At 44.5% G+C, this 72089-nt stretch overlaps 3 protein-coding genes across 8 annotated transcripts in view; all 3 read right to left on the bottom strand.

Annotated features, from left to right (window-relative positions):
- Nucleotides 1–15147: 15147 nt before the first annotated feature.
- Nucleotides 15148–26496, bottom strand: LOC139574717 (solute carrier family 25 member 53-like). Of its 2 annotated transcripts, none has more exons than XM_071399541.1 (4): nucleotides 21948–26496; nucleotides 20049–21605; nucleotides 16362–19263; nucleotides 15148–15232 (listed from the first exon to the last, which is right to left on the bottom strand). In XM_071399541.1, the coding sequence occupies exon 2, from the start codon at nucleotides 21601–21603 to the stop codon at nucleotides 20719–20721; it is 885 nt and encodes a 294-aa protein (XP_071255642.1). In that variant the 5' UTR covers nucleotides 21604–21605; nucleotides 21948–26496; the 3' UTR covers nucleotides 15148–15232; nucleotides 16362–19263; nucleotides 20049–20718. The 2 variants fall into 2 exon arrangements, with proteins under 2 accessions (XP_071255642.1, XP_071255643.1); XM_071399542.1 differs by lacking the exon at nucleotides 15148–15232 and adding an exon at nucleotides 15337–15369.
- A 3907-nt stretch (nucleotides 26497–30403) lies between these two features.
- On the bottom strand, nucleotides 30404–39074 carry LOC139574716 (ribose-phosphate pyrophosphokinase 1-like). Of its 3 annotated transcripts, none has more exons than XM_071399537.1 (7): nucleotides 38749–39074; nucleotides 37148–37337; nucleotides 36344–36442; nucleotides 35489–35613; nucleotides 34957–35130; nucleotides 34564–34723; nucleotides 30404–33447 (listed from the first exon to the last, which is right to left on the bottom strand). In XM_071399537.1, the coding sequence occupies exons 1-7, from the start codon at nucleotides 38868–38870 to the stop codon at nucleotides 33355–33357; spliced, it is 963 nt and encodes a 320-aa protein (XP_071255638.1). In that variant the 5' UTR covers nucleotides 38871–39074; the 3' UTR covers nucleotides 30404–33354. The 3 variants fall into 3 exon arrangements, with proteins under 3 accessions (XP_071255638.1, XP_071255639.1, XP_071255640.1); XM_071399538.1 differs by having other exon boundaries at nucleotides 37154–37337; XM_071399539.1 differs by lacking the exon at nucleotides 37148–37337 and having other exon boundaries at nucleotides 38749–39072.
- A 3782-nt stretch (nucleotides 39075–42856) lies between these two features.
- Nucleotides 42857–72089, bottom strand: part of frmpd3 (FERM and PDZ domain containing 3) — a 274057-nt gene continuing 244824 nt past the window's right edge. For all 3 annotated transcript variants that reach the window (XM_071399534.1, XM_071399535.1, XM_071399536.1), the window contains 10 exons: nucleotides 68126–68233; nucleotides 62830–62961; nucleotides 62329–62448; nucleotides 58740–58876; nucleotides 55975–56101; nucleotides 55324–55413; nucleotides 52988–53167; nucleotides 52401–52536; nucleotides 49769–50722; nucleotides 42857–48400 (listed from right to left, as the gene is read on the bottom strand). In XM_071399534.1, the coding sequence (XP_071255635.1) occupies nucleotides 45531–48400; nucleotides 49769–50722; nucleotides 52401–52536; nucleotides 52988–53167; nucleotides 55324–55413; nucleotides 55975–56101; nucleotides 58740–58876; nucleotides 62329–62448; nucleotides 62830–62961; nucleotides 68126–68233 (4854 nt within the window). In that variant the 3' untranslated portion in view covers nucleotides 42857–45530. The remainder of the gene's footprint in view (nucleotides 48401–49768; nucleotides 50723–52400; nucleotides 52537–52987; nucleotides 53168–55323; nucleotides 55414–55974; nucleotides 56102–58739; nucleotides 58877–62328; nucleotides 62449–62829; nucleotides 62962–68125; nucleotides 68234–72089) is intronic.

Genomic DNA, 72089 nt, shown 5'->3' with positions numbered 1-72089 from the left:
TGATTACAATTTTGGACAGGTAACTAGTAACTGTAACAGCTACCTGGGGCGGCAGGTAGCCTAGTGGTTAGAGCGTTGGGCCAGTAACTGAAAGGTTGCTAGATCAAATGCCTGAGTTGACAAGTTAAAAATCTGTTGTTCTACCCCTAAACAAGGCAGTGAATCCACTATTTCTAGGCCATTATTCTAAGTAATAATTTGTTCTTAACTGACTTGCCTAGTTACATAAAGGTAAAGAAACATTTAGAAAGTACCCAACCCTGATCATAACTCGTACAGGACTGATTGTACATTGTATTGTTTTATGAACCTAAACCACACCTCTCTGTTGGCATGCTGGGTCCTGTTGCAGAGGCAGGAGTACGAATATGTCCCAAATGGCACGCTATTCCTTTTGTAGTGCACTACTTTTGACCTTGGCTCATAGTGCTCTGTTCAAATAGAGTGCACTATATAGGGAATAGGGTGCAATTTGGGACGGAGACTGGCACTTCACCTGGCTGGCTATAGTAAAACCATTAAAGTGAAACACAACACAAGCAATACAGAACTTTTGGGGGAAAAACCTTGGTAGTGCCTGCATTTCAATATCCAAGGAAAACACGCAACTAAATGTTGTACAGCTCTGAATATACAACAGCCCTGTGTTGTGCTGCAATGCTGTTCCTATGGAAACATCTCCTGGTAACATTTGTTTTGAAGGTGTAATAGTTGGATCATAATAAAGGGTGTTTCGTTTTTGACTCCTCAGATTTGCTTGAGTTTGTAGTTAGAGTTGGAGGCATCGGTTGGCGTCCACAGCTGATTAGCTACGTGTTGTAAAACACCAGCACCTTGCAGTAGCATCCACAGCGACGGTACACTTGGTTGAGACTCTGACAAGAAAAATGTGTTGCAATACCTGTGTAGCACACAATGAAATGGAAATATTTTCATTTTATGGCTGACAAGAGTACTGTATCAGGGGAGAACGACATGCCTTTCTCATTGAAGCCGCGGGAGTTCAAGGCTGACTGTGGTACTGCAGGCATTGTTTGCAGAAAACAGGATTATAGTGAATGAAAAAAATTCAATTTTCGTGGTCAATCTTTGTGTAAATAAAATCATGTTTAGAAGACAATCATGGTCAAAACAATTGCTTCTAATACACCAGATGTATGTCCTTGAAATTATTATTTAAAAATCGGACACAGAACAAGTTATAAGGATAATTTAGTTACTAATGACAATCTGCAGTACCCTGATCAGCCTTCACCTTGAGTTCCTCAATGAGGGGGCTAGCCTGCAAAGTCACTTCCTGGAGTAGCTCAAACTGCGCATGTTATGTCTCTATGAGACGCCATTTTAACAGACTTCATTTGGCTTCAATGCGCTATTGATTCTTCACATAGGAACGAATGGTATCACGTGATCAATGGCTTTGTCCATTCATATGTCATTCACAGTCATTGGTTGGTATGTGCCTCAGATTACACTTCAACCTGTCCTGAATGAGCTCTGCCAGTCAAACTAGCTAATAATCACTCATACATACATCTTTTAAAGAATCTTCTTAATAGGATTGTATTCTCAATATAATGACAAAAACATCACAAGATTACACAAGATCTTATTGCTTAAGTCAAAAAAAATAAGACAAGACTAAAACACAAATTTTATTAAAACAAAAATATCTTCTCTCATGTTATTGTTATAGAGCTTATCCAGAATGGCACTGTGTACAGGCAGAACATTGGGCATAGTTGACAGTGGAACTAACTGTTGATGGTGACAGTATTATATGTCATTGACACAAACACAACATGCTTAGTTCTTCCTTTTTTTCAACAAACGCCATGTCTTTTCCATCTTGATCTTAGTTTATCCCTTTCCAACCAAGACTGCATGAAAAAGCATAATTCAAAACATTGACGGTTAAAATGGTAGTGGCCTTCCCTTTACTAATCATGCACCCCTAACCCCACAGCATCACAGTCAACGCCATTGTGATGAATTAACATGGTGAAACGCAAAGAAGCAGAAGCAGAGATGATAGACATATTTCTTAAAAGGAGGAGAAGAGAGAACGACGACTGGAGGAGAGGAACCATGGCGTTTCATTTGGAGCCTCCTTCAGCTTTCTTCTCCTGCTCGATATCTGTGAGAGAAAGAGAGAGAAGTTGGTGATTAGTCTATATCTTGAACACTGTTGTGATGGATATCTGGCATATTGAGTAATCAAACTATCAGATATTTGTTCATCACCTCATCTATTCCAAAACACTCAAAACAGGACACCACAACCAATCCAAAATGGAAGATACTGTATCCTAAAATGGCAGTACATCCTCATACTGAACGTTAAAATCATGAGCTATGACTGGACAATAGAAGACAGGATAAAAACACTCTCAGAAGGAGCAATAGAAAGAGAGGATGAATCCACTCTCAGGAGCGGCGCAGGCTGAAAGGCAGCTTGTGAGACAGATGGTTCCTCAGCCTGGCTAGCTCAACTTCCTGTCATTGGCTTGTTATCAGCCTGGCTGGCTCAACTTCCTGTCATTGGCTTGTTATCAGCCTGGCTAGCTCAACTTCCTGTCATTGGCTTGTTATCAGCCTGGCTAGCTCAACTTCCTGTCATTGGCTTGTTATCGGCCTGGCTGGCTCAACTTCCTGTCATTGGCTTGTTATCGGCCTGGCTGGCTCAACTTCCTGTCATTGGCTTGTTATCAGCCTGGCTAGCTCAACTTCCTGTCATTGGCTTGTTATCAGCCTGGCTAGCTCAACTTCCTGTCATTGGCTTGTTATCAGCCTGGCTAGCTCAACCTCCTGTCATTGGCTTGTTATCAGCCTGGCTAGCTCAACTTCCTGTCATTGGCTTGTTATCAGCCTGGCTAGCTCAACTTCCTGTCATTGGCTTGTTATCAGCCTGGCTAGCTCAACTTCCTGTCATTGGCTTGTTATCAGCCTGGCTAGCTCAACCTCCTGTCATTGGCTTGTTATCAGCCTGGCTGGCTCAACCTCCTGTCATTGGCTTGTTATCAGCCTGGCTAGCTCAACCTCCTGTCATTGGCTTGTTATCAGCCTGGCTAGCTAAACCTCCTGTCATTGGCTTGTTATCAGCCTGGCTGGCTCAACCTCCTGTCATTGGCTTGTTATCAGCCTGGCTAGCTAAACCTCCTGTCATTGGCTTGTTATCAGCCTGGCTAGCTCAACCTCCTGTCATTGGCTTGTTATCAGCCTGGCTGGCTCAACCTCATGTCATTGGCTTGTTATCAGCCTGGCTAGCTAAACCTCCTGTCATTGGCTTGTTATCAGCCTGGCTAGCTAAACCTCCTGTCATTGGCTTGTTATCAGCCTGGCTGGCTCAACCTCCTGTCATTGGCTTGTTATCAGCCTGGTTGGCTCAACCTCCTGTCATTGGCTTGTTATCAGCCTGGCTGGCTCAACCTCCTGTCATTGGCTTGTTATCAGCCTGGCTGGCTCGACCTCCTGTCATTGGCTTGTTATCAGCCTAGCTGGCTCAACCTCCTGTCATTGGCTTGTTATCAGCCTAGCTGGCTCTACCTCCTGTCATTGGCTTGTTATCAGCCTGGCTGGCTCAACCTCCTGTCATTGGCTTGTTATCAGCCTGGCTGGCTCAACCTCCTGTCATTGGTCAAGTGTCTTTTATCCTGTTATCAATAACCCTCTCTTTTATACAGTAAATCTTTAAAATGTATGTGACGCTTTATGTTATACCTGCAGGTAATACCGCACTGTACAGCCCTGTCTGACATTTCCCAGGTTTTTATGGGGAAATTGTGCTTTATGAAATAACATGGAAGGCTACACAATAGAAAACGGTAACAGAGTAATTGTCATGTCATTTTAATATTACCATGTAATACTGATGTAAATACCTGGTAAATAGAGAATTGAAAATAGAAAGCCTAACCAACCGAATTCAATAGGTGTCTAGATGTCTTTACTAGAGGTTCCTCCCTGCATGGCAGTATTCTGTCCTGGGGGTTATTGCAGCAGGTGTTTCTAGAGCGGTGAACATGCATGATGCTTACTACTGCACTCCCAATCACACCTCCTACCACACTGCTACTGACAAACAATGTGTATACATTTCCACACTATGAGGTTGGGATAATACTGTGAAAGTTATGATAATGCCCTTTTAGTGTAAAAGCTGTTTGAAAAGACCACCTGAAATTTCAGCCTGTTTTGGTGGGATGGAGTTTTGGCCTTCCGTGGTGACATCACCATGAGGTAAATTAGTTAATAGACCAATAAGAAAGAGAGTTCCAAACCTCTCTGCCAATAACAGCTAATTTTCTGTTTTCTGCTCACCACTCAAACCACTCTCCGACAGTCCTGGCAAAATTTATTTAGAAATGGCTCTTTGCTAAGAAGCAATTTTTGTTTCTTTTTGACCATTTTAATTGAAGTCAATCACAGTAAGGTACTTCATTGTTGCCCAGAAATGATTTGATATTGAGATAAAAACGGCTTCATTGGACCTTTAATATCCACCCAAATAATCTCCCTCCCACTGACTTCAATGCCTGATTGATGAAGTTTGAGAAGTGGGCATGCAGCATCTCAGGTCAGGATTGGATCAGATAGATAAGAGTCTACATTCCAAATGGCATCATATTCCCTATGAAGTGCTGTACTTTTGACCAGAGCCGGGCACCATGTAGGGATAAGGGTTCCATTTGGGACGCAGACAAGAGAAAGGAGGAAGCAGGGAGGGGAGGGATCAGTTCATGTTGACAAGGCTGCTGCCATGGTGACAGCTCAACTCCTCTCTTCCTGCTCCTCTCTCACGTCACTCCCTGTTTGAACTATAGCTTCAGTCTAGTCCATCCTGTCTGAACTACGGCTTCAGTCTAGTCCACCCTGTCTGAACTACGGCTTCAGTCTAGTCCATCCTGTCTGAACTACGGCTTCAGTCTAGTCCATCCTGTCTGAACTACGGCTTCAGTCTAGTCCATCCTGTCTGAACTACGGCTTCAGTCTAGTCCATCCTGTCTGAACCTTGGCTTCAGTCTAATCCATCCTGTCTGAACTACGGCTTCAGTCTAGTCCATCCTGTCTGAACTACGGCTTCAGTCTAGTCCATCCTGTCTGAACCTTGGCTTCAGTCTAGTCCATCCTGTCTGAACCTTGGCTTCAGTCTAGTCCATCCTGTCTGAACTACAGCTTCAGTCTAGTCCATCCTGTCTGAACTACGGCTTCAGTCTAGTCCATCCTGTCTGAACTACGGCTTCAGTCTAGTTCATCCTGTCTGAACTACGGCTTCAGTCTAGTCCATCCTGTCTGAACTACGGCTTCAGTCTAGTCCATCCTGTCTGAACTACGGCTTCAGTCTAGTCCACCCTGTCTGAACTACGGCTTCAGTCTAGTCCATCCTGTCTGAACTACGGCTTCAGTCTAGTCCATCCTGTCTGAACTACAGCTTCAGTCTAGTCCATCCTGTCTGAACTACAGCTTCAGTCTAGTCCATCCTGTCTGAACTACGGCTTCAGTCTAGTCCATCCTGTCTGAACTACGGCTTCAGTCTAGTCCATCCTGTCTGAACTACGGCTTCAGTCTAGTTCATCCTGTCTGAACTACGGCTTCAGTCTAGTCCATCCTGTCTGAACTACGGCTTCAGTCTAGTCCATCCTGTCTGAACTACGGCTTCAGTCTAGTCCACCCTGTCTGAACTACGGCTTCAGTCTAGTCCATCCTGTCTGAACTACGGCTTCAGTCTAGTCCATCCTGTCTGAACTACAGCTTCAGTCTAGTCCATCCTGTCTGAACTACGGCTTCAGTCTAGTCCACCCTGTCTGAACTACAGCTTCAGTCTAGTCCATCCTGTCTGAACTACAGCTTCAGTCTAGTCCATCCTGTCTGAACCTTGGCTTCAGTCTAGTCCATCCTGTCTGAACTACGGCTTCAGTCTAGTCCATCCTGTCTGAACCTTGGCTTCAGTCTAGTCCATCCTGTCTGAACTACAGCTTCAGTCTAGTCCATCCTGTCTGAACTATGGCTTCAGTCTAGTCCATCCTGTCTGAACTACAGCTTCAGTCTAGTTCATCCTGTCTGAATTAAGGCTTCAGTCTTGTCCATCCTGTCCAAACTAAGGCCTCTCTAGATCTGCACTAAACTCCTCTTTAGTACACTCCCTGTCTGCACTAAATATTTCCCTCTACACACCCTCTCTGACTGCACTTAACCCTCTTTAGTCCACACCCTTTCTGCACCAAAAGGCAGCCTCTCCCCCCCCTAACTGCACTGCCTCTCCACTGCAGCTGGACTGCAAAGCTCAGTGCCCAGGCCCAGAAAGCCCAGTTCTATATGACCCCTCAGCATAATGTTATCAATACCAGTTCTATATGACTACTATAATGTTATCAATACCAGTTCTATATGACTACTATAATGTTATCAATACCAGTTCTATATGACTACTATAATGTTATCAATACCAGTTCTATATGACTACTATAATGTAATCAATACCAGTTCTATATGACTACTATAATGTAATCAATACCAGTTCTATATGACTACTATAATGTTATCAATACCAGTTCAATATGACTACTATAATGTAATCAATACCAGTTCTATATGACTACTGTAATGTTATCAATACCAGTTCTATATGACTACTATGTTATCAATACCAGTTCTATATGACTACTATAATGTTATCAATACCACAGTAATAGCTGAGGGTCGCAAGGCCACGGCACCACTAAAACAACCATCACGGTTCTGCAACGCAGCTGGATAGCAGTAAGACAAGTGTGTACTTGATAACTGGAATGCATTGGGCGTACCTGTACAAATGGGACAATGCTGTGCTGTTCCTGGATGTGAAGATTTAACCTCTACTTTAAATATAGGTAAATGAAGAGAAACTACACATTACTCACACTACAGTAGAAGGGCACTAACACACTACTAACACTACAGTAGAAGGGCACTAACACTACAGTAGAAGGGCACTAACACTACAGTAGAAGGGCACTAACACACTACTAACACTACAGTAGAAGGGCACTAACACTACAGTAGAAGGGCACTAACACTACAGTAGAAGGGCACTAACACACTACTAACACTACAGTAGAAGGGCACTAACACTACAGTAGAAGGGCACTAACACTACAGTAGAAGGGCACTAACACTACAGTAGAAGGGCACTAACACACTACTAACACTACAGTAGAAGGGCACTCACACTACAGTAGAAGGGCACTAACACTACAGTAGAAGGGCACTAACACACTACTAACACTACAGTAGAAGGGCACTAACACTACAGTAGAAGGGCACTAACACTACAGTAGAAGGGCACTAACACTACAGTAGAAGGGTACTAACACTACAGTAGAAGGGCACTAACACTACAGTAGAAGGGCACTAACACTACAGTAGAAGGGCACTAACACTACAGTAGAAGGGCACTAACACACTACTAACACTACAGTAGAAGGGAACTAACACTACAGTAGAAGGGCACTAACACTACAGTAGAAGGGCACTAACACTACAGTAGAAGGGCACTAACACTACGGTAGAAGGGCACTAACACTACAGTAGAAGGGCACTAACACTACAGTAGAAGGGCACTAACACTACAGTAGAAGGGCACTAACACTACAGTAGAAGGGCACTAACACTACGGTAGAAGGGCACTAACACTACAGTAGAAGGGCACTAACACTACAGTAGAAGGGCACTAACACTACAGTAGAAGGGCACTAACACTACAGTAGAAGGGCACTAACACTACAGTAGAAGGGCACTAACACTACAGTAAAAGGGCACTAACACACTACTAACACTACAGTAGAAGGGCACTAACACTACAGTAGAAGGGCACTAACACTACAGTAAAAGGGCACTAACACACTACTAACACTACAGTAGAAGGGCACTAACACTACAGTAGAAGGGCACTAACACTACAGTAGAAGGGCACTAACACTACAGTAAAAGGGCACTAACACACCACTAACACTACAGTAGAAGGGCACTCACACTACAGTAGAAGGGCACTAACACACTACTAACACTACAGTAGAAGGGCACTAACACTACAGTAGAAGGGCACTAACACTACAGTAGAAGGGCACTAACACTACAGTAGAAGGGCACTAACACTACAGTAAAAGGGCACTAACACACTACTAACACTACAGTAGAAGGGCACTAACACTACGGTCGAAAGGCACTAACACTACAGTAGAAGGGCACTCACACTACAGTAGAAGGGCACTAACACTACAGTAGAAGGGCACTAACACTACAGTAGAAGAGCACTAACACACTACTAACACTACAGTAGAAGGGCACTAACACTACGGTCGAAAGGCACTAACACTACAGTAGAAGGGCACTAACACTACAGTAGAAGGGCACTAACACTACAGTAGAAGGGCACTAACGCTACAGTAAAAGGGCACTCACACTACAGTAGAAGGGCACTCACACTACAGTAGAAGGGCACTAACACTACAGTAGAAGGGCACTAACACACTACTAACACTACAGTAGAAGGGCACTAACACTACAGTAGAAGGGCACTAACACACTACTAACACTACAGTAGAAGGGCACTAACACTACAGTAGAAGGGCACTAACACACTACTAACACTACAGTAGAAGGGCACTAACACTACAGTAGAAGGGCACTAACACACTACTAACACTACAGTAGAAGGGCACTAACACTACAGTAGAAGGGCACTCACACTACAGTAGAAGGGCACTAACACACTACTAACACTACAGTAGAAGGGCACTAACACTACAGTAGAAGGGCACTCACACTACAGTAGAAGGGCACTAACACACTACTAACACTACAGTAGAAGGGCACTAACACTACAGTAGAAGGGCACTAACACACTACTAACACTACAGTAGAAGGGCACTAACACACTACTAACACTACAGTAGAAGGGCACTAACACTACAGTACAAGGGCACTAACACACTACTAACACTACGGTAGAAGGGCACTAACACACTACTAACACTACAGTAGAAGGGCACTCACACTACAGTAGAAGGGCACTAACACTACGGTAGAAGGGCACTAACACTACAGTAGAAGGGCACTAACACACTACTAACACTACGGTAGAAGGGCACTAACACACTACTAACACTACAGTAGAAGGGCACTAACACTACAGTAGAAGGGCACTAACACTACAGTAGAAGGGCACTAACACTACAGTAGAAGGGCACTAACACTACGGTAGAAGGGCACTAACACTACAGTAGAAGGGCACTAACACTACAGTAGAAGGGCACTAACACTACAGTAAAAGGGCACTAACACACTACTAACACTACAGTAGAAGGGCACTAACACTACGGTCGAAAGGCACTAACACTACAGTAGAAGGGCACTAACACTACAGTAAAAGGGCACTAACACTACAGTAGAAGGGCACTAACACTACGGTCGAAAGGCACTAACACTACAGTAGAAGGGCACTCACACTACAGTAGAAGGGCACTAACACTACGGTAGAAGGGCACTAACACACTACTAACACTACGGTAGAAGGGCACTAACACATTACTAACACTACAGTAGAAGGGCACTAACACTACGGTAGAAGGGCACTAACACACTACTAACACTACGGTAGAAGGGCACTAACACATTACTAACACTACAGTAGAAGGGCACTAACACTACAGTAGAAGGGCACTAACACTACAGTAAAAGGGCACTAACACACTACTAACACTACAGTAGAAGGGCACTAACACTACGGTCGAAAGGCACTAACACTACAGTAGAAGGGCACTAACACTACAGTAAAAGGGCACTAACACACTACTAACACTACAGTAGAAGGGCACTAACACTACGGTCGAAAGGCACTAACACTACGGTAGAAGGGCACTAACACACTACTAACACTACGGTAGAAGGGCACTCACACTACGGTAGAAGGGCACTAACACACTACTAACACTACGGTAGAAGGGCACTCACACTACGGTAGAAGGGCACTAACACACTACTAACACTACAGTAGAAGGGCACTAACACTACAGTAGAAGGGCACTCACACTACGGTAGAAGGGCACTAACACTACAGTAGAAGGGCACTCACACTACAGTAGAAGGGCACTAACACACTACTAACACTACAGTAGAAGGGCACTAACACTACGGTAGAAGGGCACTAACACTACAGTAGAAGGGCACTAACACTACGGTAGAAGGGCACTAACACTACGGTAGAAGGGCACTAACACTACGGTAGAAGGGCACTAACACTACAGTAGAAGGGCACTAACACTACGGTAGAAGGGCACTAACACTACAGTAGAAGGGCACTAACACTACGGTAGAAGGGCACTAACACTACAGTAGAAGGGCACTAACACTACAGTAGAAGGGCACTAACACTACAGTAGAAGGGCACTAACACTACAGTAGAAGGGCACTAACACTACGGTAGAAGGGCACTAACACTACAGTAAAAGGGCACTAACACTACAGTAGAAGGGCACTAACACTACGGTAGAAGGGCACTAACACTACGGTAGAAGGGCACTAACACTACAGTAGAAGGGCACTAACACTACAGTAGAAGGGCACTAACACTACAGTAGAAGGGCACTAACACACTACTAACACTACAGTAGAAGGGCACTCACACTACAGTAGAAGGGCACTAACACTACGGTAGAAGGGCACTAACACTACAGTAGAAGGGCACTAACACACTACTAACACTACGGTAGAAGGGCACTAACACACTACTAACACTACAGTAGAAGGGCACTAACACTACAGTAGAAGGGCACTAACACTACAGTAGAAGGGCACTAACACTACAGTAGAAGGGCACTAACACTACGGTAGAAGGGCACTAACACACTACTAACACTACAGTAGAAGGGCACTAACACTACGGTCGAAAGGCACTAACACTACAGTAGAAGGGCACTAACACTACAGTAAAAGGGCACTAACACTACAGTAGAAGGGCACTAACACTACGGTCGAAAGGCACTAACACTACAGTAGAAGGGCACTCACACTACAGTAGAAGGGCACTAACACTACGGTAGAAGGGCACTAACACACTACTAACACTACGGTAGAAGGGCACTAACACATTACTAACACTACAGTAGAAGGGCACTAACACTACAGTAGAAGGGCACTAACACTACGGTAGAAGGGCACTAACACACTACTAACACTACGGTAGAAGGGCACTAACACATTACTAACACTACAGTAGAAGGGCACTAACACTACAGTAGAAGGGCACTAACACTACAGTAAAAGGGCACTAACACACTACTAACACTACAGTAGAAGGGCACTAACACTACGGTCGAAAGGCACTAACACTACAGTAGAAGGGCACTAACACTACAGTAAAGGGGCACTAACACACTACTAACACTACAGTAGAAGGGCACTAACACTACGGTCGAAAGGCACTAACACTACAGTAGAAGGGCACTCACACTACAGTAGAAGGGCACTCACACTACGGTAGAAGGGCACTAACACACTACTAACACTACGGTAGAAGGGCACTCACACTACGGTAGAAGGGCACTAACACACTACTAACACTACGGTAGAAGGGCACTCACACTACGGTAGAAGGGCACTAACACACTACTAACACTACAGTAGAAGGGCACTAACACTACAGTAGAAGGGCACTCACACTACGGTAGAAGGGCACTAACACTACAGTAGAAGGGCACTCACACTACAGTAGAAGGGCACTAACACACTACTAACACTACAGTAGAAGGGCACTAACACTACGGTAGAAGGGCACTAACACTACAGTAGAAGGGCACTAACACTACGGTAGAAGGGCACTAACACTACGGTAGAAGGGCACTAACACTACAGTAGAAGGGCACTAACACTACGGTAGAAGGGCACTAACACTACAGTAGAAGGGCACTAACACTACGGTAGAAGGGCACTAACACTACAGTAGAAGGGCACTAACACTACAGTAGAAGGGCACTAACACTACAGTAGAAGGGCACTAACACTACAGTAGAAGGGCACTAACACTACGGTAGAAGGGCACTAACACTACAGTAAAAGGGCACTAACACTACAGTAGAAGGGCACTAACACTACGGTAGAAGGGCACTAACACTACGGTAGAAGGGCACTAACACTACAGTAGAAGGGCACTAACACTACAGTAGAAGGGCACTAACACTACAGTAGAAGGGCACTAACACTACAGTAGAAGGGCACTAACACACTACTAACACTACAGTAGAAGGGCACTACCACTACAGTAGAAGGGCACTAACACTACAGTAAAAGGGCACTAACACTACAGTAGAAGGGCACTAACACTACGGTAGAAGGGCACTAACACTACGGTAGAAGGGCACTAACACTACAGTAAAAGGGCACTAACACTACAGTAGAAGGGCACTAACACACTACTAACACTACAGTAGAAGGGCACTAACACTACGGTAGAAGGGCACTAACACACTACTAACACTACAGTAGAAGGGCACTAACACTACGGTAGAAGGGCACTAACACTACAGTAGAAGGGCACTCACACTACGGTAGAAGGGCACTAACACTACAGTAGAAGGGCACTCACACTACAGTAGAAGGGCACTAACACACTACTAACACTACAGTAGAAGGGCACTAACACTACGGTAGAAGGGCACTAACACTACAGTAGAAGGGCACTAACACTACGGTAGAAGGGCACTAACACTACGGTAGAAGGGCACTAACACTACGGTAGAAGGGCACTAACACTACAGTAGAAGGGCACTAACACTACGGTAGAAGGGCACTAACACTACAGTAGAAGGGCACTAACACTACGGTAGAAGGGCACTAACACTACAGTAGAAGGGCACTAACACTACAGTAGAAGGGCACTAACACTACAGTAGAAGGGCACTAACACTACAGTAGAAGGGCACTAACACACTACTAACACTACAGTAGAAGGGCACTACCACTACAGTAGAAGGGCACTAACACTACAGTAAAAGGGCACTAACACTACAGTAGAAGGGCACTAACACTACGGTAGAAGGGCACTAACACTACAGTAGAAGGGCACTAACACTACAGTAGAAGGGCACTAACACTACGGTAGAAGGGCACTAACACTACGGTAGAAGGGCACTAACACTACGGTAGAAGGGCACTAACACCACAGTAGAAGGGCACTAACACTGCGGTAGAAGGGCACTAACACTACGGTAGAAGGGCACTAACACTACAGTAGAAGGGCACTAACACACTACTAACACTACAGTAGAAGGGCACTAACACTACAGTAGAAGGGCACTAACACCACAGTAGAAGGGCACTAACACTACAGTAGAAGGGCACTAACACTACAAGGGCACTAACACTACAGTAGAAGGGCACACCTTTGAGTATTTTATGACTTCCTGGCCAGCCAAAGGCATTAGGTTGAACAAGGACAAAGACCTCTTACTGTGGCCCTCAGGTGTGTACCAGGCTCTCGGTTAATCAGTAATAGGCCTATATCATACTAGTGCAGTGTTGCAGTCTTTTCTCTGTACAAAACAGTGGGAGGCACTTAGCTACTGCAAACAGAGAGGGAGACAGGTACAGGGTAGCTACTGTAAACAGAAAGGGAGACAGGTACAGGGTAGCTACTGTAAACAGAGACGGAGACAGGTACAGGGTAGCTACTGTAAACAGAGAGGGAGACAGGTACAGGGTAGCTACTGTAAACAGAGAGGGAGACAGGTACAGGGTAGCTACTGTAAACAGAGAGGGAGACAGGTACAGGGTAGCTACTGTAAACAGAGAGGGAGACAGGTACAGGGTAGCTACTGTAAACAGAGAGGGAGACAGGTACAGGGTAGCTACTGTAAACAGAGAGGGAGACAGGTACAGGGTAGCTACTGTAAACAGAGAGGGAGACAGGTACAGGGTAACTGCTGTAAACAGAGATGGAGACAGGTACAGGGTAGCTATTGTAAACAGAGATGGAGACAGGTACAGGGTAGCTACTGTAAACAGAGAGGGAGACAGGTACAGGGTAGATACTGTAAACAGAGAGGGAGACAGGTACAGGGTAGATACTGTAAACAGAGAGGAAGACAGGTACAGGGTAGCTACTGTAAACAGAGAGGGAGACAGGTACAGGGTAGCTACTGTAAACAGAGATGGAGACAGGTACATTGCATGCAAATAATGCATGCAGAGCAGAATTAGTCCGATACCGGCTAATTAGCAAAATCCAGAAAAGATACGTTAAATCCTACAACCACCTAAAAGGACGTTGATTCCCAAACCTTCCATTACAAAGCCATCACCTACAGAGAGATGAACCTGGAGAAGAGTCCCCTAAGCAAGCTGGTCCTGGGGCTCTGTTCACAAACACTAACAGACGCCACAGAGCCTCAGGACAGCAACACAATTAGACCCAACCAAATCATGAGAAAACAAAAAGATAATTACTTGACACATTGGAAAGAATTAACCAAAAAACTGAGCAAACTAGAATGCTATTTGACCCTAAACAGAGAGTACACAGTGGCAGAATACCTGACCACTGTGACTAATCCAAACTTAAGGAAAGCTTTGACTATGTACAGACTCAGTGAAAAGCTTTGACTATGTACAGACTCAGTGAGCATAGCCTTGCTATTGAGAAAGGCCACCATAGGCAGAAAAGGAGATAGGATAGGAGGGTAGGAGAAACATACCCTCCTTGGTTGGCAGGGTGTTCTTCTCAGCTGTATTGGTCTTCTTTAGACACTTCTTGTCAAAGGTCTCCACTCCCTGCTTCACTGGGTTGTTGTCGCCCATCTTAGATGATGTCTGAGGGAGAAGGAGTCAGAATGTAAATGTCGAGAGAGAGAGAGAGTCCTTAGACAAATATGTAATCTAGAATACAGGTGAGTGCATGCAGGTGAAGTCCAGCCGCACCCACTTTACCACACACACACGCACGCACGCACGCACACACCTGTATAATCAATATAGACTACTCTAGCTAGTTACGTAATTCAGTTACTTGAATCAACACACACCACTCCCACGACTTCACCATTTACCATCTAACAAAGGAGAACAAATAGTCAGGTGAGAGAGAGAGCTTGTCTTATGGTGTTATGTTTCACTGAGAGTTACCCAAGCACTCAGGTTTGCTGCAATGCACTGGTTCTGGTATACAGGAACGTGTACTGGTACGTTCTGGTTCCGAGAGAGGCTGCACAAAGAGCATATTGGGATGGAAACATTGAATTCTCTAAATCTATGAAAGGATGTCAATGAATGAACCTACATGCATTAGGATGTTAAGGTGCTACTTACTGGTCTATTAGATCTGTGTTGACCTCTAGCCTACTAATTTAAACACAAATGCAATTCTTAGCATACTATTAGAAAGTCTACATTGCAGTGTGATTTCACATGCAAGGGCCAATGGCATATCATGTGCCGCCTCCACACACTGGTGCTTAATTGAACAAATATTGATTTTATACTTTCACAAACACAGAACTCACAAACACAGTCTCATGATCTGCTTGCTGGCAAACCTTATCTAGGTGCCCGCGTGCGCAATAACTGGGTGTGATGGGTTAGATTTTGTTTCACCAGACCAATTTATGCAAAACGCGCAGATTAATTGATAGGTGTCAACGCCATCTTCAGTAAAAAATAAGATAATTTGACGGATCTGTCATGTTAAGGCATGCTGAGCTCACCGGTAGAACATGTTTTTATCATAAAACCGCACCCCGACGAACCGCCAAATCTATAAGCAGACTGTAGGCTAGAACCACGGCACTGCGCCGTCAGCATCACATGCATTGATTGGGCTTTAGGTAACAGTGCGACAACTTCAAATATTTAAATATATTCGGCAGGTCATCACACCAAGGCCTGTAACTATTTTATATCGCCATGATGATGACAATTAGCCTAACCTAACCATACAATATTTAAACAGACACGTTTAATAGCCTAGTTGGAATGATGTGTAGGGGTGCAGGCGCATTAAATGCATGCATTGCAGAGCTGTCAACACAGGAACAAAGTAAATCCTTAAATAGCCTAACACTAAATCATATAGCCTAATAATAACCAATAGTCTATAGACTACTCTTTAATTCCAATCAAATACAACCTGCCGACAGTCCCTTCCTTCTGTCTAAAAAAATACATTTTAAAAACGTCTGAAAAATGCTTACAATTGCATAATAACACCATCATCAGAATAACGTTATTAGACTATCATGGCAACATGGGGTGGCATGCATAAACTAACGAACAGACAGAGAGAGATAACAAGATCGCATTTGAATAATTTGTATACTAAAGCTACCAATATTTACCTGGTACGGGGATGTGCGGTGAGAATGTCCGTTACAGGTACAACGTCTGGATGTAGGTTTAAATAGGGAAAGCACGCCCTTCCTCACACCAACATGGACACCAATCTGAGCTACGGCATTGGTCCAATCCATCCAGAAGAGGGATACCATTGGCCAGGCTATATTTTTGATTTGAGATGTTCAGGGGGGACAATCTTGTGCAGCGTTCGTTTAATAAATCAGAAAGTGATACCACATCGCCACCTTGTGGATATATACAGCATAGCTTACAGGGCAATGCAAGAAGCATCTTCGTCACAGGAAGAGAATTCCCTCAGCATGAAGTTTAGGATGAAATGCATACTCATATTCAGAATAACTTGCAAGATGAAACTCAAGTGTGGTTTGATAAAACATGTATTAATGCTCAGGCATATATACTGAACAAAAATATAAATGCAACATGTGTTGGTCCCATGTTTCAAGAGCTGAAATAAAAGATCCCATAAATGTTCCATACGCACAAAAAGCTTATTCCTCTCAAATTTTGTGCACAAATTTGTTAATGAGCATTTCTCCTTTGCCAAGATAATCCATCCACCTGACAGGTGTGGCATATCAAGAAGCTGATTGAACAGCATGATCATTACACAGGTGCACCTTGTGCTGAAGAAAATAAAAAATTGCTCTAAATTGTGCAGTTTCGTCTCGAGTTGAGGGAGCGTGTAATTGGCATGCTTACTGCAGGAATGTCCACCAGAACTGTTTCCAGAGAATGTAATGTTAATTGCTCTACCATAAGCCACCTCCAACATCGTTTTAGAGAATTTGGCAGTACGTCCACCGGCCTCACAACCGCAGATTGAGGATTATTTATGTCTGTAATAAAGCCCTTTTGTGGAGGAAAATTCCTTCTGACTGGCTGGGCCTGGCTCCCCAGTGGGTGGACCTATGCCCTCCCATTGCTGCATCCCTGCCCATTCATGTGAAATTCATAGACTAGGGCCTAATTTATTTATTTCAATTGACTGATTTCTTTATATGAACTGTAACTCTGTAAAATCGTTGAAATTGTTGCATGTTGCGTTTCCATTTTTGTTCAGTACAAATCATAATGCAGCTTTATGGATCAACATTGTATAGTAGTACAGAGTCTGGGATATTTTCTCTGAGGTCAAAACACTATCATTCAAGTATTCCTCTCAGAGTAGAAAATAATAAACTAGAATAGAATATATTGTCGTGGTAATTTCCTGTATTACTAAATGATGAGAGAGCCAACCACACACAAGTCAGAGTTGTATTATAAAGTCCATCTTTAATTATATGAGCTTCACCATAGCCCTTTGACTCTCAGATCAATTCAGTGTCTATAAATGAATTCTCTGAGAGTCCCTACAAAAGAATACACCCCTCTCAACTCACATGACAAACCACAGATCTTAGATACATTACAAAGGGCCTTTTACTTGAAAGAGGACTATCCCATAGCCAGATAGCATTAGCTATAAATTATTGTTCAGTTTGGTCTCTAAGACGAGGTTCTAATCTCGTTCTTGGTACTTCTTAGTACCAAAACATTACCTCATCCAATGGCATATATCAATTGTCAATTCTAGATACTCCCATCTAAAATACTCCCCCTCTTCTCCCCACTCCTGGAGAAGCTCACTAAGGGGAGTGAACCTCTAGGTCATATACTAGGTCAAGATTCATACAACATCAGAGGGGTAATACAATGATTCCAGACACTGCCATACTCCTCCCCCCAATGGGAAAAGAAGGGAGTGACTGGAGAACAGACATAGTGGAGCCCTTCTCCCTTTCTGATATTCTGCATATTATGAAAGTAAATAAAACATCTTATTTATCTATGTTACCTAACTAATTCTGATTCAGCTACGATAATATACACTTATAGTCCATTTTGTGAGAAACGGAAGTTGGTAATGGTATCCAGGTATAAGACAATAGAAGGGTAGGCCTATACTGAGGGATACATATCTTATTTGATTCACATGCAGTTGTTCATTGAAATATTAAAGCCCATGTTGACGAACCGTGTTAGAGCACCTTGAACATAAATGGATCTCCTAGGCTTTGATACATTCAGTACTTAAAAAAAATAGGAAACAGTGAGGCACCTGAGAGAAATAGAACCACTAAACATCATTGCACAGTAATCTTTGGCTCATAAAAACCTGATATCAGAGAGAGCTTTGATGACTAAGGCCATACAAATGTAATTAAATGTTTAAAGGCTGTCCCTCAAAAACAAAATAGAAATCTGTCAACTTAAAAGTGTTCCTGTTCACTTTTTAAACATTGAATAAAATGTGCGTGGCCTGACTAATAAAGTGGTGCCCAACTGCAGCTGCTGGACCATCCTTGAGAACATGCTGCATTCCTGAACAGAACAGCTCCATAAGACATCAGCGGTCATCACCAAGGGTACCATTTCAATAGTCAAAAGTGGTCTCCTCTTTTGCTCTTCTCTCCTTTGCTCCTTTGATCTTGACTTATCTGCTCCTAATTTCTAGCGGAAGTGCGCAATATGGTGCATGCCTACCAGGTGACCACCCACCACTCAGGTTTCACACCAGGCAGATGAAGGAAAAGAGAGAGAGAGAGAGACCGAGAGAGAAAGAGCGAGAGAGAGAGAGGCCGAGAGAGAAAGAGCGAGAGAGAGAAAGAAAGAGCGAGAGAGAGAGAGAAAGAGCGAGAGAGAGAGAAAGAGCGAGAGAGAGAGAAAGAGCGAGAGAGAGAGAAAGAGCGAGAGAGAGAAAGAGCGAGAGAGAGAAAGAGAGAAAGAAAGAGCAAAGAAAATAGTCCCCACATCCAGCTGGTCCTGGGACTGAGTTCACAAACTTGTTCTACTAACCTCATTTGGCCGCCTTTCCTTCCAGTTCTCTGCTGCCTGCGACTGGAACGAAATGCAAAAATCTCTGAAGTTGGAGACTTTTATCTCCCTCAACAACTTTAAACATCTGCTATCTGAGCAGCTAACCGATCGCTGCAGCTGTACATAGTCCATCGGTATATAGCCCACCCAATTTACCTACCTCATCCCCATACTGTTTTTATTTATTTACTTTTCTGCTCTTTTGCACACCAGTATCTCTACTTGCACATGATCATCTGATGATTTATCACCCCAGTGTTAATCTGCTAAATTGTAATTATCCGCTCCTATGGCCTATTTATTGCCTACCTCCTCATGCCTTTTGCACACATTGTATATAGATTCTCTTTTTTTTATTTTATTTTTTCCCCCCCCTACTGTGTTATTGACTTGTTTATTGTTTACTCCATGTGTAACTCTGTGTTGTTGTCTGTTCACACTGCTATGCTTTATCTTGGCCAGGTCGCAGTTGCAAATGAGAACTTGTTCTCAACTAGCCTACCTGGTTAAATAAAGTTGAAATAAAAATTTTTAAATTAAAAACACACTGAAGCCTCAGGACCAGAACATCCAATCAATCAGAATAAACCAAATTACAACACAGTCAAAACAAAACTACATTGCTTATTGGGAAACACAAGCACAAGCACAAAGCAGTGCTATCTGGCCCTAAATCAACAGTACACCGTGGCTAACTGTTTGACCATGGTTACTGATCAAAACCTTAGAAAAACCTTGACAAAGTACAGGCTCAGTGAGCACAGCCTTGCCACTGAGAAAGGTAGACACAGGAAAACATGACTTACTGTAAGAGGAAACGCTGTGCAATCACTGCACCACAGCAGAACCTGAGACGGAGCTGCATTTCCTGACAAAATGTGAAAAATATAAAACAATTAGAGAGTGTCATTTCCCCAAAGGTTTCAAAGATCTCTCTGATGAGAGTAAGCTACCCGTCCAGTTGGGGGAGGACGTAGAGAGCTGTGGGTTGGCAGCTCACTACATTGCTGCCTGCCATAAGTTGAGGGACAGTGTCTGACAGACCAATCAACCTGCACATGTACTCTACTGTATGCTTATTGTTATTGTTCAATGTATGGTTATTTTGACACTTGGTTATTGTTGTTACTGTTGTTCCGTTGACAATTTTGATTCTCATTTTTTTTTCATATTGTAAATATCAAAAATAAGCTTTGGCAATATGTACATTGTTACGTCATGCCAATAAAGCAAATTGAATTGAATTGAGAGAGAAAAAGAGAGAGAGAGAGAGAAAGAGAGACAGAGAAAGAGACGAGAAAGGAAGCCACTTCAGGCTATTGACATACGCCCTATGAAGTTCTTTCCAAATTGCACCCTATTCCCTATGTAGTACACTACTTTTCACCAAGGCCCTAAAAGTAGTGCACTGCAAAGGGAATAGGGTGCAATTTGTGACACAGACTTGTCTGGAATGGAGCAATGAGGTGTTGTGTTTCAGTGTGCGGAGCATCGGTCGTAGATGGCTGTAGTGATTCCCCAGCTGATACAGCTCCTGACGATAACCAGGGAACCTCCACGGTACAGCAGGGGGATGCTCCTCTTCAGCTGACCTTCCCACAGTGCCTTCCAGCTCCCCCTCACCCCCGCTGCCTCACCCACCACCCCAGCCTGCATGTTGACCACCAGCACAGACAGAGGATACAGGGGCAGGTTGATCGCCATGGAGCTGACTACCATTGCTGACAGGAAGGATGAGGCCATAGGAGGAAGCCCCTTCTCCCTCAGAGCAGCACTGACGGGGTCCTTCAGACCGAAGTAGATGCAGCTTCCCAGGGTGTTACGGGCCAGTATGGGGATGAAGGCTCTGTAGTACCCCGTCCCCAGCCTCTCCGTCCCCAGCCGGGCCAGCACACTCCTCAGGGTGGGCAGGCTGCGGTCGTTGCCCCCGTTCTGCAACACATTCTGCACACGCTCAAATGGCGTGAACACCAAGGCCTCCACGATGCCTGTGCCGAGCCCGGCCACAGCTGGTAACGCGGCGGAGAGAGGGATGACACCGCAGGGGTTGGTGATGGAGGAGAGACAGTGGAGGAAAGTGTCATGTATTCCAAAAAGTAGCGTCCCGTTCAGGGTTTTCATCAGTAGAGGGGGCACCACACCCCTGTAGAGCTTCAGGAAACCCTCCTTCCTGAGTTGGCCTATCGCCTGGCTGACTACGGTGCTGTGAAGCTGCTGGCGGAACACGATCTTGTAGATGGGGAAGGTGGTGAGAGTGGACACCAGGCTGGAAGACCCACCATGCAGGAAGCTGGGGAGCCAAACCATAGTGTTCGTCCTGAGGACGTGGTCTTCATGGTTATGTCCAGGACCACGCCCCATCACTGAGAGAACAAGATGCACCATATTGAAGAGAGGGTCGATACAGACAGACAGATGCAGACTAGTTAAATGGACAATACAATCATACAAATACAGCCTATAATAATACTCCATTTAATCTATGAATAACAAACACATTAATAACTCTTGATAACACTGCAATATTCAACAATCCCTTTAGAATAATAGCTTTTGGAAAAAACAACTGGCCACCATCCAAAATGTATCAACTACCTTTAAACTTGCTCATCAGCTATATGCCCTAATGAATCACTTCTACGATTAAATTACACATAAGAACAAATGTAATGAGCAACAGTTTCAAGACATTTTAGTCTACTTACCAGAACACCTAAAACGACTGTTTAGCCCACTGATGATTGTCTTGTTTTATATCTAGTCGGAATCAACCAATCTGCAGAAAGCAAAACCATCGCAAGCATTTACAAGAAATCCTGTTTTAAGACGCACGAGCGAAATGAAACCAACACATTGAGACAAAATTTAACTAATCGTATTTCCCTAAACGACCAGGCTTCTTTTAAACTGGCGGGCAAAACGACTAAGGACAAAATAACGATTGGGAAAATATAAACAAAATAAATGTGTGTTGTATCGGGTTAAAAAATAATTCATTACAACACCGACAATGTTGTCATTGCTGGGATGAGGATCCCCCCCCTCCTAGGATTACCATTGGATGGATTTATACGACTGGTCTCCGTCGATTGGACAGCATCACTGTCAGGAGCGTCTATCACAGAAGACAGGATTGTTGGCGGTTCGCTTAAATAGGTATAAGGGCCAAGTGAAGCGATGTACTTTAAAAAAGTGGCAATATTTCGACAATAAAGTCCAAATTTAATTTTGTGAATAAAGTGGCAATATTTCGAGAATATACTCTTAATGTAATTTTGAGAATCAAGTCAACATTTTGAGAATAAAGTCGCAGTTATAGTTCAAGATTAAAGTAGGGTCCTCTGTTGAGGACAAGGGGGTGCTGTTTTCACTTTTGGAGAAAATCGTATGATATTTAAACGGCCTCGTACTCAATTCTTGCTTGTACAATATGCATATTATTATTACTATTGGATAGAAAACAGTCTCTAGTTTCTAAAAGCGTTTGAATTATTTCTCTAAGTGAAACTCTTTTTACAGACATTTTCCTATCCGGAAGTGAGATTTCCAAATGCGAAGTCTCTCTTTAAGACCTTGTCTATAAAAGGGCATGTCACTTATGACTGTAGAAACACGTCATACACCTTCCCCTGGGTGTCATGCGGAAGTGAGAGCAGAAATCAGTTGATTATCTCGTTCAGGGGTTGTATACAACCTCTTGGAGTGAGAAGTGCGGACTTAAATTTTTTTTGGAAGGCGCGAAGTTGGATCTGTACTCGGCTCATGGAAGAACCTTTTTAAAGGTGAATATGATCTCTGGCTTCGATTTTCTTTGATACATGTCACAATATCATCCTAAAGTATGTTTTTTCAATATAGTTTAATTATATTATTGAAATTTATTCTGGACTTTAGACGTGATGCGACGCAAGAATTGGTTCAAGAATGAGAGGTTAGCATCGCACGGCAAGTGTGCTTGCTAATTCAAGAGGGAAATTGTTCGTTCTGGATCGAAATAAAGACGTTTCTGAACAAAGGACCCCTTGGAGAACATTCTGATGGAAGATCAACAAAGATAAGGACCCAATTTGGGATGCTTTTTCATATATCTGTCGAACTGTGCTAACGCTACCGTTTGACTAGAATCAATGCTGCTGTGTGCTAGCTATTGTAGTAAGCTAATATAACGATATATTGTGTTTTCGCTGTAAAAAACTTCAACAATCGGAAATATTGTCTGTATTCACAAGATATTTGTCTTTCATTAGCTATCCACCATATATTTGTCTGAAATGTTTTATGATGAGTAATTAGGTAGTTGACGTTGGTGTCTGTATTTTCTCTGGCTACTCCCGTGCGATTTCTGACTGTAGCTATGATGGTAGCAGTAATGTAAAACTGATTTATAGCTAAAATATGCAATTTTTTTGAACAAAACATAGATTTATTGTGTAACATGTTATAGGACTGTCATCTGAGGTAGTTTTTTCTAGGTTATTTAGGTTGGTTCTAGGTTAGTTAGGTTGGCTTGTGCATGCTACCTGCAGCCTACTTGTGCTGTGAAAAATGTCTGTCTGTCTTTTTTTATTTGGTGGTGACCTAACATAAATATATGTGGTGTTTTCTCTGTAAAACATTTAAAAAATCGGACATGTTGGCTGGATTGACAAGATGTTTATCTTTCAAATGCTGTATTGGACTTGTTAATGTGTGAAAGTTAAATATTTCAAAGATTTTTTTTTTGAATTTGCCGCTCTGCCTTTTCAATGGAATGTGGGAGGAGTGCCGCTAGCGGCACCCCTGGCCTAAACAGGTTTTAACTGCATGTCTCCCTGGCTCCCTGTTGCTGTGGGTGTCACCGTTGAAAGTTTTAGAAGTTACTTTAGTAATAAGGAAATCCTTTCTCTTTTAGCGCATAATATCCAAATTAGGACATAATAACCAAGTAGGCCTATTACAACATGGAAGAGGTTGTGCCACTGATTATTTTCAGGAGGAAACCACCTATTGCATCCAAGTCGGTTAAATCCACAATAGAGCATCAGCTCATCTTCCACTCCCTTTCTGTAAGGCTATTGACTCTATACGAATGGTAACAGCTCTATCGAACTGAAACATGGCACCTCACCTAGATTAGGTTAAAGAGAGGAATTATCTCACCGTATCTATTTTTATTAATCACCCAACTTCTTACAAATTCTTTAAATAATAGTCCCGCATGAGGTATTTCCATAGCTGGTAAATCAATTATTATAAGCCAGCTGGCTGACGATACTACACCTTTTCTGAAAGATTCCTCGTCAGATTCCCATATCGATCAATGTGATAGAATCCTTTCCCAAAGCATCTGGTTTATATCTTAACATTAATAAATGTGAACTCATGGCTGTCAAAGATTGTGTGACACCTTCCTATTATGGTATTCCAGTGAAAGAAGAACTTACATATTTAGGCATAACCATTACTAAGGATCAGAAGTCTAGAGGCTTACTACATTTTAACCCTCATATAAAAAAACAAACAGAAGAAGCTAAATCAATGGCTACAGAGGGACTTATCTTTAAAAGGAAGAGTCCTAATAACCAAGGCTGAAGGTTTCTCTAGACTAACATATGGCGCTCTATCTTTATATCTTGACAGTAAAATTAGCAAGGAGAGAGACCAGACACTTTTCAACTTTCTGTGGTGAAACCGTACCCATTACATTAAGAAAACTGTTGTAATGAACACTTATGAGAATGGTGACCTGAATTTTCTGGACTTTACTACCTTAAATAATAATTTTAAGATCAATTGGATAAAACAATTCCTAAGAAGACCCATTTCTATCTGGAATTTTATTCCTCATCATGTCTTCTCTACTTCTCTACTTAACTTCATGTTGGTTTGCAATTATAATATTGACAAAGTTCCAGTGAAACTCTCTGCTTTTCATTGGCAGGTTTTCTTGTCATGGTCCTTCATTTATAAGCATAATTTTTCTCAACACAGATATTATATATGGAATAATCGGGACATATTGTATAAAGTATAAAAAAAGTATTTGTTTTTAGAGTATTGGTTCCGAAATGGCGCCGGAGTAGAAGGCAGATGTTTTACGTGCCCCCAAACGATTGTGTTTTTTGTTCGTTTATCTACGTTGTTTGTAACTATTTTTTTTACTCATTTTGTACATAATGTTGCCGCTACCGTCTCTTATGACCGAAAATAACTTCTAGACATCAAGACTGCGATTACTCACAGCGGACTAGCAGAATCCTTTTTCTTCTTTCACGACTCTAACGAGCCCGAGGCGGAGGATATGCTGCTCCCTCGGGAACAGGCCCCGAGACCCGTGATCTGCGTGAAGAGGAGGCGGAGAAAGAGAGGCCGGAGAGTGGGCTGCCTGCTGAGAAGTCGAAGGCCATCGAATAAACCCTCACTTCTGCTAGCAAATGTGCAATCGTTGGACAATAAAATCGACGAGTTACGATTAAACTACCAACGGAACATTCAAAACTGTAATATCTTATGCTTCACGGAGTCGTGGCTGAACGATGACATCATCAACATACAGCTGGCTGGTTATATGATGTACCGGCATGATAGAACAGCGGCGTCTGGTAAGACAAGGGTCTATGTATTTTTGTAAACAACAGCTGGTGCACGATATCTAAGGAAATCTCGAGCTATTGCTCACCTGAGGTAGAGTTTCTCATGATAAGCTGTACACCACACTACCTACCGAGAGTTTTCATCTGTATTCTTTGTAGCTGTTTGCATACCACCACAGTCAGAGGCTGGAACTAAGATAGCATTGAATGAGCTGTATTCCGACATAAGCAATCAAGAAAACACTCACCGAGAGGCGGCGCTCCTAGTAGCCGGGGACTTTAATGCAGGGAAACATTAAATCAGTTTTACCAAATTTATATTAGCATGTTAAATGTGCAACCAGAGGGAAAAGAACTCTGGACCATCTATACTCCACACACAGAGACGCATACAAATGCGCTCCATTTGGCAAATCTGACCATAATTCCATCCTCCTGATTCCTGCTCAGTACATCACTGGGGCCAAGCTTCCTGCCATTCAGGACCTCTATACTAGGCAGTGTCAGAGGAAGGCCCTAAAAATTGTCAAAGACTCCAGCCACGCTAGTCATAGACTGTTCTCTCTGCTACCACACGGCAAGCTTTCCCGGAGCGCCAAGTCTAGGACCAAGAGGCTTCTAAACAGCTTCTACCCCACGTCATAAGACTCCTGAACATCTAGTCAAATGGCTACCCAGACTATTTGCATTACCTCCACCCCCCCCCCCCCACCCCCCCACACCCCCCCTCTCCACACCACTGCCACTCTGTTGTCATCTATGCAGTCACTTTAATAACTCTACCTACATGTACATACTACCTCAACTAACCGGTGCCCCCGCACATTGACTCTGTACCGGCACCCCCTTGTATATATTGTTATTTTTTATTTTACTGCTGCTCTTTAATTACTTTTTATCTCTTATTCTTATCCGTATTTTTTGAAATTGCATTGTTGGTTAGGGGCTCGTAAGTAAGCATTTCACCTGTTGTATTCGGTGCATGTGACTAATAAAATTTTATTTTAAATAATATCCTATTGATAAGTCAACTTGTATATGCAGAGGGTATTTTATTGAAATTATAAGGAATTCTTTTCACTTTACAAGATCCCTGTAAATCCGAAAGATTTTGCAATTGTGTTAGATGTCATTCCCTCAGGTGTTGCTTTATTATTCAGGAATGTATCAAGACCCTCAGAACATGCCTACGATTAACCCTGTTCACTCATCAGTAGGAAAAATATCAGTTTCTTTTAGTCCATTCAATAACAATAGATCTATACGAGCCTTGTTTTAACAGGATGTTGTGTCTATACCTTATGTCATGCCTTTTGGAATGGTTTTATTGATTATGTCTGTTGGAAAAAAGTTTGGATGTTGCCACACACATACCTACTTATTAACAAAATTAATCAAAAGGATCGGTGTGTGCCCCCCCCCTCCTTGTTTGAGGAGAGTGCACAGTTATGAACTTGAAAATGTATTAATTAACCAATTAGGCACATTTGGGCAGTCTTGACACAACATTTTGAACAGAAATGCAATGGTTCGTTGAATCAGTCTAAAACTCTGCACATACACTGCTGCCATCCAGTGGCCATAATCTAAATTGTGCCTAGATTCCTAAGTCATTGGCCTTTTTCTTGCATTTCAAAGATGATTGGAAGAAGAAATAAACACACGTTTCTTTGTTTGTATCTTTTACCAGATCTAATGTGTTATATTCTCCTACATTAATTCCACATTTCCACAAAGTTTAAAGTGTTTTCTTTCAAATGGTACCAAGAATATGCATATCCTTGCTTCAGGTCCTGAGCTACAGGCAGTTATATTTGGGTATGTCATTTTAGGCAAAAATTTAAAAAAAGGGTCCGATCCTTATAAGGAAGTTTCTTATAAAATTATTCATAAATATTATCCTGCCAACCACTATATGAAGAAGTTAACAAAAAAACTACATACATACATACATGCAAATTGTACCTTTTGTAATGACCACTCACAAAGTGTTGCATATTTTTTTGGCATTGTACTCATGTAAGAAAACAGTTTTCCAGGGTGGGGAGAAACCATTAGGCTTGTAGCAGATGGTGTGACATGTGATAGCATAAGATAAGCAATGTGTATGCGTTGGAATGGAATTTAACAGCAGCTTTGTCATTGTCAAAGAGGAGGAGGGACATTTAAGACGTGATGACGTAATGTGTGATATATAAACTAACGTACATGGTATTTTGAGCAGAGCTCTCAAGAATAAACGTCACTGGCCACATCTGCAGTCCTCATGCCTCCTTGCAGCATGCCTAATGCACATTCACGCAGATTAGCAGGGGCCCTGGGCATCTTTCTTTTATGTTTTTCAGTCAGTAGAAAGGCCTCTTTAGTGTCCTAAGTTTTCATAACTGTGACCTTAATTGCCTACCGTCTGTAAGCTGTTAGTGTCTTAATGACCGTTCCACAGGTGCATGTTCATTAATTAATTGTTTATGGTTTATTGAACAAGCATGGGAAACCGTGTTTAAACCCTTTACAATGAAGATCTGTGAAGTTGTTTGGATTTTTACAAATGATCTTTGAGAGACAGGGTCCTGAAAAAGGGAAGTTTATTTTTTCTGAGTTTATATTTTAAGAATTAAATACTCTGCCAACAAAAAAGCTGTTAGAATTATAAATGTGTGTATGTCACTTAAGGTCCCTGTGTAATGTGATATTGTACTCCCTAGCCCAAATGTACTTTGTATATTCTTTACTTGTGTTTCCCCCATGTACTTGTTGTATTGATTTGTTGTTAATTAAAAAGAAAGAAAATAATCAAAAAAATAAAAACAATAAAGATAATTTTTTAAAATAAATGCATAGGTAGAGACAGGTGGGTTGTGTGTGTATGCAGGTGGTGTGGGGGAGAAGGGTCGGGGGTCTAAGACACTCGTTCAAACAGGTGTCACACACACACACACCGTATCCCCAAAGCAATACCATTCTAACAGCCATGGTGCGTTGTCAGACTGCGATGAGACATGGAGTTGCGTGCAGACACCCTTCGAATTCGCAACAATGTTATCCTTAATCCCCTGCGTATGCCAACACCGTGCAATAGTGTATTTTAGAGAGTAACAGTTAGGCCAGCAGCCTATATGTCAGAAGGAAAGGTTAATTTACAAATTTGTGCGTAATGGTATGGTGTTTTATGTACGCTACTTCTAATGAAGTAGCTTCATAGGCCTATGCTTATCATCTTGTGAATGTAGGTCACGGATTGCGTGGAGAAGGATTGTGCTTCCAGTCGTGCTCAAGGGCCGCCCAAAACCCCATGTCAATGACCTTGCCACGGAGCAGAGGGGAAGGGGTCTCCATAGTATATAGAACATAGACATGGGACATAAACGCGCATAGCCCCCGGTCTCCAGGATCCCAATATAATTATTTGTATTGGGTGTGCGCACGTAGCCTACTAGCCTATAGTCATTAGGATAGTAGACATAAGGCGGAATACTACTGTTATAGTAAAGTTACATGGATAAGGTCGTTAATAGTTGACATTATGCACAGATTTTTTTGCAAGGTGTTTGGCTAGGCTACGCAGAACGTTGAAGAAAATTCAGAGGGGAGACTGACAGGGACTCAAACCCAGTTCTCTTCCTATTCAGTGACTATTTGGGAGCCAGGTAGACATGCACTTAAACAAATCCCCTATGTTAATCTCGAAATATCTGAGACCTTACTCTTAAAATTAAATTGAGTTTATTCTCTAAATATTGGCACTTTAAAAAGTTGTTTATTTTCTCTCTCTCTCCACCTAATATTCTTCTGTAATTAAAAAGCCTGCTGGATCTATACCAGCAATGAGCTGTGGTTACTATGAGACCACACACAACTAGTGTGTACAGTACTGATAACTTCTCATTTTGAATTAGGTCATAGGTTCAAATTTTATGAAACACATAGCCTACTATGCAACTGTAGCCTGTATATACAGGTTGGAGTCATTAAAACTTGTTTTTCAACCACTCCTCACATTTCTTGTTAACAAACTATAGTTGTGGCAAGTCGGCTAGCACATCTACTTTGTGCATGACACAAGTAATTTTTCCAACAATTTTTTACAGACTTATTTATTTTTCCAACAACATTTTACAGACTATTATTTCACTTATAATTCACTGTATCACAATTCCAGTGGGTCAGAAGTTTACATACACTAAGTTGACTGTGCCTTTAAACAGCTTGGACAATTCCAGAAAATGATGTCATGGCTTTAGAAGCTTCTGATAGAATAATTGACATCATTTGAGACAATTGGACGTGTACCTGTGGATGTATTTCAAGGCCTATTTACAAACTCAGTGCCTCTTTGCTTGACATCATGGGAAAATCAAAAGAAATCAGCCAAGACCTCATAAAAAAAATTGTAGACCCCCACAAGGTTCATCCTTGGGAGCAATTTCCAGATGCCTGAAGGTACCACGTCCATGTGTACAAACAATAGTACGCAAGTATAAACACTATGGGCCCGACTTCCGACTTAAAACTGTAGTAATTGGAATGTTACCAGCAGCAGACCCTTCATATGCGGATAGCCTAATAAACAAACCTGATTCCAGGCTTCATTCGTTTTCACCATCTCTTTAATAAGATCACATTCAGCCATCAAACATTTGGTGCAGTGATTCACCTTACGCTAGTCACACACAATCAGAATATAAGCACATACAGTTGAAGTCGGAAGTCTACATAAACTAAGTTTAAATGTATTTGGCTAAGGTGTATCACAATTCCTGACATTTTATCCTAGTAGAAATTCCCTGTCTTAGGTCAGTTAGGATCACCACTTTATTTTAAGAATTTGAAATGTCAGAATAATAGAGAATGCTTTATTTCAGCTTTTATTACATTCATCACATTCCCAGTGGGTCAGAAGTTTACATACACTCAATTAGTATTTGGTAGCATTGCCTTTAAATTGTTTAACTCAGGTCAAACATTTCATGTAGCCTTCCACAAGCTTACCACAAAAGAATGAGGTGAATTTTGGCCCATTCCTCCTGACAGAGCTGGTGTAACGGAGTCAGGTTTGTAGGTCTCCTTGCTCGCACATGCTTTTTCAGTTCTGCCCACACATTTTCTATGGGATTGAGGTCAGGGCTTTGTGATGGCCACTCCCAATACCTTGACTTTGTTGTCCTGAAGCCATTTTGCCACAATTTTGGAAGTATGCTTTGGGTCATTGTCCATTTGAAAAACCCATTTGCGACCAAGCTTTAACTTCCTGACTGATGTCTTGAGATGTTGCTTCAATGTATCCACATAATTTTCCTCCCTCATGATGCCATCTATTTTGTGAAGTGCACCAGTTCCTCCTGCAGCAAAGCACACCCACAACATGATACTGCCACCTCCGTGCTCTACGGTTGGGATGGTGTTCTTCGGCTTGCTTTTCTCCAAAAAGTACGATCTTGTCCCCATGTGCAGTTGCAAACCGGTCTGGCTTTTTTATGGCAGTTTTGGAGCAGTGGCTTCCTCCTTGCTGAGCAGCCTTTCAGGTTATGTCGATATAGGACTCGTTTTACTGTTGATATAGATACTTTTGTACCTGTTTCCTCCAGCATCTTCGCATGGTCCTTTGCTGTTGTTCTGGGATTGATTTGCACTTTTCGCACCAAAGTACATTCATCTCTAGGAGACAGAACGCGACTCCTTCCTAAGCGGTATGACGGCTGCGTGGTCCCATGGTGTTTATATTTGCAAACTATTGTTTGTACAGATGAACGTGTACCTTCAGGCATTTGGAAATTGCTCCCAAGGATGAACCAGACTCGTGGAGGTCTACAATACTTTTTCTGAGGTCTTGACTGAGTTCTTTTGATTTTCCCATTAAGTCAAGCAGAGGCACTGAGTTTGAAGGTAGGTCTTGAAATACATCCACAGGTCCACCTCCAATTGACCCATATGTCAGTTAGCCTATCAGAAGCTTGTAAAGCCATGACATTTTCTGGAATTTTCCAAACTTCTGACCCACTGGAATTGTGATACAGATTATTTCACTTAATTCACTGTAAACAATTGTTGGAAAAATTACTTGTGTCATGCACAAAGTAGATGTCCTAACCGACTTGCCAAAACTATAGTTTGTTAACAAGAAATTTGTGGAGTGGTTGGTAAACAAGTTTTAATGGACTCCAACCTAAGTGTATGTAAACTTCCGACTTCAACTGTACATTAAACTTTAAAGACAGACAGATACCACTCTTTCGAGAGTTTATGATACAAATGTTATTGAAAAAAAATTAAATAAAAATAGCAGACTTTTCTCGGAAGCTCCATCCTGCAGAGCTAAAAACCAACAGCTTCTAGACGTCAACCTCGAAGAGCAAAACCTGCCTCCTCTGCACCCACTGAAAGAATGATTCCCAATAGTCTTAAGAGGGGCAATCCGCAATTCGAAAATCCCCCCCCCCAGTACTTGTTTAGGTCAACAGGTGAGGGATGGGGTTGGAGGAACGTACCCACTCAAATTCCTAGACAGAGCTAGGGATGCAGATCATGAGGATCATAGAGGCATTTATAAGTTAAAATATTCAAGAATCAGTGGGCTATATACCATTATGTCCAAAAATTAGAAGTACCAATCCTAGATTGCCCCTTTAAAAAGACTTGTGAATCACCCAGATGAACATCAGTGGCACTGTCAACTATAGCTCATTCACTTAGCTCATTATGAGCCTCATCTTTCAACCGAATCCAAATGAAAAGAAAAACAAAATAATAAAATACCTGAAGTCAGTCAACATCCAACCGTCTCCCACCCTCTTTTTGTAACATAGAAGTATTGTAACAGCATTATTATGAACAACTGTTGGCATTAGGTGAGTTCACCCACTCACAATAAATAATCAACACTGACCTCTTTTGTCCCTGATAGACATGTCCCAAATGGCACCCTATTCCCCATGTAGTGCACTACTTTTGACCAGGGTCCATAGGGCACTAGTCAAAAGAAGGTCACTATGTCGGAAATAGGTGCCATTTGGGATGCAAACACTGTTTAGGGGTGAGAGAGGGACTCAAAATGAACATATCATTATTAATAATCATTCATCCTAATTGTAATTATTACGTGGTTAGTTAGCAATAGCAGCAGAGCGATGTGATTTTAATGGTGGTGTTTCTCCCGGTTGGAGTCAATTCAGAAAGTAAACCTCATTCCAATTCCACATTTTCCTAATTGAAAAGAATTGGAATGTCAGTAAACATCTTGAATTGAAATGGAATCGAGCCCAACACTGGTGTTTGTAAAGGACATTCCCGCTCTTCCTCTTTCTGGTGTAACAGAATAGTAGGGCTGGAATCTATTCAGTGATGAGAAACATTCCAGAATACTGGGCATAGAAATGGAATGAAGAGCCTACTCTGCATTCCTTAGTCTACCTGAAAGACAATCATACAGTATCTGCTCCCCAAATTCCCTATTCTGCATGAGAGATGGCCGTGTCTGTTCTATCTGAATGTTCTGTTGTCCCCTACTGAACAGTGCCCCAAATGACTCAGTGTGTGTGTGATGTTACAAGGGGACGTGGCTGAAGAGGTAGGAGACAGATTCTCCGTTGTGGGTCCTGCGGATGGCCTCTGCCAAGATCATAGAGATGTCAATCACCTAGAGGAGAAACAGATGGTTAATAACACATAATAAACTATGTTCAGGAAACATCCGGAAACATGTCAGACTATTTACCGATGATAAACAGAAAGTGTGCTCTCTCATTTATAGAGTGAACTATTTGAATTATTTTAGCACAAACTTTTCAGATGATATGATTATTCAAACTACTTGCCTTGTCTTAGTTGTTAAACATCACAGTAGCAACAATAGAATTTCAGCTTAAACCACCGTAACATTATTGGACAATATGACAGTCTACTTATGTTGAGGAGAATGACCCTGATATAACCTCTGACCCCTGACCTGTATCTTAGTACAGTGATATAACATTTGACCCCTAACCTGTATCTAAGGACAGTGCTGTGACCCCTGACCTGTATCTAAGGACAGTGCAGTGACCCCTGACCTGTATCTAAGGACAGTGCTGTGACCCCTGACCTGTATCTAAGGACAGTGCTGTGACCCCTGACCTGTATCTAAGGACAGTAATATACCACCCGACCTGTATCTAAGGACAGTAATATACCACCTGACCTGTATCTTAGGACAGTAATATACCACCTGACCTGTATCTAAGGACAGTGCTGTGACCCCTGACCTGTATCTAAGGACAGTGCTGTGACCCCTGACCTGTATCTAAGGACAGTAATATACCACCCGACCTGTATCTAAGGACAGTAATATACCACCCGACCTGTATCTAAGGACAGTAATATACCACCTGACCTGTATCTAAGGACAGTAATATACCACCTGACCTGTATCTAAGGACAGTAATATACCACCTGACCTGTATCTAAGGACAGTAATATACCACCTGACCTGTATCTAAGGACAGTGCTGTGACCCCTGACCTGTATCTTAGGACAATGCTGTGACCCCTGACCTGTATCTAAGGACAGTGCTGTGACCCCTGACCTGTATCTTAGGACAGTGCTGTGACCCCTGACCTGTATCTAAGGACAGTGCTGTGACCCCTGACCTGTATCTTAGGACAATGCTGTGACCCCTGACCTGTATCTAAGGACAGTGCTGTGACCCCTGACCTGTATCTTAGGACAGTGCTGTGACCCCTGACCTGTATCTTAGGACAGTGCTGTGACCCCTGACCTGTATCTTAGGACAGGTCTTCATCTTCTCCTCCTGAGGGATAGTGTTGGTGACGACCACGGCCTCGAAGCAGGCGTTGTTGATGCGTGAGATGGCCGGGCCAGAGAAGATACCATGGGTCAGGATGGCATACACCTTGGTAGCACCAGCTGAGATCAGCCTGAGGGTGGAGGGACAGTATCTCCTCAAAAAACTGTAGGATTATAGCACCTCCAACATTTACCTGTTTGAATACACAGATTTTTGCTGCAAGGACTCTCATTTGCATGAAGGAGAAGTGAAATAGTGGTTGGTATTTGTTTTTGTGTGGTTAAGATTCAGCCCAGACACCCATTGCCTGGGCATAGATACGTGTTAAGGTTAGTCAAGGTCATTAGTTGAGACTTTACTTACTTGTCGGCCGCGTGACAGATAGTACCACAGGTGTCTGCCATGTCATCCACCAAGATGGCCACCCGGTCCGTGACGTCCCCGACCAACACCATGCGATCCACCTCATTGGCCTTCTTTCTCTCTTTGTGGATCAGAGCAAAGTCCACATTGAGCCTGTCCGCTATGGAAGTCACTCTGTCACACAGAACACAGTGTTAAGAGGAAGCCAAGTCACAGAGGCACAACAGTTGGTCCACTGTTATCGTATAAAGATTTGTCAGTGTGAAGGAGCAGTTACACACAAACGTGTGAATCTAAAGTTAATTTCAGCACAGATAAGTTAGAGTTAAAGACATGGCTGAAGGGTAACACCAGTAGAAGAGAGGTGATGTTCTTGAAGCAGTAGCCTGCACACAGTGGTTCCCATATTTACCAAGCATCCTCTCCCCCTGTCTCTTCACCCTCTCTCCATCTTTCTCTGATTAATCAAATTTCTTATTTTGGCCAAAAGCCCTCAGACCAAAATCTTTCTGACTACTCTGTCCTGTCTCACCTCTTGGCACCCCCTGCGTCTGGAGAGACGATAGTGCAGGTCTTCCACTCTGCGATGTTCTCCTTGATCCACTTCAGTACAGCAGGCTCAGCATACAGGTTATCCACCGGGATGTCGAAGAAACCCTGGAGAGTACCAGCGACACACACAGGAGTCAGAGGCTGCCATCTAGCTGTTTCACATCCCAGGAACCATCTCTAGTCATTGTGCCCTTGAGCCAGTCACTTAACCCCTATAGAACTCCATGTGTTTGCTGATTGTGTTGTCTGTTGGATTGGAGGGAGCAAAAGAAGAATTTACATCTCTATAGTCTGGCTGTTTGGTCCTCTACCGCCAGACCCCAGTGTCCTCCCTCCCTCCTCTACCGCCAGACCCCAGTGTCCTCCCTCCCTCCTCTACCGCCAGACCCCAGTGTCCTCCCTCCCTCCTCTACCGCCAGACCCCAGTGTCCTCCCTCCCTCCTCTACCGCCAGACCCCAGTGTCCTCCCTCCCTCCTCTACCGTCAGACCCCAGTGTCCTCCCTCCCTCCTCTACCGCCAGACCCGTGTCCTCCCTCCCTCCTCTACCGCCAGACCCCAGTGTCCTCCCTCCCTCCTCTACCGCCAGACCCCAGTGTCCTCCCTCCCTCCTCTACCGCCAGACCCCAGTGTCCTCCCTCCCTCCTCTACCGCCAGACCCCAGTGTCCTCCCTCCCTCCTCTACCGCCAGACCCCAGTGTCCTCCCTCCTCTACTGCCAGACCCCAGTGTCCTCCCTCCTCTACTGCCAGACCCCAGTGTCCTCCCTCCTCTACTGCCAGACCCCAGTGTCCTCCCTCCTCTACTGCCAGACCCCAGTTCCCTCCTTACTCCTAACCTGGATCTGTGAGGCGTGGAGGTCCATAGTGATGATGTGATCAGCCCCAGACACAGACAGCATGTTAGCCACCAGCTTGGCTGAGATAGGCGCTCGACTCTGCAAGGAAACACACACACCTCATTTGTTCTACTCACATCACATGATATGAGTGGAGTCTTCCATCTTAAAAATTGCTCCGTATTACATTTCCTTCCCAAAGCCACAAGGGGCAGCTGTTAGGCTATTCTAAACTACAGTCACATGTACAACTCAAAGTCAATATCAAACTATTCAGCTCCTTCAAGAAGCCCAAGAAAAGTGATACTGTACAAAAAGTTAATAACAGTATACTTTTGACAGATACATAGTACATGCAATACATTATATTGGGAGGACAAGGACATGCACTGATATAAACCATGAGAGGAATGGAGGCAGGCAGGTGACGGTAACAATACAAACAGAAGCCACAATGACTGCTCACTGCTTAACTTAAATCAGTGGAGAAATCAAAACAAAACCCGGGCATGCTCCCAGTCCCATCCATCTGCTGTGACTGCCTGCTGGAGTCCGTCCACACAGTCAGTGACAGCAACATGAGTGGTAAGATCACACTGGACGTTGATGGGGTGTAATGGCAGGGTTGTGGTCAATTCAATTTCAATTCAGGAAGTACACTGAAATTCCAATGCTTTTGAATTAAAACATTTGGAATTGGAATTTGGTTTAATTTCTAAATTGACTGGAATTAAACCCAACTCTGGTGATGCGGTATAATGGTCGGCGGTGTGACAGTAGAGTAACTAGATGTCTGTCCCTCACCCCCACCTTGTCCTTCTTGTCCTGCCGTGAGTAGGGGAAGCAGGGGATGACGGCTGTGACACGGGAGGCCGAGGCGATCTTACACGCATTGATCATAATCAGCAGCTCCATCAGATTATCATTGATCTCCCCACATCCGCTCTGTACGATGTAGACATCCTCTCCACGTACACTCTCCCCGATCTCAACACTGTTAGGGCCCAGGGGATGGGAGGATGGGGTAAACAACACTCTCCCCGATCTCAACACTGTTAGGGCCCAGGGGATGGGAGGATGGGGTAAACAACACTCTCTCCGATCTCAACACTGTTAGGGCCCAGGGGATGGGAGGATGGGGTAAACAACACTCTCCCCGATCTCAACACTGTTAGGGCCCAGGGGATGGGAGGATGGGGTAAACAACACTCTCCCTGATCTCAACACTGTTAGGGCCCAGGGGATGGGAGGATGGGGTAAACAACACTCTCTCCGATCTCAACACTGTTAGGGCCCAGGGGATGGGAGGATGGGGTAAACAACACTCTCTCCGATCTCAACACTGTTAGGGCCCAGGGGATGGGAGGATGGGGTAAACAACACTCTCCCCGATCTCAACACTGTTAGGGCCCAGGGGATGGGAGGATGGGGTAAACAACACTCTCCCCGATCTCAACACTGTTAGGGCCCAGGGGATGGGAGGATGGGGTAAACAACACTCTCTCCGATCTCAACACTGTTAGGGCCCAGGGGATGGGAGGATGGGGTAAACAACACTCTCCCCGATCTCAACACTGTTAGGGCCCAGGGGATGGGAGGATGGGGTAAACAACACTCTCTCCGATCTCAACACTGTTAGGGCCCAGGGGATGGGAGGATGGGGTAAACAACACTCTCCCTGATCTCAACACTGTTAGGGCCCAGGGGATGGGAGGATGGGGTAAACAACACTCTCCCTGATCTCAACACTGTTAGGGCCCAGGGGATGGGAGGATGGGGTAAACAACACTCTCCCCGATCTCAACACTGTTAGGGCCCAGGGGATGGGAGGATGGGGTAAACAACACTCTCTCCGATCTCAACACTGTTAGGGCCCAGGGGATAGGAGGATGGGGTAAACAACACTCTCTGCTAACACAGCAAGACACTAATGGTGAGGGATATTCATCATGAGACATCGAAAACACAGCCTACAGGTGTTTAGGGCTAGGGGACTTAGAAGTGCAGTGACAAGAGAATATTTCACAGTCGGCTAAATGCAGTGATAATTACTGTATGAGCAAAGTGCTGAACAGCACAGAATGAGAAGTATACAGCTTGATGCATCAGTGTTACGCAAGAAGTTACAATAAACAATTGTTTCACTTTTGCTAGCCTGTAAGGGTTGTCAGCTCTCCCAATATTCAGAAATGAGTTGAAAAATATTGGGAAGTGAAGTTCGCCCAATACGCAACAAACTGTGCGCCAAAATAAACTCCAGTTATGCGTGACTTAAACTACAAGTTCCAAGCACCTTTGCGAGGCAGCATCAAAAGCAGCACGCTAACATAACGTTTCTTAAACATATTTCTCGAACATAAGATTTCAACAGATTAGCTTTCTATACATAAAAAGTTTACACTGACCATGTTTCTTGATTGCTGAATTTCTTGGTGACAACCTTCCCGAGTTCCATCCCAAGACGGTCAGCAATTTTGTGAGACAGTTCCCGATGCGAGCTACCGCTGAATATCTTAATGTTCGGCATTTTTGTATGTTCCAGGGCTCCGTTTTACGGAAGCTAGCTACAATGCTAGTAGCAGCAAATAAGTGATATACGATCTATTAGTTCTAGTGAACTGTTGGAAATCGATCGCTTGTCGATAGATATCATCAAGCTTGATGCGTAGCCTACCTATCCACCATCTTTACCTTCTTCACGCATGCGCCTGTACCTTTTCCTGGTGTTCTTCTTCTTCTTTGGGGTTAAACGGAGGTTGGCATCCAATATATTGCATTACTGCCCCCAACTGGCCTATAATATAGATCCATTAAACTTTGTGATACAAAAGGGGAAAAGGAAAAACAAACAAAACCTTCCAACTAACCCGTCACTCTTTAAAAATCCACTACCCCATTCCACTACTTTGACCCTATCTGCTCCTGTACCCAGCCCAGCCAGCCCAGCCAGCCCAGCCCAGCCAGCACAGTCAGCCCAGCCCAGCCAGCCCAGCCCAGCCAGCCAGCCCAGCCCAGCCCAGCCAGCCCAGCCAGCCGCACCATGCCAACGGCTTGGGAGGACGGGACACCACCAATCAAAACACCCTGTAACTCTTCTGAAGTCAAATCTCGTTCACCAAAACACTTCTCTGCAGCTGCCACCACAACGTCTATTTTCTGTGATTTACATTCTATTTCTGCAGTATGGTTGACATTCATTGTAATGAATGCTAAGAAGCCAACCTTACTGAAACATATATCACTGGTTGGCCTCTTGTCCCTGGTGGCAGGCGCCATCAACAATACACCACCCACTTCACATGACGATGACATCCTTCATACCTATATACATATACTGAACAAAAATATTAATGCAACATGTAAAGTGTTGGTCCCATGTTTCATGATCTGAAATAAAAGATCCCAGATAAGCACAAAAAGCTTATTTCTCTCAAATTTTGTTCACAAATTTGTTTACATCCCTGACAGTGAGCATTTCTCCTTTGCCAAAATAATCCATCCATCTGACAGGTGTGGCATATCAAGAAGCTGATTAAACAGCATGATCATTACACAGGTGCACGTTGTGCTGGAGACAAAAAAATAGCAGTTTTGTCACACAACACAATGCCACAGTTTTGAGGGAGCGTGCAATTGGCATGCTGATTGCAGGAATGTCCACCAGAGCTGTTGCCAGAAAATGGAATGTTTATTTCTCTACCATAAGCCGCCTCCAATGTCATTTTAGAGAATTTGGCAGTACGTCCAACCGGCTTCACAACTGCAGACCACGTGTAATTACGCCAGCCCAGGACCTCCACATACGGCTTCTTCACCTGTGGGATCGTCTGAGACCAGCCACCCGGACAGCTGATGAAACAGAGGAGTATTTCTGTCTGTAATAAAGCCCTTTTGTGGGGAAAAACTCATTTTGATTGGTTGGGCCTGGCTCCCAAGTGGGTGGGCCTATTCCCAGTCATGTGAAATCCATAGATTAGGGCCTAATTAATTTATTTCAATTCAATGATTTCCTTATATGAACTGTAACTCAGTAATATCATTGAAATTGTTGCATGTTGCATTTATATTTTTGATCAGTATACTTAGTTGAATGCACAAGTCCTGTGACAATCCAGAATACTGGTGATCGGCAGTCTGGGTATTTTCTGTGACCCGGATCATTTAACTCAGTTCACCTAAAATAGCTATTCATTTGGCTCCCAAACGGCTCTTTGTTCAATAAGGCTTAGAAATTGAAAACACATCAACAAATTGTCCATCTCTAATTTGAAGCCTAAAACGTTGCCAACCTGCATGTCAGATAGTGATATGTGAGTTCAAATATACTTTAATCTGACCAAATTATTAGACCTGAAAACATTTATAAATAAACGCACTGAAAAAAAGGAGCGTGGACCAGAATGAGTCTCTCCTCACACTCCTCACTGTATAGTTCCGGCACTGAGGATTACCATTTTCAGATAATGTTTTTGTGTCTGCAGATAATCGATGTACGGCGCTCAAAAATCAATAACAGTAACAGTATGCAAATCAGGGAGCCAAATGAACGGCTCTTTCACATATGTGATTTGGCGATTCCCGACGTTCACCGAAAAGAGACGTTCAAGAAAATCAAATCAAAATCAAATAAAATGTATTTTTATAGCCCTTCGTACATCAGATGATATCTCAAAGTGCTGTACAGAAACCCAGCCTAAAACCCCAAACAGCAAGCAATGCAGGTCAGCAATGCAGACGTTCGTTCGCGAACGACCCATCAGTACAGTATACTAATGAAGAAAACTGGAAATGTCTCTATGGATAAGAACGTCTGCTAAATGACCAAAATGAAGTAAATGTCATGTCATTTACATAGTGGTCCATCCACTTTCATCTTCATCCTTACACGATAATCTATTGATTAAAGGTAATGAATGTGCTGTTGATATGTTAATACATTTCTAACTACCAATGCTCAGTAAGGAGAAGGATAGGCTACTTCTGTCCAATGCTCAGTAAGGAGCAGGATAGGCTACTTCTGCCCAATGCTCAGTAAGGAGAAGGATAGGCTACTTCTGTCCAATGCTCAGTAAGGAGCAGGATAGGCTACTTCTGCCCAATGCTCAGTAAGGAGAAGGATAGGCTACTTCTGTCCAATGCTCAGTAAGGAGCAGGATAGGCTACTTCTGCCCAATGCTCAGTAAGGAGCAGGATAGGCTACTTCTGCCCAATGCTCAGTAAGGAGCAGGATAGGCTACTTCTGCCCAATGCTCAGTAAGGAGAAGGATATGCTACTTCTGTCCAATGCTCAGTAAGGAGCAGGATAGGCTACTTCTGTCCAATGCTCAGTAAGGAGAAGGATAGGCTACTTCTGCCCAATGCTCAGTAAGGAGAAGGATAGGCTACTTCTGCCCAATGCTCAGTAAGGAGAAGGATATGCTACTTCTGTCCAATGCTCAGTAAGGAGAAGGATAGGCTACTTCTGCCCAATGCTCAGTAAGGAGAAGGATAGGCTACTTCTGCCCAATGCTCAGTAAGGAGCAGGATAGGCTACTTCTGCCCAATGCTCAGTAAGGAGAAGGATAGGCTACTTCTGCCCAATGCTGGGTAAGGAGAAGGATAGGCTACTTCTGCCCAATGCTCAGTAAGGAGAAGGATATGCTACTTCTGTCCAATGCTCAGTAAGGAGAAGGATAGGCTACTTCTGCCCAATGCTCAGTAAGGAGAAGGATAGGCTACTTCTGCCCAATGCTCAGTAAGGAGAAGGATAGGCTACTTCTGCCCAATGCTCAGTAAGGAGAAGGATATGCTACTTCTGTCCAATGCTCAGTAAGGAGAAGGATAGGCTACTTCTGTCCAATGCTCAGTAAGGAGAAGGATAGGCTACTTCTGCCCAATGCTCAGTAAGGAGAAGGATAGGCTACTTCTGTCCAATGCTCAGTAAGGAGCAGGATAGGCTACTTCTGCCCAATGCTCAGTAAGGAGAAGGATAGGCTACTTCTGTCCAATGCTCAGTAAGGAGAAGGATAGGCTACTTCTGCCCAATGCTCAGTAAGGAGAAGGATAGGCTACTTCTGTCCAATGCTCAGTAAGGAGCAGGATAGGCTACTTCTGCCCAATGCTCAGTAAGGAGAAGGATAGGCTACTTCTGTCCAATGCTCAGTAAGGAGAAGGATAGGCTACTTCTGCCCAATGCTCAGTAAGGAGAAGGATAGGCTACTTCTGTCCAATGCTCAGTAAGGAGAAGGATAGGCTACTTCTGTCCAATGCTCAGTAAGGAGAAGGATAGGCTACTTCTGTCCAATGCTCAGTAAGGAGAAGGATAGGCTACTTCTGTCCAATGCTCAGTAAGGAGCAGGATAGGCTACTTCTGCCCAATGCTCAGTAAGGAGAAGGATAGGCTACTTCTGCCCAATGCTCAGTAAGGAGAAGGACATCTCAAGGAGGTCTATTTATATTCATTTTGAAGTGAATGTCAGATGAGGCCCAAATAACTTGAGTGTAACAAACAAACATTTCAATCTACACCAAATGTAAATGTGCATTTCTAAACCGAGGATTATAATTTTATTGCTCTTAAAACATGAGAAACGTTGTACAGACAGAAGAACACAGTGAAGACAAGATTGTTGACAAATAAATAAAAGTAAATAAATAAGTGCAAACAAACACAATGGAATAGGCCATGGAACATAGGCCCATTATGTTATGGAACATAGGCCCATTATGTTATGGAACATAGGTCCATTATGTTATGGAACATAGGTCCATTATGTTATGGAACATAGGTCCATTACGTTATGGAACATAGGCCCATTATGTTATGGAACATAGGTCCATTATGTTATGGAACATAGGTCCATTATGTTATGGAACATAGGTCTATTACGTTATGGAACATAGGTCTATTACGTTATGGAATATAGGTCCATTATGTTATGGACATAGGCCCATTATGTTATGGAACAGAGACATATTCACAGTTTGGCAACAATGCAACTCAACAATGACAACCACACAAAATATTTGTATATTACCATTATGTCAAAAACAAAATGTTTGAAAACATTTCCAGGTGGTCATGATGAGAGAATGCCGTTTGATACTGTAAATATTTAGTTTTTATAAAAATAAACATGTCCCATGCTTTATACTCATTATATACTCTTAAAATATACGTTTTTGCTATTAGTTTTCTATGGAACATAACTACTATAAATTATACGGTACAGACATGTTTTCTATTTTTTTTTTACAAAACTGAAGAATTTGGAACCAATCTTCACATTGTCAGTTAGTGGGATAATTTAAAAGGGTTTTCCAGGCTCACAAATATTCCAACCGTTTTACAATATTTACATCTCAAGTGTAGAATAATACAACTCTGCGTGAAGAATTTCCATTGCAAAACATTACTGCCGTACGTAACCTCCTCATATTTTTGTGGATGTATATTCTTTCTTTCTCACTTCAATAAAACTAGTAGTAACACTGAATCTGCGACCACCATTGGTAACTTGACCGTTCTACTTCTTGTATCTTCAAGAAGAAATGTATAATTGGGGAAACATGCAAGACAGTAGTGCAGTGAAAGAAAACACATGGTATGAATAGTACACTAATGTCCGAGTCTGAATAGTTTCAGTTGAGGTTCGCAATAGGCTGCTTTGATCTCCGTGGTTTGACAATAGGATGAGACAGAAAGCCGTTTTCAAACAGAAAACACATGGTATGAATAGTACACTAATGTCCGAGTCTGAATAGTTTCAGTTGAGGTTAGCAATAGGCTGCTTTGATCTCCGTGGTTTGACAATAGGATGAGACAGAAAGCCGTTTTCAGACAGAAAACACAGGTGTCAGTTTTATTAAAATACATAGAAAACTACTTTGTGTGTGTGTGTGTGATTTCCCAATATTTCCTGTATTGCACAATGGACAACAGCACATAGAGAGCAAAAAGTATAAACCCATTGAATTTTTTGTGACACAAAATCCTGTAAAATGATTTTAGAGAAGAATATAGCAACTTGAATCTCTTATAAGATGAAATAGTTTATAAAACTGAAGGTGTATGATGTGACGTTTGTTTCTAGCTCAATGTTCAGTAGGCTGAATGTAAACAAAACATGAACTTAGATCATGTGTGAGCAGGAGCAAATGCTGAAGGTTGTGCAAAAGTCTAAGGCTAAGTTTGCTAAAGTGGATCTCCCATTTACCTCATCTCGTTTACAAGAGGTGAGGTGCCGGTTTCGTGTGGATTGTGATCGTTGTGTGTGTACTATGTGTGTGTGTGTCTCAAACCAAGACAGCAATGTGAGGTTTACTACAATTTATACTGCAGAGCGGGGCTGCCTTCCTTCATGAAGAACATTGATCCTACCCAGCTGATTGGTTAGCCGCTAATGAGTTAGCGTTTTCGCTACATCTGCCCCAACCTGTGGTGTTATTCTACAGGTGAGTAAATGGGCCCCATGTCTGTTTTATAGCAACCCAATTCAAATGTGTGGATTTTACAATCTCGCAGAGGTATAATTTCCAACATTGTGAATGTGATGTATGTGATATTGTTGAGGTGCATGTCATGATATTTTCTGGGTGACTAACAGTACTCATTCTGTGACAACAGTTAGAAATGTAACAAACAAACACGTCAACTACTAACCCAGGCTTTGGACTACCTAATTCACAGAATTCGCTACTTTGACATATTCTCTGTGGTATTTTTGCCCAGAGCACATTAAAATGTCTAAAGATTTATTGTAGGTGTATTACTCTTTATATTTGTTATACTCAAATTCATTTTATATATTATTTTCATTATATTTATTCTCCACAAAATGGTATACTTTGCTAAAAAGATACAACTCAAATATACATAGAAAAGAATGAGAAGGATCTGTGTAATGTGAGAGTTGACATGGAGGAGTGGTTAGCCCTGTTTTCACCCAGCGTTTCAGAGGTGTAGGTGCACCTTTTGTACAGCGGTGCCGAAGCGTTTGTCTTTTATGCTAGAACACTAACGGGCCACTCTAGGCTGCAACTGCCACAGCCCCTGTAAACGCATAATGGAGCAGTTGCATTGCGATGGATGGATCATTGCATGCCCTGTAAACAATAAATAACTAATGGACGTTGAGAGTGTGGACCCAGCCACCCACACTCCCAACTGTCATAAATAATTATTCACTAACTTCCCCCAGCTTTGTCTCTACTGGGTGGGCAGGGTTTTCATTGGGCGAGAGAGGGAGCCCATGTTAGTGGTGGTTGTAGTAACTTGGGGACTCATGCTCTTGTTAGGCAGACTACTGGAGTGGCCCATAGCATCCTCGGCTGCACGCAACAACAAAGTGTAATTGATAGCAACCTCTTCAACCTTCCGCAGCAGCTGCAGCCTTTGGGCCTCTGAACGCACCCCTCTAACCAGCTTGATGAAGGTCTGAGTCAGTTCGCAGAGGACCAGGAAGCTGGCCGTAACAACGCTCAGCATGCGCGTGGGGCTCTTCTCGACGCTCGCCACCCGTCTGCATGCTGCCCTGAACTCCTTGAAGCGCACCGCCAGCTCCTGCTTGTACTCGACAATCCGGGACGGCTGGAGGCGTGATTCGTTATCCACCTGGGGAACGTTAGCGCACTGTCGCAGGATGGCTAGCAGCTCATTAGCATCCAGCTGGGCGTTGAGGAAACCGTCCGGCAGGCTGAACGTCTTCCCTTGCAGGGACTGGACCCTCGCCAGGCTACCCTCCAGAGTCCCGCAGGCCCGGAGGTCAATCTCCTGTGTCTGCGGCTCCTCTTCTTCTTCCTCTTCCTCTATTTCTTCCTCCTCCCCGCTGCAGCCCTCAGCGTGGAGAACCTGGAGGGTTTTGCTGACGACGGGCAAGGTCTGAGAGTCCAGCTGCATCCCAGGCAGGACCTGGAGGGGGATGGAGTAGGAAAGCTCTTCTTTCTCACTGCTCTCGTCCGCCGCCTCACACTTCCTGTAGCAGAAACAGAAGGAGCAGCACTTCTCCCTGTCATCACTGTCCTCGCTAGGCAGCCCCAGCAGCATCTCTGTCGGCGCCCCCTCTCTGCTCTCCCGCAGCAGCTCTTCTCCCTGGACGAAGAACACTCCTTTCTTCCCCTTCGCCGCTGCAGCAGCCATGTGAGTTTGAGTTTGATTGTGAACAGGCTCCACGGGCATTGGAAGCCTCAGTCCTGTGGCCCTCACTCGCTCCATCTCCTTCTCCAGGCTCTTGGCTTTGGGTTTGACCTCGGCGTACAGTGGCGTGCCTTCAGCGTTGTCCACCTCCCCGATGCTATACCGCCTCTGTAGCTTCTTGTACTGCGGGGCGCCCATGCAGTCTGGTGTGCGAGAGGTGCAGGTGGGCAAGCAGGAAGCCTGCTCCCCCCTGGGTTCCCGTGACTCCAGACTGGTCGAGCGGATTCGGGTGGTCTTGATCTCTAAGGTCTGAGGTCTCCTCGGACCTCCCTGGGAGTGAGGGGTTTTGGAGGTCGCTGGAGGGGTCTTGGAGAGGGATCTCTCTCTGCCTCTATGTTGCTGTGGCTCTGCAGTTGAGCCGACCGGTGTATCAGGCAGTCGGATGCCTCTGCACATCCTCTTGCAGTCGCAGCTGCGGCGTTGCTCTCGGGAGATGCCAGGGGCTTTTAGCACAGGACTTGTACGAAGCTGGCAAGCACAGGGGGTACCTGATGGGACTGGCGAGGACCCCTGGGGTAGGTACTCTCCCCCGGATGACTTGGGCTTCAGAAGTTCTTCCAGGAACTCTAACTCGTACTGCCGGACCTTCTGGAGCTGGGCTCTGCGCTCGTCAGTCTCCCGCCGAATCCGAGCTGGGAACGTGGCCGACAGGAGGTTCTTGATACTAAGGAAGGGGGCGCTACGCTGGGCCTTCCCTTTACCACCACCCTGCTTCTTGCTGTCGGCAGATGGAAAAGTGGAGACCTTGTCCACAGAGCAGGTAGGGTGTGTGGGGTCTCCCAGGAGAGATAATGTCTTCGTAGGGCATTTCTGTGGCTCAGCTTGAGCTTTACCCTGGGACCTCTCTGCCTTGGCCTCTGCTGCTTCCTTCCTCTCAGCTTTCACAGGTATGTGTGGGGACTGGGAGTACTTTGTTGGAACCTGGGGGCTGGGCTTGGCCAAGACGGGGTCTGCTCCTGCTCCTCCTGCTGCTCTCGCTGCAGTCTCTTTGCTGCTAGCCAGTTGGAGGCCTTTGGCTCGAAGACGCTCATCGTCTGTTGGGGAAGAGGAGTGGAACACCACCACCTTCTGGGATTGTGGATCCTTCGGTCTTAGCTGTGGCCCGGGTTCTCTCACTGGGCACGTGCAGAACAGGTCATCAACTGGCAGGAGGTCATTAGAGCTTGAAGGCTTGATGGTCTCGCTAGAGGCAGTCTCGGCATCTTGGCACATGTTTGTGGGGCAAATCTTGGTGGAGGCAGTTCTGTCTACAGCCAAGAGAATAGGTAAGGCTTTGTTGGTAGGGTCCGGGCTCAGAGGCGCAGACTTCTTCCCCTTGATCCCTGCAGAGAGATTCGGGCTTAGTTTTCCCACAGCAGAACAGGGTGACCTTTGATCCTTGTTGACCTTGGGTGCCTGCCCTGGATCGGACACTTTCAGCTCCTCAGGTGACTTTGCAGGGCGGTCTTGGGTGCACGCTTTGGTAGGCTCTGGTTTTGCCTTCTTGCCTTCACTCGGTTCACTCTGCGATGGGTCTTGGGTAACGTTACTCCCCTGCTTCACTGAGCTGAGACCTGGACTGGCAGTCTCCTTAGTAGGGCTGAGCTTTAGGGGAACAGTCTTACTGAGGGTCACTGGCTTCGAGGGGCAGCTGCCGCGGATCTGACCCATGGAGAACGCACCACCCTCTATAGTCTGGGTGGTGCAGCCTGGTATGGCCAAGGGGAAGTCCCTGCGACTGAAGATACGCTCCTTGTTGATATGGTGGGCCAGCAGGTAGGCCTGGTTCTGGTGCTGCTTCATGGCCGACACCATCTCTGAGACGTCTGTCAGCTCAGAGGAGTTGGTCTCGTGCCCTGAGTCCAACGATGACTCAGGCGTAATGGCCGCCAACACGATCAACCCTACGGAAAGAAGGAAACACAAGACACTATCAGGGTCACGAGGAAGTCATGAAATATCACAGACAGGTGGAAAGCAGTCATTGATTGTGCAAAGATGGCACAGCAAATATATTGTTTCTAAGTACTAACTCATCAAAATCCCTTGATGTTTCCTTTAAAGCTCTGCTAACCGTCTGTGAGTAAAACCTCGTTTGGCATCAAACTGAATTTTAATCAAGACTGAGTGAACTCTTGTGTTTCTCTCGCTATCAAAATATACAACACAAGAGACTTTGTTCAGTGTCAAGCAGTGTTCTGTAAAACAGCACGTCAAAACGTAGTCTTTTTGTCTCTGTTTTGGGATGCTGAAGCTTTGAACTTGAATTCTGCTATCAAGCCAGCCTCAGTTCATCGGGGCGTGGACTCTACAAGGTGTTTGAAAGTGTTCCACAGGGATGTTGACTCCAATGCTTCCCACAGTTGTTCACACAGGAAACTGTTGAGCGTGAAAAACCCAGCAACATTGCAATTTTTGACAGACTCAAATAGGTGCGCTTGGCACCTATTACCATACCCTGTTCAAAGGCACTTAAATATTTTGTCTTCCCCATTCACCCTCTGAATAACACACATAGAGTCCATGCCTCAATTGTCTCAAGGCATAAAAATCCTTCTTTAACCTGTCTCCCCCCCTTCATCTACACTGAAGTGTACAAAACATTAGGAACACCTGCTCTTTTCATGACATAGACTGACCAGGTGAAAACTATGATCCCTTATTGATGTCACTTGTTAAATCCACTCAAATCATTGTAGATGAAGGGGTGGAGACAATTGAGATATTTTTTTAATATTTTTATTTATTTGACCTTTATTTAACTAGGCAGGTCAGTTAAGAACAAATTCATATTTACAATGCCGGCACACATGGATAGACATGGTGAGTATGTGCATCATTCAGAGGGTGAACAAAAGATTCAAGTGCCTTTGAACAGGGTATGGTAGTAGGTGCCAGGTGCACCGGTTTGAGTGTGTCAAGAACTGCAAAGCTGCTGGATTTTTCATGCTCAACAGTTTCCCGTGTGTATCAAGAATGGTCCATCACCCAAAGGACATCTAGCCAACTTGACACAACGTTGGGAAGCATTGGAGTCAACATGGGCCAGGATCACTGTGGAACGCTTTCTACACCTTGTAGAGTTCATTCCTCGACAAACTGAGGCTGTCCTGAGGGCAAAAGGGGGTGCAACTCAATATTAGGATTGTGTTCCTAATATTTTGTACACTCAGTGTATAAAAACATTTCAAAGTGCCTTTAGTAGTCACTGAACCCTAAAATTAACAATTAGCACTAAAAATAGCCCTTGTAGCATGACTCGGTATGTTGACCTGTGGTCTGAGCTGGCTGTTGGGGGTGATGGGGGAAATCCTCTGATGCAGCTAGGGCCTCCAGGGCCTGCAGAGTGGACACCAGAGCATCATCCAGCTCCTGGGCATGGTCCCGTACTGTCCTGGTGGCCACGTTGTCTATCAACGTCACCGGGACATCCTCTGGAGCCGGTAGCACTTCCTTGGCAGAAGCCTTGGCAGAGCTCTTGCCGGCAGCAGCCCCAGTTGCAGTGCTTGAACTGGGGATGGAGTTTGGGTTTGGTTGAGACTTCCGTCCTCTCTTGGAGTCGTCTTCATCCGAGCTGTTGTCCCTGAAGCCAGGCGGAGGGGCAGCAATGGCTGGCGGAGGAGGCTGCAGCTTTCTTCCTACTTCCTCTTCCTCTTCGTTCCCCGGGGGAGGCAGGGCCATGAGGTCTACTGCACCACCATCACGGGAGGCACAGGCGCTGGAGCAGTGCTTTGACGAGTTGCCGCTGCGTCCACCGTTTAAGGCCACAGCCACTCCCTCTGCCCTCAACCTGGCCTTGCAGGAGTCACAGAAGAACCGTGTAGCTCGCTGGGACTGCCCCATGGTTTGGGCTCTGCTCCTGAAGACCACTGAGCTCTGCTGGACGGGGCTCTCCGGCCTCCCGCCGATCGTCTCTGGGCTCCGGAGCATTGGGTCAGACTTGGCACTGGGCCGCTCTGGTGCCTCTTGGGAAATTAAGTTCTCATTGATGTCGAGCTCGGGTTCTGCCTGCATTTGGAGCTCCTGCAGCTGTTGTGGCTCCCGGAGATGAACATGGCATAGACCCAGGTGTTGGGACTCTGCGGGCAGTGGGGCAGTCGCTGTCTTCTGAGACTGGGACCCTGGGTCCCTCGTATGGGGTCTTTCCCTCTCGTCCCCTCGTCGGTCTCCACTAGACGCCGCTGTGACGCCAGAGCGTGGGTGGGCGTGGTGGGAACCTCTGTAATCTGAGGATAGAATTGTCAGAGCAATTGAGAGGCTGAGAGGTGAGGAATCGCATGGGAGGATGACGTGGGTCCTTATGGGAAAATAGAGGAGAAGGCTGGTGGATTCTTTTCAGTGATGGATGCTGGAGACTGGAGTTGGAGGTTTGAGGTAAGTCTGGTGGGATGTTATGGGACGTAGCAGCCTTCCTCTCATGCAAGCACACCACCACAGCAGATGGAAACAGAGCTGTGCATGTTTGAATATTACATGTATACTTGATTACAGAGATAAAAGCAAGGCAAAACCCCTGAAATGTTACCCTATGCATGGAAAAGGGAGAGAATAGTCCAATGAAGATGAGATCTCAGGATGGAGATGGGAGGAGCGACAGCAGAGGTGATTGGTAGCTGTTGATATGGTTTAGGTCCGGATGCACAGATGCATTATGGAGAAGCAGGTCTCAGTCCAGTTGGATTGAGCAGAGTTGGTTGCAGTATAATGGTTTACATGCAATGCCTCACACTTGCAGGCACACACAAAAACCTGTAAATGGAATCCTTGAGATGCAAACTGATATGCTAAGTTTGAATGCTGAGTTTGTATGCTGAGTTTTATTGTTACAAAATGTAGCCAAAGCAAACAGTATGGAAACGATTTTAACCGTAAATTAAAAATACTTTCAGTTTTATCTAAAGCTAATAATAATGGAATTTCTGTAACACTTCCCGAAACACTAGACTTACAGAAACACCATGGATACAAAAGTATGTGGACACCCCCTTCAAATTAGTGGATTCAGCAATTTTAGCCAAACCCGTTGCTGACAGGTGTATAACATCGAGCACACAGCCATGCAATCTCCATAGACAAATGTTGGCAGTAGAATGGCCTTACTGAAGAGCTCAGTGACATTCAATGTGGCACCATCATAGGATGTCACCTTTCCAACAAGTCAGTTCATCAAATTTCTTCCCTGCTAGAGCTGTACCGGTCAACTGTAAGTACTGTTATTGTGAAGTGGAAACATATAGGAGCAACAACAGTTCAGCCGCGAAGTGGTAGGCCACACAAGCTCACAGAACGGGATCGCCGAATGCTGAAGCAATGCCAAGCATCGTCTGGAGTGGTGTAAAGCTCGTCACCATTGGACTCTGGAGCAGTGGAAGTGTGTTTTCTGGCGGTCCGACCAACTAATCTGTGTTTGGCAGTGCCAGGAGAACGCTACCTGCCCCAATGCATAGTGCCAACTGTAAAGTTTGGTGGAGGAGGAATAATGGTCTGGGGATGTTTGTCATGGTTCGGGCTAGGCAATGAAGGGAAATCTTAAAGATACAGCATACAATGACAATCTAGACGATTATGTGCTTCCCATTTTGAGGCAACAGTGTGGGAAAGGCCCTTTCCTGTTTCAGCATGACAATGTCCTCACTAATGCTCTTGGGGCTGAATGGAAGCAAGTCCCCGCAGCAATGTTCCAACATCTAGTTGAAAGCCTTCCCAGAAGAGTGGAGGCTGTTATAGCAGCAAAGGGGGACCGACTCCATGTTAATGCGCATGATTTTGGAATGAGATGTTCGACGATCAAGTGTCCACATACTTTTGGTCATGTAGTATACATTTCTTAAACATCAACAGATATTGTGAATATGCAGTTTCATTGCAAGTCCTAATAAATCAAGTAGGTGACTACTAACATACCTGCCTTGATCATATAAGACTGACCAGATGTCCGGTAGTAGATGGTTCGTTTGGGGTCCACGAACAGCTTGTAGTAGCCGGAGATGAGACAGGCGAAGTTACTGGCATCAGGCCACTCCATCAACAGGACCAGAGGCTGCAGGGGTGGATCATTAAGACTTACATTAAGATTCCTTTATTGTCAATTGTACACAAGGTCCAATGGAAATGTGTCTTCTGCTTTATCCAATAATGTAGATATATTGGCTTTATCCCAGCCCCTCCGAAACACACACACATTCAGAAACAGAGGTTGGAACAGAGATGGAGAGAAGTTAAGAGACTTCAACAAAGCATTTGACTGTATATTTAATATAATGGACATACCGGTACTTCAACTTGGTTTATGTTGCAGGTTTGATTTCATTTAATTTAATTTGAAAGGAATTCTTCTGTGCAGCGAAAATCTATGCTAGGTAGCATGGCCTACTAGTATGATGCAAGGATTTCTGGCAAAACAAACAAATCTCATTCTATTTAGTTCCACGCTGAGCCTCATAATGTCCTTCTAGATCTATAGTTGTACATGTGTTCAATCTGACACATACCTTGGCCTCATGTATGGCCACCTCTACGCGGGCAACGCCCTGGTTCTCCCGGTGCAGCTGTATCTTAGCAACGCGACTGAACTCTGTCAGAACCGTGGTCAGGTTGTTCTTCAGGTCGATCACATGACCGATGCCGTGCCGCGGACCCACCAGCAGCGTAGTGGCCGACTGCTTCTCATCCTGTGGATCAATCAGTCAGTCAGTAAATCAATCAACAGAGAGAGAGAAAGCTCTTAATTCATGCAATAACATTTATAGAACTTAACTCAGAAACAGGCATTCTTTAAAAGTGGCCAATGAAGTGGGTTGATTATATGTAGTATACATACACATGTATGTAGTAACAATTTGGAGTTGATTATATTTGTTATATCAGTTTGGAGTTGATTATACTTGTTATATCAGTTTGGAGTTGATTATACTTGTTATATATCAGTTTGGAGTTGATTATACTTGTTATACAGTGGGGAGAACAAGTATTTGATACACTGCCGATTTTGCAGGTTTTCCTACTTACAAAGCATGTAGAGGTCTGTAATTTTTATCATAGGTACACTTCAACTGTGAGAGACGGAATTTAAAACAAAAATCCAGAAAATCACATTGTATGATTTTTAAGTAATTAATTCGCATTTTATTGCATGACATAAGTATTTGATCACCTACCAACCAGTAAGAATTCCGGCTCTCACAGACCTGTTAGTTTTTCTTTAAGAAGCCCTCCTGTTCTCCACTCATTACCTGTATTAACTGCACCTGTTTGAACTCGTTACCTGTATAAAAGACACCTGTCCACCCACTCAATCAAACAGACTCCAACCTCTCCACAATGGCCAAGACCAGAGAGCTGTGTAAGGACATCAGGGATAAAATTGTAGACCTGCACAAGGCTGGGATGGGCTACAGGACAATAGGTAAGCAGCTTGGTGAGAAGGCAACAACTGTTGGCGCAATTATTAGAAAATGGAAGAAGTTCAAGATGACGGTCAATCACCCTCGGTCTGGGGCTCCATGCAAGATCTCACCTCGTGGGGCATCAATGATCATGAGGAAGGTGAGGGATCAGCCCAGAACTACACGGCAGGACCTGGTTAATGACCTGAAGAGAGCTGGGACCACAGTCTCAAAGAAAACCATTAGTAACACACTACGCCGTCATGGATTAAAATCCTGCAGCGCACGCAAGGTCCCCCTGCTCAAGCCAGCGCATGTCCAGGCCCGTCTGAAGTTTGCCAATGACCATCTGGATGATCCAGAGGAGGAATTGGAGAAGGTCATGTGGTCTGATGAGACAAAAATAGAGCTTTTTGGTCTAAACTCCACTCGCCGTGTTTGGAGGAAGAAGAAGGATTAGTACAACCCCAAGAACACCATCCTAACCGTGAAGCTTGGAGGTGGAAACATCATTCTTTGGGGATGCTTTTCTGCAAAGGGGACAGGATGACTGCACCGTATTGAGGGGAGGATGGATGGGGCCATGCATCGCGAGATCTTGGCCAACAACCTCCTTCCCTCAGTAAGAGCATTGAAGATGGGTCGTGGCTGGGTCTTCCAGCATGACAACGACACGAAGCACACAGCCATGGCAACTAAGGAGTGGCTCCGTAAGAAGCATCTCAAGGTCCTGGAGTGGCCTAGCCAGTCTCCAGACCTGAACCCAATAGAAAATCTTTGGAGGGAGCTGAAAGTCCGTATTGCCCAGCGACAGCCCCGAAACCTGAAGGATCTGGAGAAGATCTGTAGGGAGGAGTGGGCCAAAATCCCTGCTGCAGTGTGTGCAAACCTAGTCAAGAACTACAGGAAACGTATGATCTCTGTAATTGCAAACAAAGGTTTCTGTACCAAATATTAAGTTCTGCTTTTCTGATGTATCAAATACTTATGTCATGCAATAAAATGCGAATTAATTACTTAAAAATCATACAATGTGATTTTCTGGATTTTTGTTTTAAATTCAGTCTCTCACAGTTGAAGTGTACCTATGATAAAAATTACAGACCTCTACATGCTTTGTAAGTAGGAAAACCTGCAAAATCGGCAGTGTATCAAATACTTGTTCTCCCCACTGTATATCTGATTGGAGTTGATTATACTTGTTATATCAGTTTGGATGTCTGGCCTGGGATGCTACAAGGCTACAGGAAAACATAAACATGAGCTGTATGTTGACAAAAGAGAAATTCATCATAAAAGAGTGGGACTCATATATGATGTGGGAATACAAAATTGGAATGGTCATAAGGGAATGTTAAGCCGTCATTGTAAATAATAATTTGTTCATAAATGACTTGCCTAGTTAAATAAAGGTTAAATAAATAAATAAATGTTTCCATTACTAGTCCGACGGTGTGGAACAGCAAGCCTCCAAAGGGCGGAAGATCGTTGAGGACACGCATGTACTGCAGCTTTCCCTGGAGAGGAGGGACCTGTCAGTAGACACAACACAACACTCAAGGGCCCAGTCTCAATAGTCTCTAGTGGCCTCCTCTACTCGTCTCCTCGATCTGCACTAACATTAAAGAACTGGACAGGTGAAATTAAAAACCTAGCTGGCATCCTTCATATTGCTTTCACTTATCTTGTGATTTCAGATCAGTGGAGATGAAGGAGAGGAGACGAGGAGGAGAAGCCACTTAATATGGTTGAGATTCACCCAAGGATGACAAGACGGATGTGGTCGCCCTGTTGCTAGCTTCTACTACTGAGATTCACCCAAGGATGACCATTGGATTTTATACTGCAATGCTATACATGTCCACTTGGGGTCACTGTTTAGCCATGTATTGGGGCACAAGCACACTGTTTAAATATGTATGGGACTCCACAGCCAGTTAAATCTAAAGATAAACTGCTTAAGGGAGAGTGCAAGCCCTCAGATGAAAGGTAGGCTATACAATGAATCTGAATAACTTAGTGTTATAGCTATGCTGTATCTAGAGAATATTTACTGAAAGGAAGGTCATTGTGTGACAGAGAGGACAGATCACCTTATTGCCGGAGGGAGGCGGATGCTGATAGGTTTTGAGCAGCTGTGACAGGGTCTTACACACGTTCTTCTCCTTGATGGTGGGAAGCAGAGTGAGGGGTAGGAAGGGTTCCAGACCCCACTCCTTCCTGGGGAGGGAGAGAGAGAGAAAGAGAGGTGGGAATAGAGCGGAGGGGGGAGAGTAGAGAGCAAGGGGAGAGAGGAAGAAAGAGAGAAAGAGAGATGGTATAATCAGTCAGATGCTGACAGCTGTGGGACCATGTCTATATCTCAGGGAGAGACCCCCAGGGAAGACTCGTCGGCTATGTCCCAAATGGCACCCTATTCCTTTATAGCCCTGTGTGCTCTGGTCAAAAGTAGTGCACAACATAGGGAATAGAGTGCCAGTTGGGACGCATCCCAACGACTGCTCCTATTCTCTGTCACACTGACAGGGTTGACAAGCCCCCCCTCAGAGTCAGACTCAGACTGGAGGGAGAACACTGGCTCTACTCTGTCTGTGTGACTGAATGACTTGACTTGCAACAACTGTTATTTCATTGTATTCACTTGCATATTATGTTTTTTGTTGAACGCTCTGATTGTAAGTCGCTCTGGATAAGAGTATCTGCTAAATTAGTCTGTCAGAGTGGATTAGTTATCAGAATTATCTACACTCAACAAAAATATAAGCACATGCAACAATGTCAAAGATTTTACTAAGTTACAGTTCATATAAGGAAATCAGTACATTTAAATTCATTCATTAGGCCCTAATCTATGGATTTCAAATGACTGGGAATACAGATATGCATCTGTTTGTCACAGATGCAAAAAAAGGTAGGGGCATAGATCAGAAAACCAGTCAGTATCTGGTGTGACCACCATTTGCCTCATGCAGCGTGACACATCTCCTTCGCACAGAGTTGATCAGGCTGTTGCCTGTGGCCTGTGGGATGTTGTCCACTCCTCTTCAATGGTTGTGTGAAGTTGCTGGATATTGGCGGGAACTGGAACACACTGTTGTACACGTCGATCCAAAGCATCTCGAACATGCTCAATGGTTGTTATGTCTGGTGAGTATGCAAGCCATGGAAGAACTGGGACATTTTCAGTTTCCAGGAATTGTGTACAGATCCTTGTGACATGGGGCCGTACATTATCATGCTGAAACATCAGGTGATGGTGGTGGATGACCGGCACGACAATGGGCCTCAGGATCTCGTCACGATATCTCTGTGCATTCAAATTGCCATTGATAAAATACAATTGTGTTCATTGTCCGTAGCTTATGGTTGCCCATACCATAACCCCACCGCCACCATAGGGCACTCTGTTCACAGCGTTGACATCACCAAACCGCTCGGCCACACAACGCCATACACACTGTCTGCCATCTGCCCGGTACAGTTAAAACTGGGATTCATCTGTGAAGTGCACACTTCTCCAGTATGCCAGTGGCCACCGAACGTGAGCATTTACCCACTGAAGTTGGTTACGATGCCGAACTGCAGTCAGGTCAAGACCCTGGTGAGGATGATGAGCATCCAGATGAACTTCCCTGAGACGGTTTCTAAAAATTTGTGCAGAAATTCTTCGGTTGTGCAAACCCACAGTTTCATCAGCTGACCAGGTGGCTGGTCTCAGACGATCCCACAGGTGAAGAAGCCGTATGTGGAGGTCCTGGGCTGGCGTGGTTACACGTGGTCTGCGGTTGTGAGGCTGATTGGACGTACTGCCAAATTCTCTAAAACTACTTTAGGAGGCGGCTTATGGTAGAGAAATGTGCACCTGTGAAATGATCATGCTGTTTAATCAGCTTCTTGATATGCCACACCTGTCAGGTGAATGGATTATCTTGGCAAAGGAGAAATGCTCAGTAACATGGCTGCAAACAAGTTAGTGGACAAAATTTGAGAGAAAAGCTTTTTGTGCGTTTGGAACATTTCTGGGATATTTTATTTCAGCTCATGAAACATGGGACCAACACTTTACATGTTGCATTTATATTTTTGTTCAGGATATATTATCTGGCAGCGTCTGTCAGAATGATCTAGATAGCTGGTAATGTCTGTCAGTCAGAGTGATCTAGATAGCTGGTAATGTCTGTCAGTCAGAGTGATCTAGATGTCTGGTAATGTCTGTCAGTCAGAGTGATCTAGTTGTCTGGTAATGTCTGTCAGTCAGAGTGATCTAGTTGTCTGGTAATGTCTGTCAGTCAGAGTGATCTAGTTGTCTGGTAATGTCTGTCAGTCAGAGTGATCTAGATAGCTGGTAATGTCTGTCAGTCAGATTGATCTAGATAGCTGGTAATGTCTGTCAGTCAGAGTGATCTAGATAGCTGGTAATGTCTGTCAGTCAGAGTGATCTAGATAGCTGGTAATGTCTGTCAGTCAGAGTGATCTAGATAGCTGGTAATGTCTGTCAGTCAGAGTGATCTAGATAGCTGGTCAGTTGGGGGTATGACTAAATGTGTGGCCTGAGGGAATTGTAATTTCTTGGTGTCAGAGTAGCTTTAGCTCGTGGTTTGAGTGGTTTCTGTTTTTAATATTAGATGGATTCATTATGGATCATTTTGATATACTTTTAGAACTCAGCTGGATACCATACTTCTGCACATTAGAGCTAAGACATTTTTAATGAAATATAATGGAATACGGAGACACGCATTTCGGTCTTTGAGGTGTCTGAGTGATGAGTCATGCAGCTGAGGGATCCATTTTGTCATAAGACACACACGCACACGCACACGCGCACGCACACGCACACACACACACACACACTTACTCCACATTCTTGAGCGAGATCTTCTGATTAGGTCTGGCCGACGACACCGTGATGTAGATATGAAGCGCCGCCAGCCGCAGTGTGACATCAGACTTCCAGTCCATGCCGAAGCGCTCTTTGATGACGTCATTGCGACTCTGTGGTGGGGATGTCATGTTATTCTGGTTACACAGTTTTAGGCACAGCTATAACAGAGATGGATGTCCTTGTCAGGAACCTCTTCCAGCAATTTTATGCAAAGGGGTGAGACAGAGAGATATTGAAGATGCACTGGTTACTTCATTTATTTGTGTTGGACGTAATGTGAAACTGGTTTTGGTATGTCTATATACCATTTTGGTATGGCAGAATCTCTAGCGTGGAAGAGTTACTATAACAACATTCTAGAATGAGATGGAGAAGGACATAAATCTGTAACTACTCATTTGTGCCAGGAGTTCTAATCCTTTTGTTGGCTCAGTGGGCTGACGGGCTCCGCTGCAGAAAGAACCCCTTGACGATCCAAACAGAACCATGAGGTCTGTATCCATGGTATCCCCACCTACAAGTACCTGAAGGCTATATCCCTAGCTGTAGAGGTACCTGAAGGCTATATCCCTAGCTGTAGAGGTACCTGAAGGCTGTATCCCTAGCTGTAGAGGTACCTGAAGGCTATATCCCTACCTGTAGAGGTACCTGAAGGCTGTATCCCTAGCTGTAGAGGTACCTGAAGGCTGTATCCCTAGCTGTAGAGGTACCTGAAGGCTGTATCCCTAGCTGTAGAGGTACCTGAAGGCTATATCCCTAGCTGTAGAGGTACCTGAAGGCTGTATCCCTAGCTGTAGAGGTACCTGAAGGCTATATCCCTAGCTGTAGAGGTACCTGAAGGCTGTATCCCTAGCTGTAGAGGTACCTGAAGGCTGTATCCCTAGCTGTAGAGGTACCTGAAGGCTATATCCCTACCTGTAGAGGTACCTGAAGGCTGTATCCCTAGCTGTAGAGGTACCTGAAGGCTGTATCCCTAGCTGTAGAGGTACCTGAAGGCTGTATCCCTAGCTGTAGAGGTACCGGAAGGCTGTATCCCTAGCTGTAGAGGTACCTGAAGGCTATATCCCTAGCTGTAGAGGTACCTGAAGGCTGTATCCCTAGCTGTAGAGGTACCTGAAGGCTGTATCCCTAGCTGTAGAGGTACCTGAAGGCTATATCCCTAGCTGTAGAGGTACCTGAAGGCTATATCCCTAGCTGTAGAGGTACCTGAAGGCTATATCCCTAGCTGTAGAGGCACCTGAAGGCTATATCCCTACCTGTAGAGGTACCTGAAGGCTGTATCCCTACCTGTAGAGGTACCTGAAGGCTGTATCCCTAGCTGTAGAGGTACCTGAAGGCTATATCCCTAGCTGTAGAGGTACCTGAAGGCTATATCCCTACCTGTAGAGGTACCTGAAGGCTATATCCCTACCTGTAGAGGTACCTGAAGGCTATATCCCTAGCTGTAGAGGTACCTGAAGGCTATATCCCTACCTGTAGAGGTACCTGAAGGCTATATCCCTAGCTGTAGAGGTACCTGAAGGCTATATCCCTACCTGTAGAGGTACCTGAAGGCTGTATCCCTAGCTGTAGAGGTACCTGAAGGCTGTATCCCTACCTGTAGAGGTACCTGAAGGCTATATCCCTACCTGTAGAGGTACCTGAAGGCTATATCCCTAGCTGTAGAGGTACCTGAAGGCTATATCCCTACCTGTAGAGGTACCTGAAGGCTGTATCCCTAGCTGTAGAGGTACCTGAAGGCTATATCCCTAGCTGTAGAGGTACCTGAAGGCTATATCCCTAGCTGTAGAGGTACCTGAAGGCTATATCCCTACCTGTAGAGGTACCTGAAGGCTGTATCCCTAGCTGTAGAGGTACCTGAAGGCTATATCCCTACCTGTAGAGGTACCTGAAGGCTGTATCCCTAGCTGTAGAGGTACCTGAAGGCTATATCCCTAGCTGTAGAGGTACCTGAAGGCTATATCCCTAGCTGTAGAGGTACCTGAAGGCTGTATCCCTAGCCGTAGAGGTACCTGAAGGCTATATCCCTAGCTGTAGAGGTACCTGAAGGCTATATCCCTAGCTGTAGAGGTACCTGAAGGCTGTATCCCTAGCTGTAGAGGTACCTGAAGGCTGTATCCCTACCTGTAGAGGTACCTGAAGGCTATATCCCTAGCTGTAGAGGTACCTGAAGGCTATATCCCTACCTGTAGAGGTACCTGAAGGCTGTATCCCTAGCTGTAGAGGTACCTGAAGGCTATATCCCTACCTGTAGAGGTACCTGAAGGCTGTATCCCTAGCTGTAGAGGTACCTGAAGGCTGTATCCCTAGCCGTAGAGGTACCTGAAGGCTATATCCCTAGCCGTAGAGGTACCTGAAGGCTATATCCCTAGCTGTAGAGGTACCTGAAGGCTGTATCCCTAGCTGTAGAGGTACCTGAAGGCTATATCCCTAGCTGTAGAGGTACCTGAAGGCTATATCCCTAGCTGTAGAGGTACCTGTAGAGGTACCTGAAGGCTATATCCCTAGCTGTAGAGGTACCTGAAGGCTATATCCCTAGCTGTAGAGGTACCTGAAGGCTATATCCCTAGCCGTAGAGGTACCTGAAGGCTATATCCCTAGCTGTAGAGGTACCTGAAGGCTATATCCCTACCTGTAGAGGTACCTGAAGGCTGTATCCCTAGCTGTAGAGGTACCTGAAGGCTATATCCCTACCTGTAGAGGTACCTGAAGGCTATATCCCTAGCTGTAGAGGTACCTGAAGGCTATATCCCTAGCTGTAGAGGTACCTGAAGGCTATATCCCTAGCTGTAGAGGTACCTGAAGGCTATATCCCTAGCTGTAGAGGTACCTGAAGGCTATATCCCTAGCTGTAGAGGTACCTGAAGGCTATATCCCTAGCTGTAGAGGTACCTGAAGGCTATATCCCTACCTGTAGAGGTACCTGAAGGCTGTATCCCTAGCTGTAGAGGTACCTGAAGGCTATATCCCTAGCCGTAGAGGTACCTGAAGGCTATATCCCTACCTGTAGAGGTACCTGAAGGCTGTATCCCTAGCTGTAGAGGTACCTGAAGGCTATATCCCTAGCTGTAGAGGTACCTGAAGGCTATATCCCTAGCTGTAGAGGTACCTGAAGGCTGTATCCCTAGCTGTAGAGGTACCTGAAGGCTATATCCCTAGCTGTAGAGGTACCTGGAGGCTATATCCCTACCTGTAGAGGTACCTGAAGGCTGTATCCCTACCTGTAGAGGTACCTGAAGGCTATACCCCTAGCTGTAGAGGTACCTGAAGGCTGTATCCCTAGCTGTAGAGGTACCTGAAGGCTGTATCCCTAGCTGTAGAGGTACCTGAAGGCTATATCCCTAGCTGTAGAGGTACCTGAAGGCTGTATCCCTAGCTGTAGAGGTACCTGAAGGCTGTATCCCTAGCTGTAGAGGTACCTGAAGGCTATATCCCTAGCTGTAGAGGTACCTGAAGGCTATATCCCTAGCTGTAGAGGTACCTGAAGGCTATATCCCTACCTGTAGAGGTACCTGAAGGCTGTATCCCTAGCTGTAGAGGTACCTGAAGGCTGTATCCTCACCTGTATGTAGAGGTACTCGAAGGCTGCAGGGTCCCTCCTGAGCAGGTCTGCCGGGTCCTTGGGGAAGAAACAGATACGGAAGAGACACTTCATCCCCTGGAAATACGTCCTGTGCACCACCTGAGGAGAGAGAGGGAGACGGCATGAATAACATCTATATCATAACAGCTTCCCTCCCAACATAGTAGACAAACACAGCTAGTCATTGGAAAGTGATTCCATGCCATATCGAGTGTAATGTAATATAATTCTATTGAATTTTATTTCTATGAGTGTAAACATGAGTACCGGTTAAACTGCCATGGTCTGAAGGGCTTAGTCCTTGGTAGTGATTCTAATTTTAATGTGGTGATACCATTCAATCTAGTCTGGTTGAGGCCGGACTCACCATTGAGCACAGAATTCGGTCTGGTTTAACCAGGCTATATTACACCCACACTGCTCTTAGAATGACTGTAACACGGTAATCAGGAGGAATACAGTAACTGTTGGCTCCCTTACATGTGAGAGCGGCTGGTTCTCCTGCAGCAGGTGTAGTCTCTGGTTCTGGTCCAGCCCACCTGACTCCAGCACCAGGGCAAAGTGCTCGATGTAACGCAGAGACAGGCGGTCCTGCAGGGACGAGATCACATCCTAGAGAAGGAGAAAGAAAGATAGATTTATTTGCAGTTTATGGATATGCATTTATCTCTTGCAGTATTTAGACAATACTTACTGTCCTCCTGTGTTATGTGAATCTGTGCTATGTTGATTATTCTGCCACCAATACACCAAATGATCCTGTTATCTTCTCCATCGAGGGCTTCAGAGGTCATTCCCTATCTGCACTATGATGACCTGCCAGAGGAAAATACCACCTGGCCTTCCATTTGGCACCCTATTCCCTATATAGTGCAGTAATTGTCAAAAGTAGTGCACTATGTAGGGAAAGGGAATAGTGTATTATTTGGGACGTATCCCATGTGTCCATAATGGCCAGAGTTCTATTTGCCCTCCTCTCACAGTGTTGCATTGGGATCAATATTCTGTATGACTAGCTAGGTTTCCATCCATTCGGCGCCGGATTTTCATGCGAAAATTCTCAAATCTGCATAAAGAAAATATGATAATTTTTCCACCAAATGGACTTGTGGAGGAGAAAAGCCAGTGTGTGATGACGTGGTGCACACAAAATGTACTTTTTCACTTAACTTTTCATGTACCGAATACAAAATCTAAAGTTCAATGTAATTCCATCGCATTTTCAACTCTGCCGATAGTTTTGTGACAAAAACTGTTGTGTTAAATAATAAATGTGACTACTCTGGTCCTGTCATATGCACTCTAACCAACAGCTCACAGATACAGTGTGGGTAGGCTGTGTGGGTAGGCTTGTGGGTAGGCAGTGTGGGTAGGCAGTGTGGGTAGGCAGTGTGGGTAGGCTGTGTGGGTAGGCTGTGTGGGTAGGCTGTGTGGGTAGGCTGTGTGGGTAGGCTGTGTGAGTAGGCAGTGTGGGTAGGCAGTGTGGGTAGGCTGTGTGGGTAGGCTGTGTGGGTAGGCAGTGTAGGTAGGCTGTGTGGGTAGGCTGTGTGGGTAGGCAGTGTGGATAGGCAATGTGGGTAGGCGGTGTGGATAGACGGTGTGGGTAGACAGTGTGGGTAGGCAGTGTAGGTAGACAGTGTGGGTAGGCAGTGCGGATAGACAGTGTGGGTATGCTAGTTTACATGATGAGATTATTATGTAGCAAGAATATTTTTATTTGTCAAACTGCAGCCAAGCATCGATCATCATGTCACCAGAATAAGACCCTATTTATTGGAAAGGAGCATCAAGATCACTGTGCTCTTTCACCACCCTGCAATGTTCATCATCATTGATTTAATATGTAGCCTAATAAACTGCATGGTTTTCCGGGTCATAGTGGGAGGACCACACACTTTATCATCACATGACTCCAAGTTTGCTTCCATAGGATGGTTACTATATCAATATTTGCGCATAAAGGCAGTTCCACCACTATTTCTTGCATAATTAATTTTACTTACACAAAAAGAACCCAACATGTTGAACGAACAAATTATCTTTCGACATTTATAAAATTGGACCGAAACTTCCTGTTTCCATCACAACTGTCAGGATTGTTTTTATATGGTATGACTTTACTTGTATAGAAACTGTGGATGGAAACGTGGTTCTTGGTAGCCCTCTTATGTTCTCTCTCTCTCTCTCCCTATTTTCTCTCTCTCATCTCGCTCTCTCGCTCTCTTTCCCTATTTTCTCTCTCTCCTCTCTCTCTCCCTCTCTCTCCATCTCTCTCCATCTCTCTCTACCTCTCTCTCCCTCTTTTCACTCTCTCTCCTTCTTTTCTCTCTTTCTCTCTCTCTTTTCTCTCACTCTTCTCTCTCTCTCTCTTGCCCTCTTTTCGTTCTCTCACTCTCTCTCTCCCTCTTTTCTCTCTCTCTCTATTTACCCTCCCTCTCTCTCTTACTCTCGCTCTCTCTATTCCCCCCTTTCTATTCTCTACCTCTCTCCCAACACTGCAGAGGAGATGTAGCCTAGGCCCGTACTGTCTGCATTCCAAATGGCGCTGTATGGGCCCTGGTCAGACGTAGTGCACCTATTACCTAAAGTATATAATCCCAACTGCCCCCCTATAACCTAAAGTATATAGTCCTAAATAGACCCCATTACCTAAAGTATATAGTCCTAAATAGACCCCATTACCTAAAGTATATAGTCCTAAATAGACCCCATTACCTAAATTATGTATTACCTAAAGTATGCAATGTATTACTTTAGGTAATGGGGTCTATTTGGGACTATATACTTCAGGTAATGGGGTCTATTTGGGACTATATACTTTAGGTAATGGGGTCTATTTAGGACTATATACTTTAGGTTATAGGGGACCATTTGGTACTATATACTTTAGGCAATAGGAGACCATTTGGTACTATATACTTTAGGCAATAGGAGACCATTTGGTACTATATACTTTAGGCAATAGGAGACAATTTGGTACTATATACTTTAGGCAATAGGAGACCATTTGGTACTATATACTTTAGGCAATAGGAGACCATTTGGTACTATATACTTTAGGCAATAGGAGACCATTTGGTACTATATACTTTAGGTAATAGGAGACCATTTGGGACTCAGCCACTGTGTATTCTTCGCTCTGCTCCTTGTGGCTTCATGAGCAGTGTCATGAGTGTTGTTAGTCTATGAACAACGTTCAAAGAGCATCTGTGTGTGTGTGTATGTGTGCGTGTATGTGCAGCCAGCGACCTATTGTAACAGGTAGTTTGAGTACTGTAGTCTCCTAAATGGAAGGGTTGATGGTGGATGAATGTCCTAGCAGCAGAGATGGAGATGCATTCACTTTGAATCACAGTGGTGTGGATACAAACTGACTGTCTGCTAAAACAAATCAAGGATAAGCTGTATGGGCAATATTGACCAAGGATTACAACGACAACAATCTGATGCAACACAAAGTGGATGGGGAAATAAATAGTCATTTTAGTCAGGTGGAAAGTCATTGTCACTATACGGCATAAATCGTACAATTGAATCGCAATGTACACGTATTTACTAAAGAGATCTGGTGTGGCGTCCTATAGTGCAATTGATTGATTTGCATTTTACATTTGAATGTGATTCCATTTAATTAGGCCACAGTACAGCTCTTTTCCCCCTCTCTTTCTCTCTCCCTCACGTTCTCTCTATCCATTTTTCTCTCTCTCCATTTATGTCCCTCCCTCCCTCCCCCCCTCCCTCCCTCCCTCCCTCCCTCCCTCCCTCCCTCCCTCCCTCCCTTTATCTCTCTCTTTCTCTCTCTCTCTCTCCATCCATTTCTCCCTTTACATCTCTCCCTTTCTCTCTCCTCTCTCACTATCCATTTCTCCATCACGCTCTCCCGCAATGAACTGGAAAATACATTTCTGAAATCTAATATTGTGCCTTAATGGTAAGAGATATCAGAGTTGTCTCAGAGCCTGACAGTGAGAGTCTGGCAGTGTCTCCTGACAGTGAGAGCCTGATAGTGAGAGCCTGACAGTGAGAGCCTGACAGTGAGAGCCTGACAGTGAGAGCCTGACAGTGAGAGCCTGACAGTGAGAGCCTGACAGTGAGAGCCTGATAGTGAGAGCCTGACAGTGAGAGTCTGGCAGTGTCTCCTGACAGTGAGAGCCTGATAGTGAGAGCCTGACAGTGAGAGCCTGACAGTGAGAGCCTGACAGTGAGAGTCTGGCAGTGTCTCCTGACAGTGAGAGCCTGACAGCGAGAGCCTGACAGTAAGAACCTGACAGTGAGAGCCTGGCAGTGTCTCCTGACAGTGAGAGCCTGACAGTGAGAGCATGACAGTGAGAGCCTGACAGTGGGAGTCTGGCAGTGTCTCCTGACAGTGAGAGCCTGACAGTGAGAGCATGACAGTGAGAGCCTGACAGTGAGAGTCTGACAGTGAGAACCTGACAGTGAGAGCCTGATAGTGAGAGCCTGACAGTGAGAGCCTGGCAGTGTCTCCTGACAGTGAGAGCCTGACAGTGTCTCATGACAGTGTCTCCTGACAGTGAGAGCCTGACAGTGAGAGCCTGACAGTGTCTCCTGACAGTGAGAGCCTGACAGTGTCTCATGACAGTGTCTCCTGACAGTGAGAGCCTGACAGTGAGAGCCTGACAGTGAGAGTCTGGCAGTGTCTCCTGACAGTGAGAGCCTGACAGTGAGAGCCTGACAGTGAGAGCCTGACAGTGAGAGCCTGACAGTGAGAGCCTGACAGTGTCTCCTGACTGACTGCTGGATGTCATTACAATATTACATCTTGTGTACCAAATGGCACCCTATTTCCTTTCTAGTGCACTACTTTTGACTAGGGCTTGGGTCAAAAGTAGTGCACTACATAGGGAATAGGGTGCCATTTGAGACCTATCCACAGGCATTATAAAATACTGTGAATTGAAGGAAGTGGGCTTCTCAGAACTAGGCCTGTTCTTCATATACTGTGGAGGGAGTCTTACCATCATTGATGTCATTAGATATTTGTATTTTTTGGGGGAAGTGATGTTTACACCCACTGGGCACAGACGTCAGTTCAACGTCTAGTTTTGATTTACATTTGGTTTAGTTGTCAACTAACGTGAATTCAACATGAAATCAACCAAATAATTCCCCCTGTCATTAGATTTAGGTTAAAAGTTGGATTCCCTTACGTTGATGACATTTTGAATATCCAATCAGTTTTCCATGTTGATTCACCAGCATCACATTACTTTTTTTTTTTAAACAATGTTGAGTCAATCAGTTTTTGCCCAGTGGGTTGGTCAATATGTTTGCAATTCATGTGCAGTTTAAATGGGCATGAAAATATTTTTAAAAAAATACCCAGATTTTTTTTACAAATATTTGACAGTTGTATCTTAAAGCATAATTGAGAAATAAATAATTGAAGTTGGAGCATTTGTGACATTTTGGGATTACCCAAGCGTCTTTTAAGACGCAAAGCAACATGTGGTGCTATATGAAGCTTTTCCGCTTACTCTGTAATATGAGTAGTATTTTACAATCTATTGTTGAACATAATATACTCTTCGGGTGTATCAAAGTTCCAGACTGGGATCTCTGGTAGTTTTACAGTAGCAGAGATCATTTTATACAGATACATTGGCATAGTAGGCAATGTAACCAATCAAAACCCTCCTATTACTTGTGTCATTGCACATCCTGCAATATCCCCAGCAGAGGGCGACCATTTTGAATCCATTTTCACATTCACTCTGTTGGTAATGTTTACAAATTGGATCATACACTGTATACGTACCCTGACAGTGGTGCGGCTGTCAAACGTAAAGGACTTGATCTGACCATTCTCCAGGAACACCTTCAGCACATTTGGTATGAGTAGCAAAGAGTCGTCCTTTAGCATTGTCTGTGAGAGAGAGACAGAGAGGGTGGGCAGAAAGGGAGAGATGAAGAGAGGCAGAGAGAGAGAGAAAGAGAGGGAGAGAAAGAGAGAGGGAGGGAGAGAAAGAGAGAGGGAGAGAGAGAGAGCGATGCAGTGAAAGAGGGAGAGGGAGGGAGAGAAAGAGAAAGACAGAAACTGTAAAACCTGAGTGCCTCTTATAGCAGTAAGAGAGAGGCAATATGAGGTATCTTGAGAAAAAACTTAAAAGGTCAAAATGGCACATCAACATGGTACAGTACATCTAATACACCCCAGAGTAGAGGATCAGGGCTATAATTGAATGGTGTTGGAAGTCCGTGACTGTGGAATGTGCAGATAGAAGTACATTCCATCTAAAAGCTGTTAAGAAGGGACCAGGCTGGAGCTTCCAGAGTGCAATGGAGGAGCAATACCTTATTTGAACCGGTGCAGCCTGAATTGGGACAAAACTCTGCTTTAGGAACCCTGCCTGGATACATTGTGCTGTGATCAAAGAGAAGCTTATTACATTTCCTCAATACATCCATTTAATATGTATGCGCCGGTGTTGCAAGTACAATTGGTAGCTAGCTGGCTGAATAGACTATAAAGTGCAGTGGTTACGTAGGCCAGGGAACTGCAGGAGACACGATGACTCAAGGTTAATCTGCTTTTATCAGCCACTCATCAGAAAAGTTTCCTCTGCTGGAGTTGAATTCAGTCCAGGTAGGGAGACGGGGCGTGACAGCTATTCACTCTTTCCGGAGAAACTGTCACCAGGAGGGTGAATGAGGTAAGTGGAGAGAGTTGGTGACTCAAAGCCCCAGTCACACACATCATCCACTGCTGGTCTGAAAACCACTTAGAGAACAGAGAGAGAGGAGGATGGGGAAGATGTACAGTATAGCACCTCACAGTTACAGTATAGCCCCTCACAGTTCAGTATAGCCCCTCACAGTTACAGTATAGCCCCTCACAGTTCTGTATAGCCCCTCACAGTTACAGTATAGCCCCTCACAGTTACAGTATAGCCCCTCACAGTTACAGTATAGCCCCTCACAGTTACAGTATAGCCCCTCACAGTTCTGTATAGCCCCTCACAGTTACAGTATAGCCCCTCACAGTTACAGTATAGCACCTCACAGTTACAGTATAGCCCCTCACAGTTACAGTATAGCCCCTCACAGTTCAGTATAGCCCCTCACAGTTACAGTATAGCCCCTCACAGCTACAGTATAGCCCCTCACAGTTACAGTATAGCCCATCACAGTTACAGTATAGCCCCTCACAGCTACAGTATAGCCCCTCACAGTTACAGTATAGCCCCTCACAGTTCTGTATAGCCCCTCACAGTTACAGTATAGCCCCTCACAGTTCTGTATAGCCCCTCACAGTTACAGCATAGCCCCTCACAGTTATGTATAGCCCCTCACAGTTACAGTATAGCCCCTCACAGTTACAGTATAGCCCCTCACAGTTCTGTATAGCCCCTCACAGTTACAGTATAGCCCCTCACAGTTATGTATAGCCCCTCACAGTTACAGTATAGCCCCTCACAGTTACAGTATAGCCCCTCACAGTTACAGTATAGCCCCTCACAGTTACAGTATAGCCCCTCACAGTTCTGTATAGCCCCTCACAGTTCTGTATAGCCCCACAGTTACAGTATAGCCCCTCACAGTTACAGTATAGCACCTCACAGTTACAGTATAGCCCCTCACAGTTACAGTATAGCCCCTCACAGTTACAGTATAGCCCCACAGTTACAGTATAGCCCCTCACAGTTATAGTATAGCACCTCACAGTTACAGTATAGCACCTCACAGTTACAGTATAGCCCCTCACAGCTACAGTATAGCCCCACAGTTACAGTATAGCCCCTCACAGTTACAGTATAGCACCTCACAGTTACAGTATAGCCCCTCACAGTTACAGTATAGCCCCTCACAGTTACAGTATAGCCCCTCACAGTTACAGTATAGCCCCTCACAGTTACAGTATTGCCCCTCACAGTTACAGTATAGCCCCTCACAGTTACAGTATAGCCCCTCACAGTTACAGTATAGCCCCTCACAGCTACAGTATAGCCCCTCACAGCTACAGTATAGCCCCTCACAGTTACAGTATAACCCCTCACAGTTACAGTATTGCCCCTCACAGTTACAGTATAGCCCCTCACAGTTATAGTATAGCCCCTCACAGTTATAGTATAGCCCCTCACAGTTATAGTATAGCCCTTCACAGCTACAGTATAGCCCTTCACAGCTACAATACAGCCCCTCACAGCTATAGAATAGCCCCCTCACAGTTACAGTATAGCCCCTCACATCTACAGTATAGCCCCTCACATCTACAGTATAGCCCCTCACAGCTATAGAATAGGCCCCTCACAGTTACATTATAGCCCCTCACAGCTACAGTATAGCCCCTCACATCTGCAGTATAGCCCCTCACTGCTACAATCGTTTCGGAAAGTATTCAGACCCCTAGAATTTTCCACATTTTGTTACGTTACAGCCTTATTCTTAAATTAATTAAATAGTTTCCCCCCCCCCTCATAAATCTACACACAATACCCCATAATGACAAAGCAAAAACAGGTTTTTAGACATTTTTGCACATTTTTTGAACCCCCCGAGGAAATATCACATTGACATAAGTATTCAGCCCCTACTGAGTACTTTGAGTACTTTACTGAGTACTTTGTTGAAGCGCCTTTGGCAGCTATTACAGCTTAGATTTTTCTTAGGTATGACGCTACAGGCTTGGCACATCTATATTTGGGGAGTTTCTCTCATTCTTCTCTGCAGATCTTCTAAAGCTCTGTCAGGTTGGATGGGGAGCGTCACTGCACAGCTATTTTCAGTTTTCTCCAGAGATGTTCGATCAGGTTTATGTCCGGGCTCTGGCTGGGCCACTCAAGGACATTCAGAGACTTGTCCCAAAGCCTCTGCTGCGTTGTCTTGGCTGTGTGCTTAGGGTCATTGTCCTGTTGGAAGGTGAAATTACGCACCAGTCTGAGGTCCTGAGCACTCTGGAGCAGGTTTTCATCAATAATCTTTCTTTACTTTGCTCTGTTCATCTGTCCCTTGATCCTGATTAGTCTCACAGTCCCTGCTGCTGAAAAACATCCCCACAGCTTGATACTGCCGCCACCATGCTTCACCATAGGGATGGTGCCAGGTTTCCTCCAGACGTGACGTGTGGCATTCAGGCCAAAGAGTTCAATCTTGGTTTCATCAGACCAGAGAATCTTGTTTCTCATGGTCTGAGAGTCCTTTAGGTGCCTTTTGGCAAACTCCAAGTGGGCTGTCATGTGCCTTTTGCTGAGGAGTGGCTTCCGTCTGGCCACTCTACCATAAAGGCCTGATTGATGGAGTGCTGCAGAGATGGTTGTCCTTCTGGAAGGTTTTCCCATCTCCAGAGAGGAACTCTAGAGCTCTGTCAGAGTGACCATCGGGTTCTTGGTCACCTCCTTGACCAAGACCCTTCTCCCCCGACTGCTCAGTTTGACCGGGCGGCCAGCTCTAGAAAGAGTCTTGGTGGTTCCAAACTTCTTCCATTTAAGAGCGATGGAGGCCACGGTGTTCTTGGGGACCTTCAATGCTGCAAAAAAAAATTTGGTACCCTTTCCCAGATCTGTGCCTTGACACAATCCTGTCTCGGAGCTCTACGGACAATTCCTTCAACATGGCTTGGTTTTTACTCTGACATGCATTGTTGGACCTTATATAGACAGGTGTGTGCCTTTCCAAATCATGTCCAATCAATTGAATTTACCACTGGTGGACTCCAATCAAGTTGTAGAAACATCTCAAGGATGATCAATGGAAACAGGATGCACCTGAGCTCAATTTCAAGT

The sequence above is a fragment of the Salvelinus alpinus genome, chromosome 4 (assembly GCF_045679555.1).
Source record: "Salvelinus alpinus chromosome 4, SLU_Salpinus.1, whole genome shotgun sequence".
Taxonomy (NCBI): Eukaryota; Metazoa; Chordata; class Actinopteri; order Salmoniformes; family Salmonidae; genus Salvelinus; species Salvelinus alpinus.
This window is presented reverse-complemented; position numbering and strand designations above follow the sequence as displayed.

Coding starts and splice junctions, on each gene's coding strand:
- LOC139574717 (XM_071399541.1), bottom strand. CDS start 21,603: ATGGGGCGTGGTCCTGGACATAACCATGAAGACCACGTCCTCAGGACG.
- LOC139574716 (XM_071399537.1), bottom strand. CDS start 38,870: ATGCCGAACATTAAGATATTCAGCGGTAGCTCGCATCGGGAACTGTCT. Junction 34,724..34,956: donor ATCTGTCACGCGGCCGACAA/GTAAGTAAAGTC, acceptor CTCCACCCTCAG/GCTGATCTCAGCTGGTGCTA. Junction 33,448..34,563: donor AGACCTGTCCTAAGATACAG/GTCAGGGGTCAC, acceptor TTTCTCCTCTAG/GTGATTGACATCTCTATGAT.